This window comes from Perna viridis, chromosome 7, assembly GCF_037379345.1.
Source record: "Perna viridis isolate PV_CMFRI_1.1 ecotype Kerala chromosome 7, ASM3737934v1, whole genome shotgun sequence".
Classification (NCBI taxonomy): domain Eukaryota; kingdom Metazoa; phylum Mollusca; class Bivalvia; order Mytilida; family Mytilidae; genus Perna; species Perna viridis.
Window position 1 is genome coordinate 48,640,555 of NC_142451.1, and position 72,089 is coordinate 48,712,643.

The 72,089-nt window shown below is 32.4% G+C and overlaps 1 protein-coding gene and 1 long non-coding RNA gene across 2 annotated transcripts in view; one reads left to right on the forward strand and one right to left on the reverse strand.

Annotated features, from left to right (window-relative positions):
* Positions 1-693: 693 nt before the first annotated feature.
* LOC148613079 (uncharacterized) lies at positions 694-28,680 on the reverse strand. The gene is made up of 2 exons (XM_088595112.1): positions 28,031-28,680; positions 694-2,789 (listed from the first exon to the last, which is right to left on the reverse strand). The coding sequence occupies exons 1-2, from the start codon at positions 28,488-28,490 to the stop codon at positions 2,494-2,496; spliced, it is 756 nt and encodes a 251-aa protein (XP_088451238.1). The 5' UTR covers positions 28,491-28,680; the 3' UTR covers positions 694-2,493.
* Positions 28,681-71,424: 42,744 nt separating this feature from the next.
* The window catches only part of LOC148613080 (uncharacterized), a 1,635-nt gene continuing 970 nt past the window's right edge, over positions 71,425-72,089 (forward strand). The window contains exons 1-2 of the long non-coding RNA XR_015923960.1: positions 71,425-71,541; positions 72,065-72,089. The exon at positions 72,065-72,089 is cut by the window's right edge and continues 970 nt beyond it. This is a non-coding gene — a long non-coding RNA (uncharacterized LOC148613080). The remainder of the gene's footprint in view (positions 71,542-72,064) is intronic.

Consider the following 72,089-nt stretch of genomic DNA (forward strand, 5'->3'; position numbering starts at 1 on the left):
TGAAGGGTGAATGTAACGTAATACGGACTTAGGACACTTGAAGCATTATTGTTACTATGATCAGTTTTGATTTTTGTTGTTGTTGTTTGTTTTTTTTGTTTTTGTTTTTGGATGTTGAATACACAAAAGGCAGCTTGAAACATGTACACCAACAGGAATGTAATAACACCGTCATAAATTAGACATCTATAAAATTTATTACATATTTTCTACCATTCATTACTCATTAATATTATCCAGAGTTTCATCAACAAAATACAGAGCTTTGGCATAAATTACTGACAAAATAATATAACAACCGTACAGAAATATCATCTTCCAATTTTCCACTAAATTGTCAAGAGATAAAAGGAAAAAAAATAAATGTATTCACAGGCAAAATACCAAAGACAAAATACGCAGCACATAATTCTTTATAAGTTACATCTTGAATTCATGTGGTTTGTATATGCTGGCATTCTCTAAGTCCCTGCATTTAGCCCTAGGGAATAGCCTAGATTTTCCTTTAGCTAAGGCATTAGTAGACTTTACTAAATTCACTGCTTTTTTAACTGATAATTATACAGCTGTCTATATAATAGATTTTACATGTATAATGTTGTCACGTCTCCAGTGTTAATGATAACCTAGAACTTTATATTACATGTTGTTTATTTATTTTATATTATCACAAAAGTTGATTTTCGCACTGACTTTTTTTGGTTATAAGCGGCCATCGATTCTATTGGATACAATGAATTAACTATTGAATATTTATTGAAACTTTGCTTTCAAAATTAAAAAAAAGACCAATAAAATCGCAGTCTATGTTTTTGTAAAACGAGTCACACTGGGAATTAAAAGAAATACCTTCAAAGTTGAAAATAACAGCATTACTAAACTTTGTATCGTTTGTACAAACTAAAATGGCAGAGTTGTCTTTTAAGTTACATTTGATTGATATTTAAACAATTCTTTAATGTGCAGTACATCTGCCACATAGTAGATTAAATTGACAAAATAAATTACTTGTGGCTTTATTTATTATTTCCGGGATAAGACAAAAACTGGAAAAAGATAGCTTATTTAATTAAAAGATCAACTATCAACTATATACTGCGTTTCCTTTAGAAAGTTTTCGTTGTATATCACAAGCTTCCAAGACGTGTTCAACTACCGTGTTATAAAAACAAAAACGGTGTAAATATCGCAGAGAAATCTGACATTTTACACGTCCATATCACGCCATTTAATCGAAATGTCTAGAAATACTGGAACCCATACACCTCAGATGTAAAGTATAAAACAGAGCATATACTAATAAATTGTTTTTCAAGTGAAAAAATCTTAGCATTAAATGAATTTGCGCGTGTGGCGTGATGATTTTAACCGGACGTTTATCGATTGCTATCGACGACAGATTCCGATATATTTTGATCCTGGGTGGTGCTGTATTAATGACAGTGAAGTTTGAAAAAATGAATTATATATGCTGATCTGCAAACATATTACAACTGAAAGCGTTTTCCAGTTAATCAATTTCTGTAAAACTGATAAACCGTTTATTTGTAAAACTAAGTTTTAAAAACAGTTAAAGCACAATGTAGCCAGAGAAATTCGAGATATGCGAAATACCTTGAACGGATAACGCAAAATGTACCAACTTTTGTTTTGATTTCATTTAACTTGAAAGATAGCTCTTCTGGCATGATCTGTTAAAAAGAAATGTATTATCATCAGCCTATTATACAGACACTGCAGTTAAATTAAAAATAAGCTCTAATTAAAAAAATCGTCACATAAAAACATCTCTTGGCAAGAACATGGCACCAAAGCTTTTAAAGTAGTAAGTAGAATGGGGAATAACAATCTTGGGTTTGTAACCGAGTGGTCGTGTCCTTTTATTGTATATTACTTCTGATACTTCTTAGAAAAAAGCTCAGGAGTTTTGATAGATAATAAACCTGCAATGGACGACCTTATGGTTTCCCTTGGTTAAAATGAAATAAAACAGAAAAGTAAGTATACCCGTTGAACTATGAAAATGTGAAAAGAGTTACCAGGGGTTTACATAATGATAAACAAACTTTGTCGACGTACAATGGAATTACACAGAAGGGAAAACAAATTAGTTTCTTTTCTAATTATAACTCGAAGTTTCTTAATTAGAAACGCTGGTCAACTGCAAGTTTGTTTACTCTATGGAATCATTATATACAGACTTTATCCTACCATGTAACATATATCTGGAACATCAAAGCATCCTTCTGGTAATCACATTACCATACAAAATATAAAACATAAAAATATAACATCAAAACATTTATGGGACCATATAAGTGAGACAAATTCTACACGTAACAAACACACCATTAACGGTGTCAATTTTGCCTTCTTCAGCATCCGGTCACGTGGATGAAACGTTCCAAGTGATTGGATAATCCTATGTGTTCTTTATTGATGCAAGACACACTTTCATTGGATAAATAGTACATCGAACTTGTATGAGAATTATCATTGGTTAATAGCCTGAGTCATGCATGGTCCCTGAGATTTCGTCGGCGTATCGTCCCGTTTTACGATCTTTTTTGCTTTAATCCTTCTGTTCTGAAACCATATTTTAATCTGTCGTTCTGACAAGTTTATGAGCTGAGAAAGTTCCCATCTACGGGACTTTGAAATATACGTTGAATTGTTGTATTCCCTTTCGAGTTCTGCAATTTGAAATTTCGAATATGGCCGCCGTCGCTTCCGTAAAGTAACTGTTGTAGGGGCGAGTGTGGTAGAAGGAAGATGAATCTGTTGCATGTCTGAAAAGAGATGACAACTTATTACAAAGTGTCATTTAAACTTTAAATAGAAGTAATTACATAAATCAATTAAGAGAAAGTTTAGGCGTTTTTCCCCAAAGTAAGCCACTATATTGTTTTATGAGGCTACAACCAAAGTACTTAAACAATTATTGGTTTATCAAATGCCGGTCACTGTCAATGTGACTTTAGTTCATGGTCATTTGTTAGGTTAACAAATTATTATATATGATACTGATACTCGATTATATCGTTTAGGTTTCACGTTTGCACTGTTTATGATACAGGGCTTAACAGTATCGGATACAATTAAACATGGTGTCAGATACAAGATCGTGCGGTTTAAGATATGGACTGTTATGGTTTGGCACTGCTTTTTAAATTTGGTCATAATACGATAAAAGTAGCACCCGCTTTCAGAAAAATAACGGCTTTTAATATTTACTCTCTAACTTTGCTCCTTCGTATTGTAACAGTTATATATCATATTCCATATCATTCGATTATTTTGTATTACATGTACATCATGTACTTAACTTGACTGTTATTTAACAAGACAATAATGCAATTCATTCATTGAAATCATTGCCCTACTGAGGTAATTGTTGGGTCACCATTAAAACAACTTAAAAAGCACCTTGTTAATACATCGTTTATACTTCAACACGAAAAGATTTGGGAGCCATTTCACGAAATTTCAATGAACATCTTAAAAGCCTGAGTCACAGACAGAAATTAGGCAATCTATAAGCAGGCCTCATTCCATTACTAAATGCGTGTGGTCTTGTTAATATTTGATGCTTGATATTTTTTATTAAAACTGTCTTGTTTAAAGGTGACGATATTAGAAATGAATTTACTTGTCATCGTAATATCTCATGTTAGATATACACAAAGACAGCTGTTTAATTCATGTCTTATCTATTTTTTTTTATTTGACCATAATACTTGACCAATAATCGTTTACTCATTTAGCTATTTGGCAAACAGCAAACGATAACAGTTCAAAGGCAAAGATGTTGCATTGTAAGGCAACTTTTGATGACATTCTCATATAGCAAGAGCAGGCGTGGATCTAGAGATTTTGGAAAGGCGGCCCAGGCAAAAGAGAGATGCTGGGCTATTTATCGCTCATCTGAGCATGAGATAACCCAAAATCTTCCAACAAATAGGAAGACAATAATCGGAAACCCCCTTGGACATACTATACAATTAAATTAATGGTGCCGAATAACGCAAAGTGTTATTCCTTTACTGCATAATAACGTATCTTGGTTACCTTTTCAGTTAAGAGCAACGTCAAAAACAGTAAACAGGTAATTCAAAGGTGCCCTTGTCGACCGTCGCGGCAATGTACATGTATTGTATATTATGTTATCAACGGATAGAGTCCCACCTAAATTCATGTATTGTGCAAAAACTAAAGTTAAAGAGTTCAACGATTCTGGTCATTTATAATATGGAGATAGCAGTATTATTGATTTGGAGTCGTCAGATGTTGATTTGACCCTATTTTGACGCCTCCAAATACTCAAATCCAATACAGATGTACCTTAGTTATGAAAATCACATTTGAAAATCTAGAAAAAGGCCTGCACATGTGTAAAATTTTAAAGGAATTGATATTCGACGTCAATATATTGCATTAGGAATGAAATATATAAAAAGTTAAGTGGTTTTAATGCATTGTATCTGCTAGATAATGTGGTCCTGAAAAGTATTTTCATCAATATCAATACTACTCATTCACAAGTGTGTCTACAAAGCTGGGGACATTTGTGAAGGTAACAAAACAGGGATGGATTAAAAAACAGGGGTAAATTGAAAAAGGTTGTCCAGAAGAAAAAAAAGCAATGTTACAGGTGTGTCTAAGGATGGTAATCTGAAGGAATCAAATACAATAGGCTCTCCTAAAATTCGACTTCTTTTATGAAATAAAAAAAGATCTATCCCATTAAAAACCGGTCTAAAATCACGTGCTCTGGAAGGGCTAAAATATTCTTTGTTATATAGACACCCGTTGTGCTTCCTGTTGAAGAATATATGATTGTAATAAAGCGGTTACAGGTTATTCCAAAAATCGGACCAATTTACTTATTATTTATCACAAAACAATGAGATTGGAAGTATAGACTGCTATATTAAAACAATTGTTAGCACGGTAAAAATATTTCTAATTGTCGTTATTTTAGAGTTAAACATGTTTTGTGTTCATGCTGCAGGACGGGGAACTCTTTAAAATGATTTATCGTAGTATTAAATTTTAATTTTCTCTTTGAACATTCAGTGGATAAAAGTATAATGGATAAATTATCTTATCCGGTGATCTAACTGTACAGTCGATGTGCATAGGAAAATACAGTCACTTCCAAGCAAGGCTTTTCATTTCAGCAGTATTAATTAAAAAATGAAGCATCATTTAAGTAAAAAGCTTTTAATCTCTAACCTTGAAGAAACCATTTGGAGTTAATGGGTTTTATTCTGTCGAGTAAAGCTAGAGTGAAAGCGGCAAGAGGATCCTTAAGGTTTTATGACCAATTTATAAATGTACCAATGATCGATACTCATTTGGGGATCAAAACAGGAGTCCAAGGGGTTGAATCCCACTTTTTAGGAAAATTCGTTAATTTTGTGAAAATTTTTGGAAAAAAATGAGCAAATCATAACCTGGGACCCCTTTTTGTACATTTCATGATTGGATCTCCTTTTAAAAAAAATTTTGACCTTCTCCACTGTCGATAGACTTACAAATTCCATCAAACTTATGTTGGAAGGAGACAAACTTCCACGCCGATATTAGATATTCGCTAATCAAAACTTTTGCACCTCTGTAATTTGTAATGAGTAGTTATAGTACTCATGTAATCTCATCTTGTATAACAGAGCCAGCTAACCGGAAGCGGTTATAGGTCTGTGGATAAAGACAGGAGAGGAATCGTTACATTTTTATTTGGGGTGCTATGACAAATTTTACATAAAAAGGAGTACCATACTTGCACTAAGCATCTCCATGACGAACCTGTCGATCTTTTACGAAAGGTGTAAGAACTTTTCTGTAGTGACGAATCCAAAGAAAAAGGTTCCGGGATGGATCCCACTTTTGTTGGAGTTTTTTCCATCATGCGCAAATTATTTGCAATTTTGATTGGGCAAATGATAGCCTGAATCCCCATTTTTTTCTGGAACGATTCTAGAAATCCTTTTCAAACCCACCCCTGCTCTGCATGGTTCCTAACATGTAACAAATAGTGTTATCATTATAGCGATATGAAAACCTAAAGTTGAAAAGATGTATGGATGACGTTCGTGAATATATCAATGGAGTCATCTACTCTATCAATGTAGTATGCTTGTTATCTGTAGAAGCAAGCGTTGCTTATTTTGTCAGAAAATTTATTCAGATACTGGTACCGACTATTAGAAAACTAATTTGATTACAAATTCAAATTCAGGATGAATAATTTAAGAAGATAGAGGTAATGCTTTAATCCCTCGTGATTATGGAGCGTCATTACATTTATTTTTACCTTCACACAAGAGAGCAGAGCAGTCATTAAAATTTAGGAAAAAATAAGCTGTTACAAAAAATAACACATTTTCACGCCAGACTAATGAAAGCCGAGTAAATTAGATAGAGCCGTGTCTGTCTCTTAATATCTCACCAAAAAGTTAGACCTGAAATATTTAACAGATCTGAAAACATGCGCGTATTATAAATCAACAGCATTACACGATTTAAATGATAATAAGCTATATTATCTGTTTTTACATCTCAAAACCGAGAGATATTGGAATTACATTTCTTTGACTAGAAGCATAAAACCAGGGACCGTGACATGAGCTTTAGTTAACGTTCAAATGTATAGTGGACTGATAATTGAAATAATGAAGATTTCAAAGATGGCATGGACTTAGTGAACTGAATATGGTGGTTAACTATTCTGTTTTATAAGTTTTTCTTGTAAAGTCTTTCATAACACTGAAATGAGAAAGCACGCAGTCGCATAACCTTACAATGACCTAGACTGCCTTCCCGAATCCTTTAAATACGCAACCAAAGATGGAACCCATGTATTTCAATTTTGATGTTCCCTGTGGTTATTCACAAATGCAGTTGTTTGAGTCGAGAATCATGTAATTTAATTCTAATGAAACCCGTCTTACTTCAAGCAAAGTTTCCTCGTTGATAGGAGAATACTTACATAGAAGCTCTACCTCCTTTGTACATTGATTGCTCATCTTGCTAGCAATGGAGATCAGAAATTAAACATTTTATATCTAATTGTACAATTACCTTTCAACCAGAACCGTATGTTTGTTCTGTAATGTTGCATTTGTATGATAAAAAAAACAATGGACAGGGTGAAATGCATCAAATGCACCCGAGTATAACGTAAATCCAAAGCAGAATACACATTAGTGAAACTTTTCAAGTATCCTATACAGGCGAGAATGGTAAAAAAATAAACGTTACTATGATACCCCATGCAATTGTTTAAAGTTCGTTTTGCAGTTTGCATGCTAACTAATCTCAAGATGCTATTTCATAAAAAAAATATCAAACCAAGAGTGTCGTGTTTAGTTTCAAGTCCAATCTTTAACCAAATATGAGCTCGCAAATAGAGGTAGGCTTAAAAGCAAATGAAAGACAATAAAATATGCTTGAAAACCAGTATCTTCTTGACCTAGAACCTTTCCTTTGAAAGAAGGATTCATGAGATTTCCAGATCACCCAAGTTACTAGAATTCACGAGATTTTTATAACCAGTAATGTTTACAAAATAACACAAGATCAAAGATGGCCGACAGTATAAAAGCAGCAATAAACGTGTTTTATACGGGTATAAAATCTGAAACAAACGTATTAAAATGTTTATGCACAAGATGCATAAGTTTTCAAGCAACTTTATTAAAAGAAAATGCATGATCATTATTTGACAAGTTTCGGAGATTTACCCATTTTTCAGGGCCGTGAGAGTTGGACAGTTTTAGGTCTAAAAATTAACATAGTTTCAGTGGGAATTCCAAACTACTCTTCGTGAGTATCAAAATCTGATTATTAAGTTTAAATAATAAAAATATCCGTAAATTTCTGAAAAACCGCAAAATTTTCCAGTAAAATAAAAATTACCTTTACTATAATATTTATATAAAAATACATCATCGTGTCCAATAAAAATTTCAATATTTACAGTAATTTTTAAAATATGATAACTTCGACCACAAGAATGGTAAGAACATAAAACCTCTTCATAAACTTTAATGCCACTATTATCTGATTGGATATAAATAACACCACGTACAAATGTGCTTACAAATATGGAAATAAAAATAAAGTATAAACCAGAAAGAATTATTGATGAATTAACAGCTAAACTCCAATTAAATATTTAGAGGAACGCGTGTTTCTATCACAGCAATTAACTAAAACCTAAAAGCATTAAAATGTAGCTGTATTCCACGCTAAAATTGTTTCAAAATAAATATTATACCGTGAAGGAAGTGTTTGTTGCTGTTTTTGTTTGTAGGTTCATTTTTCTGATTAAGAGATAGTGACTTGTCAAATACATATTTATACATTTAGAATGAAACGTGAAGGTTTAAATTGTACATTATATGAACTTATTTAATCTTGAGGGATTTGACATTTTCGGCTCATCGCTAAAACCTCTGATGCACTTCGAGAGCTTTGATAGTACCCAACAGACCAATATCCTTCTTCAGACAGTCACAAATTTCAAGCGTTAATTAATGGTTTAATTATCTTCCGTTGAAACCTACAATATGTCTTCATAAACAAAACTAGAAAACGTGTTTCTGGTGTCACACTGAACTACTGGTATAAATATAAAGAAACGAATTGGCGACAAAGAACAAATATTTGGTGACAACAGAAAACTTTTGATAGACATTGAATTCATATAGGTGAATGTTCGCGTTTTGATATAATTCCCCCGATTGTAAGTTGAAAAGGGAAACTCCATTGTTTCTTCACACAGAAACTGTCGGAAAAGACTCGATTTTACTTTTTATTCAAGTTGTATCTACTAATAGTAAACAATATGCAGCAGTCGTTTTCCTAGAAAACGATGTATACTTTTCGTATTAATTTTAAAATAATGTTTAACAATGTTTGTTTTGTTTTTGTTTGTTTTTGTGTATACATACTTATCTTGGTTTGTTTGTGAATACATACTTATCTTGGTTTGAATTAAGTCAGAACCATTGCGGCGGTTTCCATCCTTCCTGAACTGAACATATTTTATTGCATAAAGAGCAAAGGGATTGGACAAAAATTATATTAATTTATAAACGTCCTCTCCCATCTTTCCTGATATTGTCATCTGGTATACGGACTTATGACTACTGCTTAGATTTTATCAGTTTGGTAATTCTGGTATTGCCCTTCATTAAATCAGAAACTGATGACCTCATTTTCAATACATTTGATTTAAAAATATTAGTTAATTTCAATTATTTTCATTTTTAGTACAAATAGTAACTTTGTCTTTATATTTTAGGGGAAAAAAACCAAAACAAGCAAAAAACAAAAACAAACAAGGAATTAAAGTAAAAACAGAATTTTGTTTGGATTATTTGTTTTAAAAGGTAATGAAACCATTTTGATCTACTATTTAGCTTTTGACTTGCGTAAATTTTACTCGTTTCTTACGACCATTTTGCATCAGAAGTTTACACTGTATCATTTGCTATCGTTCTATTTTATCTATTTCAAATTAAAAACAATAGCAAAAATACGAATAATCAACTAATCCGAAAAAACAGAGATGTTTGTTAGTTGGTCAGATATAACTGATACAAATCTTGAGAGATGTGATCAGTCTATTTGTAAATTGAAACTTTCCTCGAGAGCCACACAGATTGAGATTATAAATGTAGTCTTTAAGAATTTGATTTACGATTTTATCTCCTCCAATAAGAAAAACATATGCAAAACTTAACGATAAAATCTGTTACCTATCAAAAGAAATGTGAGCCACATGGTGAGAAAACGTCGTGGTAGGCGAAATTTGATTGGCTATAAATTGGTGATAGGTGTGCAGATACTTTTTCTATCAATTCTAATTGGCTGTTTGATTGCCATTTTATTACCCCCGTCAGACAGCACATAAAGAGAGGCCAATTCTAAATAACACTTGCAATAAAATTATTTTCAAAGAAAATTGAGGCTTATTTATCTGGCGATGAAACTCCAACTCTTTTAATGATAAGTAAATTGTTGGAAAATGCCTCTGAAATAGTTAGATTCAACACGTACAAGGCTGTGTTCCGGACAATATAACAGAAAATAAATAAACAGCCCCAAACATAAAAACCATTTGTCATTAAACAGCAATAAACCGTACTCTACAGTGATATAAGGACGAATGTAATGTCAGTGATCTTTGTAGTAATTATACGGCCTGTTAAATCCAATCAATATATAAAGTCGGAGGTGTCCTGAGGTACGACATTATGTGGGGTCAGGTAAACCTAACAATGTTAAAGATATCAGAGAGACAACCGTCTAATCGGGAGCACCTAAAATAAAGGAATAGATCGAAAACTGATTCAAATCATAATTTTTGTTTAAAAAAAAAATGAAAAAAAAAAAAACAAAACAAAACAATGAATTTGTCTAAGCTGCTATAAAATTTACCAACTTAGGAAACAGCTGTATTTTTCAACGTATAATTTATTTCATCTTTTATTATAATTTAGATCATGAAATAAATGATATTGAACACTGCTGAAAGTTGAATACACATTTTTTAAATTAAATGGGTCTTGTCAAGATTTATTTAAATGAAAGCATAAAATCAGCGTAATATACTGCTGTCTATGTACGGAAAAAACGTCTCAGCCACACAATTGGTGTACATATTTTCCACACCTTCCAATCCAATCTAACGTTAATAAAATGATTTTCCACGGCCCATTCAAGTAATTTAACACCACATTTAACTGTTTGTAAAGTTACACTACAATTACATTAAAAATTCCACCTTGTTGTTTGGATAATTGTCAAGGAGTCAAGTGAGAGGTGGCAGTATGAATGGTGCTTTCATTTATAGTGTAGGTTCATTTGTCACCCGTGCGATGGTGCAGCTACGCTAAATGGCGTGAGTGTGGGTTCATTTGTCACCCGTGCGGTGGTGCAGCTACGCTATGTGGCGTGAGTGTGGGTTCATTTGTGACCCGTGCGGTGGTGCAGCTACGCTAAACGGCATGAGTGTGGATTCATTTGTCACCCGTTCGGTGGTGCGGCTACGCTAGAATGCGTGAGTGTGGGTTCATTTGTCACCCCTCGTTCGGTGGCGCAGCAACACCAGTTGGCATAATATAGAAATATTTGGGTCAATTTTCTCTTAGAAATTCTACCTGAAAGTTACAGATACAGGGGGAAACCCTTCAAAGGACTGAAACTTCTGTTCCGTTTATGCAGGGATTAGGTATAGAAACAAGTTTTAAATCTGTACTTTATGAATATTCCATATTTTGACAAGTTTCCACCCATCATGTAAACCGGTTTTTTTCTGATTACATTACTTATACTTTCACACAATTATAGTACAACATATGTATATTTTTTATACTACAGTCTCGCCTTTCATAACTCACTTATCCCTGTATCGAGTCATTTATTTAAAAAAATACCAATCATATATACACGGGCATTATGTTAATAATCATTAAAAATGCGCTTACATTTATTTCTGTGAGAGCAAAGCATCCCATGAAAAGAGTAGCTGTAAAACCGGACCTACTATAGACTTATTTACACAGGTGATGTTTCAATTTAAAGTTCATATGCGACAAATAAATTTGACCCCTGACCAGACCAACACCTTCTCTGCAATAAAACTTCCAAGACATTTACTTTTCTCGTCAACTAAATAAACCCGAGGTTACCACCCAAATAAACACCTATAATCTACCACTAGGTGAGAAAATTTGAAGATTCAACTACATTTTATTTCATTTTATTTTACGACTTTGAAGTGAAGAACAAACTTTGTAGAATGAGTTCTATTTCTTTCATTGTTGTCAGTTAATGGCGCCGCTGTAGAAGTTGGTATTTGTTTAGGTGATATGTATGAAATAAACATCTAAGATGAGGAGGCAATCAGACGTGAAATTTAACAACGCATTCACAAAATAAAAATCAACAATTCAAATAACCCTAGAATATTGCTATATTATTTTTATTAGTCAGGATTATTGTGAAATATCCATAAAAACAGCAGATCAAAGTCTACACGGGACATATCGACTTAAGCGGACTTTGTTAGACCCGACAGTTTAACAGACTAATTCGCTCTTTTTATACATCTAAGTATATTTTTATGAAGAAAGACAGAATAGGACCCACGAAGCTAATCTTTGATACGGCGGCACTAAATCATCACAAGAGACAAACTTCTCGCGTACGGGATAGTTTACGACATAATGGTAAAACCAAACACCATATATTTTCTTCACTCTATAGACTTGAAACGTACTTCCTTCATACATTGAAAGATATTCATTTCTTAATCACATTTTCAGTAAATTAAACAAGTTTATTTTATAATATGGTGTTGGCTAACACCGTACTTAATCATACTACTTCAGAAACATATGCTACGCTTAGACGCTGTTCTTTTCAGTTTAGACTAAATTTCATGCATATTTGAAATGATACATTTATATAACTTGTGTTTTTATTGTATGAATTATGTGGTTGTACTTAGAACTTAGTTGAAACATGACTTCAATTATAAATATTCACAACCAAAGTAGCTTTGAAAAGGAACGATGATATTTGATGATAAATAGACAACACTGCATTTGTACAGAAGAAGAAAAAGATGAAGGAGAATTTAAATCTTAATTTTTGTATAATACAATGAATTTTCATAATATAGTGTGTCAATAAGGAAGCATAGTCATGTGAAAACTCACCAGCAAACAAAAGTTTATCTAAAACTTGTCTAAACCAATCACAGGGTTCAATAACATTCACTCCTTATTGTATTACCCTGAATGAACAAACTAATTGTTTAGAGCAAACACAGATTATAATATAAAGTAGTAATATCATCTTCTCGCTTTCATAAAAGATGCATTTTATTTTCTATTTTGCCCCCTCCCCCCTTTGACTTTACCAATCTAGATTTGTCTTCCGCCCAACGGAAGTATAATCGTATAACTTCTCAAATTTGTTATAACAGACACATGAAGGTAAGTAAAGAACATAAAGGAAAATATTCACACGACTTCACAATATTTTCCTTAAACCTAAAATAATAATAAAATGTTCTGATTTAAAAGTTTACCTTAACAGAAACGAAAATTCCAGACAAATTATTGCTCAGAAAATAATTACCTATGACATCATTGTCAAGATGACTTTAAACTTTAAAATATACTAGTATTCAATATTGAACACAATGATTTTTTTACAAAACTGTCAAGTTTGTGACTTTACTCTTCGGATTTCCTCTTTATGTTTTCCAAAAACATACAACTATTAGCTAAATGATCAAATTTTATTGCTATTTAGTCAACATATTTTCCGTCATGAACATGATATATGTTGGTGTTTAAGACATGCCACAGAAGATTTACTACAGTAGTATGGAAATTCATATAGAGAAAACCAAAAATCATCACAAATTATAGTTTTATAACGTCAATTCTTAGTTATTTGGTACAATGCATGTTATTATGTATATAGTTTAAGATCCTCAGAGGTGGCTAACTAACTACTTTTTGACGTAATGTCACGAAATTATTACCTCTTATGTTGTTGACATAATTCTGAATCCGCTGCACAAAGAGATAGAGTATGATCGGATGGTGGATATAGAGGTAGGTAGGCAGTGTATAATCGCATGGTTGACATGGAGTTGGGCTGTGAACGATCAGATAAAGGCTATAAACAAGTAGGCAAGTGTACAATCGATTGCTTGACATGGAGTTTGGCAGTGAACGATCAGACAGAGGCTATAAAGAGGTAGGCAATGTACTATCGAGTGGTCGACATGGAGTTGGGCAGTGAACCATCAGATAGAGGCTATAAAGAGGTAGGCAATGTACTATCGAGTGATTGACATGGAATTGGGCAGTGAACTATCAGATAGAGGCTATGAAGAGGTAGGCAATGTACGATCGGGTGGTTGGCATAGAGTTGAGCAGTGAACGATCAGATAGAGGCTATAAAGAGGTAGGCAATGTACGATCAGATAGAGGCTATAAAGAGGTAGGCAGTGTACGATCAGGCGGTGGGTAGATATAGACAGAAAAGTGGCTATGTAGAGATCGGATGGTGCTTATATAGAGGTAGGAGGAATAAGATCAAAGGGATACTAAATAGAGGTTGTGTATGATCGAATAGTGGCTAGAAAGAGGTAGTCGGTGTACGACCAGACAGTGGCTATATAGGTAGATTGTGTACGATCTCATGGTGACTAATTAGATGTAGTTTGTCTACAATCGAATAGTTGCGAGAAAGAGGTAGACATTGTACGATCATAAAGATGGTGGCTAGGCTTGCAGGGTGCGACGAAAGATCCATATCTTGTTCTAATTCCGAAAAAAAACATCGATACCAGTAGAGTAATTTCAGATTGAAAGTTTGCAAAAAAGTAAGAAAAACGTTCTGTTTGTTGCTAGTATCTTTTACGTCTATAATACAGACCATGTTTCCTTGTGACGAAACATGATAATTATCTCGGTTTTTCGAATTATTCACACGAGTAGGCGAGCTTCGTGCCTTTCCACAACTCTTCCCGTTCATATATATCAATATTGAAATCAACATTTCATAATTCAAATGCACATTTACGTTAAAAGCAGATACCCGGAATGAGTTTTATAATTGCTTTTTTGTCGAATTAGTGCGAATGCATTTATCAAACTATATATTACGATGTCACAGTCGAATGCCCATAATAGTAGGACTATCCCAAATATAGTCTGCGATTACTTATTTATTTACCATGTTCATGTACTAGTTTATCTATCACATATTTATATGCCATGCCTTTCCTGTCTTTTAATACTTTTAAAGTGTCCACAGTTCGTCATATCTAGAACGCAATCTAGTGTTTACAGATATTCTCTTTTTATTTTCTGGGATATGACGCTATATGTGTTACTAGAGGATGGAAGACGCACCCCAACTAAATCTTAAGGATGGATTTGAATTCACTTCTGATCTTTCTGCATTTGTGTATTTGTTAAGTTTAGAAAGATTTTAATTTCAATTTTCCCAGTTTATTTTGTATTCTTAAATAGATAGCCACGATCCTCAATATGCAATGAGCTCATGTATTCTGCCTTTAAAACATCCCTTTTTTGTTATTGATTTCCTGAGAGAGCAATGATCTAATTCACCCCAACTATAAATAATGTAAATATTTGGATATTCCCTACAAAACATAGCCTTATCGGAAAAGCATCTGCTGCAATCCGTAATGGGCTCTGGATTTTAAGTCGATAATCTTAAATTATTCAAGTAAATTTGGTCAAAGGTTAGAGAGTACGACTGAAACATGTAATCACATTTGTAATATATTGAAATAAATCATCGTAAATTAATCAAAAGCTCATTAAATACAGAATATGATTTATATCTATATAGGAATGTTATGATTTATTGTTGTATTTATACAAACTATAAGGAATTATTCAAAGTTAATTCTAGAACGTTTTCTGAAGTATTTTCGGTATTTCCGATCGAGAACTGTTTTGATCAAAATGCCAGAGGGATATGTAGAGAGAGAGGGTATGGAAGACAAGTATAGATATACCGATAAACGTAGGAAAGAGCAATCAAGGGAACCAAGATTCTTGCGGAAATCAAAAGAATGTAATCCAAGGACAAAGACCAGAAATGGAAAACAGACACACACAACAAAGAACATAAAATAATCAAACTAATACATACAAAGTAACAAAAGTATATGAGCAATTCGGACTCCAGCATGGACCAGGTACACCAGTAGGGTAAGCGTGTTCCGCTTTTCTAGAAACACCCGCCGAGTTGCTCTTACAAAGTAAAGTCCAGCGAAGACGAATGAGCAAAGGAAAATATGATACGTTGAACAAATCAGTTTCCATGGTGCTGATGGATACACCGTAACCATCCACGAGTTCATGATCACGACCATAAAACTTTTGTAGTAAAGCCGAGGACATCAGAAGATCGACATACGATGCGTAAAATAACACAAAAATAAATGAATAGCACGAATCAGACTTTAAACAGGAAGTGAACTCATGTGCTCCGGAAGGGTGAGCAGTTCCTTCGTGCTACTCGTTCAAGCTCCAGTTCGGTCGGAATATTCATACACAAAACGTTTTCAGGAAATTAATCTGGGAAGTGAAGACATGCATCATAGTGTTAAGCTTATATGAAGTTGTAAACAGAACAAACGAAAGTAGAGGTAAAACAAATAAAACATTACTCAAGTATACACCCACATAATGTTAGGATTAAAGGTCGATATCCAGTTGGGTAAAGCGTCTTTTACATTTCTAGAAAAAAAAGTTGTCTATAACTTATATCCAGCGAATTCATTTTTTAAGTACTTAAAACTTAATTACAGCAAAATTTCCAGAAAGCAGTGTTTTTCAAAAACACCAATGTGTTTCGACAGTGAGCATGCGCACTTGTTCTGGTTAATTGACAACCGATCCAATATGGTATAGATACTGATAAGGACTAGCGTGTTCACCGAACAATTCATACCACAACAAAGGAAAAGGATGAGAATTAAAGAAAGTCACAGTTCATTCTCCATGTCCCCGAGATATCATTAAATACTTGTCTTTTCATAATTAAGCCACAGTTTTCCGTATAACTTCTGGTTCTGGTTGGGATATATTTATACTCCAAAGACTTCAACATTTTTTTTATGAACCTCCTCCTAATCTAACCGCCATTTTTCATAATTTTAAAATTATTTTTGATGTAAATAAATTCTTAGTATGTACATGTATGATGCATTTGAAGAGTCAGAATAAATAAGCCGATTAGAATACGGGTTTAATACTCATTAAAACTAAGGTGTTATCTCATGGGAACACACAAATGTCAACGTTAAGCTAATATTTTTTTTAGACATAATCCATTCCATTGTCATTGTGTTCCAATACTCCATCAGAGTTGACAAGGTCTTAGCAGTCGGACTACAAAGATGATTTGAAGTTAAATTGACTACTATGTTACGCAAGTGATATATTGGACGAGAAAACACACATCAAGTGATAATCAGATGAGTCAGTTTTAGAGTGTCCAACATATCTAAACTTTAAATAGAAATTAAATTGTACTGGAACTTTTAAGTGGATTAAATAGACTTTTGAAATCTAATGCAAGGTAACACTTTACTTGAAACGAGTAACACATGTATTCAGCAATAACCTGTCGAAAAGACTATAATTAAAACAACCCTTTGTAGGGCATTCTCTATAAAATAGACCTGTATTTTAAGACTACCTGCCTTATGTGACCAAGACTTTTCTCTTCATCAGAATGTCACTTATACGAGATGGTTGACTGTTTGTGACGTTTTATCTTGGTAGATTGTTTGAATTTTTTTTTTGTAAGACTGTTTTTTTTTTGTTGTGTTGGGGAAAGCTCGCGTCACAATAAGGACTAGTACCTGATATTATCCAAGTATGTAACATAAATATTTTACAGTCTACATTAGATTAGAAGTATTAAATTTAGAATGTCTGACTTGACCGTGCTGTAAACAGATTTGTTAAAATTATAATCAATGTAATAGTAGTATATGTTTTTTGCCCTTCAATGGCCATTGATTTGGTAATTTGGTCTGGAAGTATAGATTACAGCTGGTTGGTTTTGTTAAAATCAAGATCAGCAAAATAGTAATTATCCAATAGAGTAATAAACAACACTTGTTGAGATTTATGAGTGTGAAAACAATAAAAAAATTTCCACATAAATGGAAGACTTTTAAATTGGACGAAGTAAACTAGCTACGTCTTGTTAAAAATTTTGATTTCAAAATAAAATGAGTTTGTTTCCTTTTAAGTGATTTCAGTAAAATATGTTAACAGTTACTGTTAAAATACAGATTTTCCACCATTAAGAGCTTAATCATATTTTTTTCTTGATAAGAGAGACTAAATTATATACCCTATGATAAATTTTTCACAGCGAGGCCCTTGGGGCTTCATGCAAACAAAAGTTTGTTCTGCTTTGCCGGTGAAGCTGCGAGCAGTCCGACGCCGGTGGTCTTAGTTTAATAAATTTATCATGATATACGATCTAGGAAAATACTTTTTAGTAGCATTTTCCAATCAATATTTACATCGATCAAAAGCAGATCATAGGAAAGATTCCATTTTGTAAAAGGAAATCGTCTTTTAGGACAAAATCTACTCAATCTGATCGAGACTGTAGACAATGTCCTAACGCGAGGAGATTCAGGCTTATAATTGTTCTTCGGTGGTTATGACGACCTGATGGAGTCCTCGCATGCAAGATGGAATATCATAACAACACTTCTAAGGATGAAGAAGATGTAGATAACAGAGAGACAATGAACCGAATAATGGAAAACGTAATTTAATTACACATTTTGTGATGAAAAATTGGTCTCGAGCATATATTTCAAAATGACAAGTTAATACGCGAAACTATTAAATATATTAATGTCAATTTGATGTTCTCTGTGACCGAAGATTATCTCGTGTTTTACTTGAAAGAAATTGTCCAATGACAAAAAACTGCCCTGTATTAGGTCGATCTTCGATCTTTTTGATGTCTAAACCTTGTAAAATAGGAATACAGATCACAGATAAATTTTACAGTTGTTGTAATAGAAATTGATTGGATTGTAGGAATAGTTTGATCGTTGAGACATCCCTTACATATACTGAATAGTTTGATCGTTGAGACATCCCTTACATATACTGAATAGTTTGATCGTTGAGACATCCCTTACATATACTGAATAGTTTGATCGTTGAGACATCCCTTACATATACTTACTGAACAAGATGTAACATGCTGTTATAAATTAATTGGTTTCTTTCTTTTTCTAAATGCTTGGCACCATATGATTATCTGATAATTCCTTATTCTCTTTAAGGGTTTAAACCAATTAGTTTTATCGGATTATTGAAGTCTATGTTGGATTAGAAATGCAGCGCTACCTACTTTATAGATGATGACAACCTGATTATAGGATGTCTTTATCTATTTTAACCCTGTGAAAACCTTTTACAGAAACTTCATAAGGGTAATTCTAGCTACTTTATAGGTTTCATAAAATCTCTTTTATATAATTACTGTTAAAACGTTAACCAGCTATGTGAAAGTCCGTAATCTAATACAAATTTTACATAAAATTAATTAACACTATTAGCAGTTTTTAAATTTGTGATTATGGCAACATTAACACAGAAAAAAACAATACAATATAATAATTGATTTTTACCATTTGTACGATATTTATTCACATCTAAGTACGAATTAAAGTTAGAAAATTAGTTTCAATCAATCATCGCAAAAAAATTTGAAACATCTGTTTAACGCTGGAGCGAGCAAAGTAAACATGCCCGCCTTTTCAATGATGACCATCAAGATAGGCAGGCTTTTTTTTCTAGAAAAATATTGATGCCGAGAAACTATTAAATATCGTGTCCATCTAATCCCAATGGACATAGTGTACCGATTTGGCCTTAGATAACTATTCCTATTGTTTTCTCATAGAAAAAATGGAACGTAGGTGTGTGTTCCTGTCCGTGACCGTCTGTTACACATCACAAGATCAAAGAAAGTTGTCGTCTGCGATGACAGGTGAAGTATTTTTTGTAATTTTTCGATACACCACAATTGTGACGTTGAGAAAAAAAGGTTAGTGTGTTGTTTGTTCTGTGTGATAAGATATTTACAAAATTTCTCAGTAATTCGAAATTACAAAAACGTAGCATACCTACAAGTGAATAAAAAAAAACTATATTAATCTAAGCAGGGCTACACTAGTTAAATATGAACGAAGCCAGAGGCGTAAAAAACTTGAACAATAGACTACCAACTGCGAAAAAGACAGTAATTAATATGAATAAGTGCCAAGTGTTTCTAGGGGTCTTAGTAGAGAAACTGACAAATGAAGACTAAACATGAATATGACACTAATATAATTAAACAAGGAAAAGACAACATGCTTAAATGAAAAGTCTATACTGAGCATAGATTTATGGAATAGCGTAGTCATTAATTCGAAATTAATCTATTTCAAATGAATAAAAAGTCGTGGACTTTTTACTAACTTCAAAATCAAACGGTAACAATAAATGATTTACCAAAGTCAGTCCATAGTTCAATATACTAGTGTGAAATAAAAACATCACCTTCCCTCGGGCAAAAATAGTACAAAGTCACTGTTTGGTTATATCTTCATAGCGTTTAACTACTAGACTATAAAATTAGTCAAACCCCGTGATCTTAGAGATAGCATCGCAAATAAATTGAAAAATAACTTTTTTAGGCGGTAATGATTCAGAATCTGTAATCCTGTTCAATATCATAGGACCGGCTTTATATTTTTACCTTGACACAAGAAAAGTCGAAGAGAAAAGTAAAGAAAATTTGTCCATGAATTTATAAGAATCATAAGGCTCGTGGACAATTTTACAAAACTGAATAATAATTGGGCAGTATATCCGCCTATTGTGCTGTTTTTTTTTCTTCTGATTTTGGCTTTTCTGGGCACTTTACAGACAACTTTGAATAAAACAAAGCTCAGTTTACTTTGTAGAACTTATATAAATCATTACAATACAGTACAAGAAAAACATTTTGTAGCAGGGGTAAATGAATGGTTGAGAAGAAGATTTAACTATTTTGTTTTGACCCTACTTGGTTTTGCAGGTTATGACGTCATTACTTTATACATCCGCTTCTTCTGATTGTATAAGGATACATTTTTTTATCCATAAATGGTTCATGTCGTTACCGAAATTCGTTATTACTGACGATGATGAATGAATACCACCAAGCAAGTTCGTATTTTTCTGTGGACGGTCTGATGTAACTTAATTGTGATTAAAAGTAAAACTTCCATTAAATAGAAGATTTTTATCATAAAATTAGTTTATGGCACATCGTAAAATTGGATTTTCAACAAAGAATAAACAATGTTTGTTAGATATCGATATTATATTCCACCACACGCGGTAAGTGAAAAACCGGAAGACCTTCTCGTCAAGTTATGTAGATCTTGAGTGATAAAATAACAGAATTAATTGTGAAATTAATGTTTTACTTTTATATTATATAAGAAGTTGTTTTCGATCCGAGCTGTTGTTTCAGTCAAACTTTAGCATGAGCTCAATTTGTCTAGTGGACAATTTTCCCTTATCCCTACCTTAAAGAGAAACACAATAAGAGAAATAATTAAACAAACGAGATACGACAACACCAACAATGAAGATATGATCACTTCGAATACTAGATAAGAAAAGAAAATGAACAATATCTTCATATTTTTTTTAACAATAATGCACCACAATTTGTTCGCCATTAAAAAAATACAAAACAAAAAAATTATCATTCCGGCAAAGTTTTTTTCTAGGTCACACTTCAGCATACCTACGACATCGTCGACATAGGAAACAAAACTGCGCTTCATATACCAAATAAATACGAGAAGAGCAAACTGATAAATAGTAAATAGGACCCAACTGCAATATACTTTTGGCCTGAACTCAAACGAGGTAACGCAAGGCGCACTTTAAGCAATTAAAACCCTTTAAACTTGTCCCATCTTTTATCTATTGGCGACAACCGTTTGACACTAACTTATCTCAGGTTCACGACTCTGCCTTCCGTATAAATAATTAGAATTCAATTTTCATGCATCAAACAAAAAATTTTTTCGTGTCATTCTGTTTTATCCGTTCATTTTGTTCTTTGACGAATGTAAATTTCGAGATCTTATCGTGTCCTTTCCGTAAATGATTCTGTCATTTCCTTTGTGACCGTTATCATTTATATAATAACGTTTTTGCCACCAACAAAGTGCTAGAGACGTTGCAATATATCTTAAAAGTTTATGCAAGATATAAATGCAATGTTTAAAAGGTTTGTGAAAACAAGTTAACCTAATGATTGATAAATGGTCAAAATGAAAAATGCATAAAAAGTACAAATTTTGGTAGGTGTGTTTGAGACAAGTTTTTGTAAATCTGATGTTGTTGAGGATAATTTTCTGGAAAGGGCTACTTGTGTATCGAATAATGATATTTTTTATGATATATCTATGCCTGTTTAAAGAACGATTAAATATTTTCATTTATTACATGTAAAACAAGATTCGTTTCTTCCTTATAATGATTGAATAATTAACATTTTTTGAACTTTGCAGCTTCCTCCAATTGGATAGCTATGAACATATATTATGCAAAAAAGGATATATTTTTGCGGTTCTCAAAAAAAAAGAACCATAGAATTATAGAAATCGGATGACCTTTTTGAGACATTTTCCTTCATATGTATACAGGAAATGAACAAAGATATTCAAAAGGACATTTTTACTGCACGTACTAAAAAGAGTATATTTTATTTTGCACTTGCAACATCTTTTCGTCAAATCAACTGATTTTAAGGAATTGACAGTCAAGACAGCTTTTCCATATTACAATAATAGTATATGTTAATAAATATGTAATTTCATATTGGCCCTGTTATAGGTTTGAGGCCAATATGATTGACCGAAACCTATAACAGGGCCAATATGAAATTACATATTTACTGACAATTTTATTAACCAACTTAACTAGATGATTTGTAGAACAGTTGTTTGTTGTGTTCGTGTTTTATCAAGAACATATAGGTTTATTTGCTTTAATCAGTCTTAAATATCATTTTTATATAAAATGGAAGATTTTTTTTTGTGTTTCTGCAGCTTTTAGTCCTGGTGATCAAAGTTCATGAAATCCAATTTTAACTCAAAATGGCGGTATCAAACGAACTGAACTTATGATGCTGTATTGACCCTGGTTTGATCCATGTTGGCCTTCTTTTTTCATATTGGCCCCGTATAGATGCCCGGTTTGAATTCATATCAATTGGTCAGTTTTTGATATATTTTAACGTATTTTGGGTTGTTGGTTAATTGCTTGCTTTATTAATTTAGCCGACAATTGTCCAGCAACTTACTTGAATCATTTTGAAAGCTTGATCTTGATAACTGATTTTTATACAAATCAAAACAAAATCTTTGATTGCGTAAGGGGAAGATTCGTAAAAATCAGAAGATGGATTTGAAGCATTGGGAACAAAAGTCAGGAGTTATACGGTTATAAAAAAGAAATTCCACATACTGAAATTAAATTATTTTGTCAGTTCATGGTAGGTCATTGAACATCATTTATCTTTTGTTTTACTTACACTTGTTTCAAAACCGATTACATTAACAAAGAATTAATTGTTTCTATATATTTACAAATAGTTAACTTTTCACTATTCCTATCAATACGATAACCACATCTGTAATAAACGTCCACATTGGTTTATATCTGCGAGTAAAACTGTCCAGACCTGCTTTATCAAATTTAGAGATCATTGAAAATTTTATTTAGTGATAAATTATCGGGTCAATTGACCATAAAGTAGCCACTAGCAGTTTAAAGATACAACTGGTTATTCTTGATCAGATCTCTGCTAGTTGTTAATGATACGTTGTGATTCCGTTTTTCCTCCATGTCCCTTGAATTTCTTATTTTTATTTTATCAATAGGTATTACCTCCATGAACGGGACCATTCCAGAGCTTGAAATCTATTTTTTTCTTCAAGAAATATGCATTATTATTATACTTGAAAAAAACCTGAGCAAATCAAGGCTTATTGTTTATATAATATTCTTACTTTATACCCTTTTCATATGTATAATTTGCTTCATAGCTTGCCATTAAGGTAACCAAGATGATACAAAACAAAGAAAGCAAACAGAATAGTAAGAAAAAAAAAGACTCAACTTGCAATTACATATATTGATGATGCATAGGACTGATTGTAAGGATTGTAAGGATTGTATTAATAAGAGAAAGTTGAGAAATAGTTTTCTCAGACAAGAAGTAATCTAGTATGGTTACAATCCATTATCAATGATTCCGTTACATTTTTAAAAGAAACACATGTAACATCATTGCTTGAACCAGAGTAACGTACACAAAATAAGTAAGACTATAACTTCCAAACATAGTACTTTCTAAATTGTTTACTGGACTGTTAGTGAAATTAGGGGAACCATGGATGCAGTTATTAGCAAAGAAACCAGAACTATATATATCCATTGAAACCGAAAGATAAAATACAACAGAAAATCAAAAGCAAATGAGAAGCAACACATCCGCATATTTATGGTAAAAGACGATATTTGTTACTTCAGCAACATTGCTCCGAATAGTCCATTCAGATATATAATGGAGAACAAACAACTCTTTATGGTCATTAAATACTCTCTATAATTGACAATGCAGATATGAAAGATGGTCACCACTGTAAAATTCAATAACCTGACTTCTATCATCAATTGTCTGCTTACTTTACAGTAGCTACATTAATGTAAACACAAATGTTTTTTAGATTGTGGATAATTCACTGTAATAGATGATTTATGACTAGATATCAATTTGCTATTAAAATATTTCCATGTTGTAATGTCGGAACTGTTTTAAAAAAAGAAACAGTAGCCATCAGCGACAACAATCATGCCTTATTGTTCTACATAATTAATGTGTCACATTTAAACCTTAATAGTAAAACAGAAGCCTCGCTGCGGACTACACAACCACAAAGCCAAAACAACACACACGTTTCCTAATACATTACAATTATCCATTTACACTGACAAAAAGTTATAATAAATGAAAACACTATGATAATGAAGCATTGAGTACATGGGTGGTCTAGGCGTTTTGACCTTAGAAAGCATTTAGTCTCCATCTAAAGGTAAAATTACGATGACATATCTATAATGGAAAAGGGGACTATAAATTATAGATTTTTAGACTTGTTGCAAATTACCATATGAATTAATTCATTTTATGCTGCATTCGGAATTTTGAAGAATATGATATTTTAAACAAATCTTTGTGCATTTCTGATTGCGTTGGAACTTCAAGATATAATGGGTTAAAAGTCACCACTTAAACTACGGGATAGTAGGAGGTCTTCTACCTTTAACCGTAGTCTAGAAAACTAGTTTATTCAGATGACACTCATTAATATGAACACAGTAGACGTATGAACTTGTTTATGAAACGTAGTTTAGCATTTGTTTCTGTGCCAAAATCCGTTATTTCTTACACAGTCTGGAATTGTTGATTTTATATGAAGAGGAAATTGCAACATTGTTAAAGTTATTTTTCAATAGTCTATAAAATGTAATAGTGAAAACAAAACAAATACTTTTTACATTGTCAATCATTGTAATTATAGACAATGCTTCTGAACACTTTAACTATCAATGAGTAATTGACTTGGTATCGATCGGTCATGAAATGTTCAATGAAATCAAGAGAAATCATGATCTATAGATCAACAAATATCAAGAGCCAATGATCAGACATATAAATTCTATTAATATTATATACAACACATCCTTTGACCCCGTTTTTAGTTAAAGCACCCACAAAAGTACCGGTAGACCGTCAATGGAACAACTTGAGATAGTAGAGCAGAAGATATACTGAACTTTTTAAAGCAACCCTGTTAATTAACATTCATGTTTGCTATTAGATTTAGTAAAAAAAAAAAAGATAGGTAATTTTGTTTTACCTTTAACAAATAATGCAAAGTTGAAATATGAATTTAACTATTATTATCAGTGTAACAAAAAGTAATCAAGGGAAACATGATAAAAAAAAGAAGACCGCAACCGAAGGGAAAAGACCAGACATGGAAAACAGACACACTCAACATAAATAAGCATAATAATACCTACAAAGAAACGAAAGTAAATGAGCTTAGACTTTACTAAAAACTGGGAGCATGTTCCCAGTGCATCGGTACGGTAAGCATACTCTGCTTTTCTAGATACACCCGCCGAGTTACATATTGTTTTCAACCCCAGAATATTGACGGCAAGGTTTATGATACTCCAGTTAGTCATGCTTTATAATAATAAACCCCTCGCTAAATGATTGTTAAAAAATACAGTTTCAAGATATGTTTAAATAATAGTCACATGCATATACAGTTTCTATTTAAATATTGATAAAAATGACTTGCTAAACATGAATCCAATTTTTTTTCTTTCTTGTGTACCAAATAAACTAAAGAAAATATCAAACACATTTTCATTGGCATGCTGTTATAGAAAAAATATGCATCCGTTCTGACAAAAGCATTTTGTGATTCTGTGCTGTCTGACAACTTTATCAAAATAGACGACTATTCCCGTATGTCACGGTACAGCAAGTTCTTGGTCTCACGCTGTATTTGAATACGAACCTTAAGCATTTGTTTTTCTTTCAGAAGGTTTTTTTTTGTGTAAATTATTTTAGTAGTATGTAATATGTTTATATTCACAGTGTCATTTAAAAATATTAATAATTATTATATTATTTTGTTTGTTTATATTTTGTATTTCTGGTTTTTATTCAAATTTATATTTTACATTGATTATTTATGAGGGACATACATCTGCTGTAACCCTGGTCTACAATGTGACAGCTTGGTCCAGTACAGAACTAAAGTAACCAGTATTTTTATTAAAACTAAAGATATATGTATATAAGGTTATTTTCGTCCCAATTTCCAGTTAAAGATTTATCGTAAGTTACAATCAAATCGCTTTGATTGAGTTGAAGTCATCTATTTAAATGGGACTTGAAGATGAGGGGCTTTTAACATGACAATTTACATTCACACATGATCCCATAAATTATTCTGATTGCTTTAATGTGCAAATTATTCAAGTTTTAAGGGATAATTATTAAAATCAACTCCAACATTCCTACTGCAAAAATATAGATCTCAATATTGACGCGACATAATTAGTGAATAAATGTGCAAACTTACTTAAGAGATACCCATTTGCTATAGCCAAAAGCACATAAATAAAACAATTTCTAACGTCGTCTATGTGATCAGTCAAGCATGACGTTATCTTCATCGCCTAAGCACTAACGCTTATCAAATTTTGATGAGAAGTAAAAATAAAATTACATAAAATTAAAATGAGCCCTTTCATATTTTACCGATTATTAAAAAGCTGCCAGGAGATGTACAAGCATGTTACTAACGTACTGCATTAGGTACGTCGCTTTATATTCAATTTTAATGTGTTTTGTTTTGTTTCTCTTGAACAGTTTTCCATATGTGTGGAAAAAGATGAAAAGATCAGTGTTAAGTAAATGAGTTCTTGTCCTGGTTGATCTAGTGTAAAGGCAATACATGTAGTAACTTATTTAACTCATTTATTTTAAGATCTACTCAATGATGTTTTTACATCAATTTCAAATTAAATATTATGAATTCTTACTTTTTACGCCAAGATATATCAGTGGTTAAAAATGCAAATAAAATATTGAGGGATTTATTTTTTACTTAAATTACCCTTGTACAAATTAAATTTCAAACAATCTTTGAAACATTTAAATTCAAATGTTAAATTCTTATGTACCAAAGAAGTAATTATAATAAAATCTAGATACTGAATCAAAATTTACTTGAGGCATATCAATGAAATTTTGTAGGTGTAGTATAAATTAAAAGATAATTTGATGGAGTGATATTTATATTCTGTTTAAGTAAACAGGATAGTCTTTGCCTTTTTGTCAAATTTGTGGTCAGGTTTAATGACGTCTCCTAATGGTAGAAAAATGATTTATGTTTAGAAAATTACCTTTCCGTATCTAAGATAATTTACATTTACAAATGAATAAGTTACTAATTACTCATCATTTGTTTTGATATATATATATATATCTGCAGAAGGTGTTGCCTCATACGACGTTGAATTTTTATTTGTGAAAGGTTTTTACGTTATCTAAAGTAATTTGTTAATTTTATTCATAAAACAATAACAGAACCTGAAAGTAATCGGTTTGAAATTATTAATTTTTGAATCTTTAAATTGAAAATTTAAACTAACTGTTAATTGTAAGAATGACTTAGAACCACATTTTATTTTTCTTGTGCAGAGAAGAGAAGTTAAACAATACATTGACCTCTCCGTTCCTCTTAAATCTGTCTAAAATTGCTTACCTCTTTGGCAAAAAGAAGAATAAGCAGACATTGACGTAGCCTTATTGAGGTCTAAAGCATCAGGCCCCCTCCAAGAATTATCTAAAACATTTAGTCGTTGGTGACTACTACACGAACACGATATGGCACAGCAGCTCCTTTGACTATCGTCCCGAGGGGCCTCACTGTCCCCTCGAATATTTGTACCCTTATACAATAAGTTTTCATATCCTGTTTTCATTAGCGAATTACTATCCCTGGGTGACGTACCTTCGGTGGTTGTCGGGGTACACAGTTTCCAGTCCGCATTTGCATGCTGTTTTGCTGTTTCCGACGGTAGAGAGTACACAGAGCCTGGAGTGAAATATCCTGAATGTGGCCATGTTCCGTACATGTGTGGATAGTTCCGGTCACAGTTAGCACCATCAGCATACGAGGGTATATGCCACCCACGAAATGCGTACGGGTTCATTGCCGCCATTTAGAACTGGTTCCTGAAAGTCTTTTGTTACTATCGCACTTTTAAGTTCAACGTCAGCTCCCTAACTCTCTATTTAGCACAAGTTACGGGAAAACAATTTCATCAACTTAGATAAACAAAACGGTAACATCAGTTAGAATGTTTATTACGATGACAAGTATTCTATCTTGTAACCAATTCTTTTTGTGACAGTAGCTCATTAAAATATCACTACACTTCGTTGGTTCCTATCCAGTGATTGGCTGTTACAAAACGCAGGCGGGCATTTTACCGTCGATCTGACCCCATTGAGGTCAACTCCGCCGTTATAATCGTAATGGAAGAGTGACTACCTTGATTCTCTCGTGCATAAAATTTTTCTACAAATAAAATTAGGATTAATGTTTTAGCCTTAGTTGGTTTCCATTTGTTGTTCCTTTGTTTTTCGACATAAATCAACATTTTTTGACAAGTTAAATATATTATCAGATCATATTGTGGACCACCGGATAAAATGGTAAATACATTGTCATTTTATATGTTAAAGAAATAAAATAAAATCAAGCTAGTTTTAAGTGGAAAATTAATGGGATTTGTATTTTTAGTGTAAGTAAAAACTAGTAATACACAATTTCATAGAAAAAATAATAAAAAACTATTTTCTTTATTCCATATTAAAATAATACTTATATATGTATATGCGAGGAAAGCAAATATTATATGCTTTTGAAATCACACATATGAATTACAGTTTTGTTAGTGTTTTAGTTTCATATCAAATTTAAAAAAAAAACCCATTATCAACAGTTAAAGAAAATATGACTTGCGGAAAATAGTATATTACATCACACATTTTAAAGTCTTAACAAATACCGACTTTTAAAGTAAAAAGTTTATGGGTTTTTAATGATGTATTATTTATCACTGGTCGTATCATTTGAATGAACCTAGTAAAACTAATTAATCAAAGAAAAAACCAACGAAATGGAATGAACATATGGAAAAGTTTTATATGTATTCAAATCTGCATTACTTTTGTTAGTTTACTAATATTTCCAAATAAAAGTTTCCAATGATAATGATATAAGAAAAGATATAAAAAAGGATCTTCGATTAAAGTTATTGTCTTATTTCTACTAATTAAATATAACACTGGGTTCCAATTTCAAACGTCGGATATTATGAATGCAAAAGATAAATTTTATCATTGAAAAATAAAAAAAAGTTATGTTTTTTCAATGTATTTCATTTACTCTAACTAAAAACCAAATACTGATTACCAAACAGAAAGAAGAAAAATTAAAAAAAAAACACAAAAAAAAACAAACCAACAAAAAACAAAAGACGAAAAAAAAAAAAAAAAAAAAAAAAAAAAAATAAGCAACTCAGAAACACAAATGATTAACGTTTAACATGATCAAGGTCTTAAAGAACAGAGTTCTGATGCTTCACAATTCAAAATCACAAACACACAAACACCTGGATAAAAGTGTAGATATATATGTGTAATTATATTTATGTTATGGGAATGCTGTGGTCCTCATAAATACTAATAGTATTTATACATTAGTCAGAATAGTACCTTTAAATGTCAGTATTCAATATAACAAAACCTACGCTGTAGTTTCTGAAGTAGGTTCTTGTTATATAGTACTTTTGTAAATAAACAGGAACGAAATGGCGCTGAATTCTTTTTTCATCATAAAAGACATTATGATCATATTATGTAATTTAACTTAAATTTGGTTTTAACTGAGTTCTATAAAAATAATAAACAACATCTATTATAGTGCGCCATTATTATTTAAATTCTTTATGCATTTGAACGTTTGCACACACCTTAAAATTAGCTCTTAAAAGCTTTATAAAGTTACACCAAGGATTCACAAAATGGAAAAAATTGTCTAAAACTATAACATTTAAAATCATAATTTTAGAAAAAAAAAGAAATAGCAGTTTGCAGAAAATTCAAAAGGTTTTTTGTTTCAAATATAAGAAACGAAGAAAATATACCCAATTAATTTACTAATTTTATTAAAAATATAAATAAATATGTATAATTGTAAAAGAAATGTACATTTTACCCTAACGCAAAATTCATCTTGATAATTAGTGCATAGTTATTATAACGACAAAATAAATGATTTAAATGTTGAAAAAATGCAACTACATAATTATTTTACATATAGGCACTCAACATAGCTGAAAACTTCTGGACGCCTGGAGTTATTGTAAAATTTTAATACTTTAGTAACCTACACCGAGATAAGTGTTTTGAGTTATCAATTTGTGCACGAGGACAGAGATTTCTGTGCCTGTGTGAAGGCAAAATGAAGGTTAACCGAAATTCAAAATAATGATTAATGTAAAATATGAAGGAAATAAAAGAAAAGACCAATAAAACTGATAAATGTACAGAGTTTATAATAAAATACTCAATACAAATTCAAAGGTATAAAGCAAAATTAAAGTTAATATTCATAGTAAAAATAGATGCAAATAAAGAATTAAATAACAAATTAAATACTGAAAGCTTTGCAGAGGTAAAAGGCCATAAATGAGGAGATATTTTTAGTTCAGCAAAGTCAAGTAGAAAGTATAATTTAACAAGTAAAAAAATCAATTCATACCATGAAACACATATTTGCACATTTGTGATAATTTATACGTTTACATTTATCTAATGTACTATTTTACATTACAGATGAGTATTTCCATGCATTTTTGAAAATCACTTTATTTAGAAAAAAAACTTCAAAATCTTTGTGCAGTCGTATTTGATTTCTTGAAAGAATCAACGATGTCGAAACAACTGTGTTCAATTTGTTATAAGATGCTAAGTATATTATATGAACGAAATACAGAAAAAAATTGTTTTACACATAATCAAATCATGCTTTCCTCTTATCATTTTACACTTGTATTTTAAAGAATGCCATAAACATATGAAAAACGAAAACAACAGTAAAATTGTGTAACAACTTGATATGAATTTTATATGATATATGTATGATATTCATATGAAACTGGCTTCATACTATATGAACATGATGCTTTCCACATCTGTAACACATCGTAATACATAATTTCATTATAATTATCACTTACAGTGTGACTTCTTCTTATTATAAATTTATCATTTGCTTTAGCAATATAATAACACAATTATCGTTTAAGTTCTTATACAAGTACTCCGTCTCCATGTAATTATTATTATCAGAATTGTTGGTATTAATATTTACTGCATGTTGTTTTACTGTGAACAATGAAGTTGTAGTTGAGGATACATGTTTCATATATGTGACAAAAATTATAAAATTGCAAGGAAAACCTGTATATATGATTTGTATTTCTTGTTTTTTGGCAAGCTTTGTTATTTAAGCTGTATAAAAGTTTACAAGTTTTTCCCATTCATCATTTTAATGAACTGATTGGGTTTTATGTTATTAATTTTCGAGAGATGAAATTAACGAAGGAAATATGTAGTTTAGAAAAAAAGAGTGTCACAAAAACCTACCTTTTTCACAATAGTTGCCAAAATATTCCGTTTAATACAGAAAACCTGAATCTTTTACTCAATGATACCGACACCTATCTTAATAATGTTAAACGACAAATCAGTCAGTTATCGCTGGCAATAATAGCTGGAACATAAAACAAAACCAACAAAATGAGAAATTAAAACCAGAGACGTTACAGGCAACAATTAATGACATAAAACGACTCTGTGTGTTGGAACAAAAGTGAATAAAATATGAAAATAAATACGCAAACAGAACGAAAGCTGTAAATGCCATATACATGCTCGTCATTAAACAGAAAAAGCTCAGTAAATACGAAATTAAACACAAAAGGACAATAAAGGGATATTTATGTCACATTATAATTAGTATTATAACTCAAGTTAGTTTTAATATCGTACATACAACCCAGTACAATCATTTGCAAAGCAAAATATGTAAAAAAAAGTACATCTGTCAAGAAATATTTTTTTCTAAAAGAAAATTATAATTCATAACTTAAATCTTTTTGTAGTAAAAATGTTATAAGAGACAGGAGATCAAAGTATGGATGATTTATCTTTTGAAACCAACACCAGAGCCACATTTGATATTATAAAGATACGAACTGAAGACGAACATTAGTTGAAGAAACAAAAAACCAACAGTTTTGTATTCCAAGAGACACAAAGCATCAATAAACATGCAAAACCCAACAACAAACTCACAACGAATCAGATTAAAACAAGATATTGAATTATTACCAATAGAAGTGCTGTTCACGTTCAATCTTGAGGCACAATGCAAGAGATTAATTGACGGTACGTATAACGGCCAGGAGTTGTACTCTTTTTCTTCCTCCCTCCCTCCCCCTCCTCTCTCTCTCTCTCTCTCTCTCTCTCTCTCTCTCTCTCTCTCTCTCTCTCTCTCTCTCTTAAATGACTTATACATGGTAATTACTGTTAATGTTTTGAATAAATTTTGTTGGAGTCGTCTGCAGTTTCTGTCTCCTGATCCTGTTTTTTTCTTGATTCCATTCTTGTTTTTTCTTCTTGACTTTTATTCAAAACCATTCAACTTTACATTACATACTAAAATAAAGATGTAATACAGTTCGATAAAGTGTGAGTGGAGGTCAAGACACAGAAATGCACATCGAACAAGTCATTAAAGTAAAAAAAGTATAAACAGCTTCTTACTTATTGGGTGAAATTAATTTGTAAATCTGTGAGTCGGATTTGATTTTTCGGGGATTTGATGCATCGCATCTACCCCGAAAAACTTGAGATATTGGATACTACAGACACTGTGAAGTCAGCCTCATATCTTGACCTGCACTTAGAAATCGATGGTAAAGGAAAATTATTGACCAAACGTTACGACAAACGTGATGATTTTTCATTCAGAATTGTCAACTTTCTTTTCATCTGTGGCAACATCCCTTCAGCACCTGAGTATGGAGTGTTCATATCACAACTCATACGTTATGCCAGATTATTGCAGAAACTACGCAGAATTTTTGTATCGCGCTAGAACTCTAACAAATAGGTTTCTGGAACAGTGTTATTTTGCTACAAGATTGAAGTCATCAATACAGAAGTTTTATGGTCGTCATTATGAAATCGTGGATCGTCATGGTGTATCCATCTACACCATGAAATCTGATTTAACCTTGGTTCCCTTGATTACTCTTTCTAATCAAGAAACATGCGATTTATATTTTACCTACTGAAAATGATAGTGGATAACTAGCTACGATCACTGACTAGATGCACCGATTGGGTAAGCATTTTCATTTGTTTGAACAGAAAATAAAACTGCACATAATGCATATAGTGTTTTTAAGTGTAAGAAAGTTCCAATTTATTTATCTTGTAAACAGATAATACAAAGTCTGAATGCCGAATTATTTGTTTATTGACATGTTTTAAAGAATACTTTTGATTTAAAAATCGACCAAGTATAATTTGTTTCCTTACACATTTTACATGGTAAATGATTTTCGTTTTTTTAGTTTTATTTAAATCTAGGATAAATTGTTGCATACAAAAAAAAAATTTAAAAAATTGTAGGGACACAATACTTGGTGTGTCTACTCATCAGTATCCGGGTCTCCTTATTTTGTTATTTTATAGTGAGAAATTGTTTCCATAACAAATAAAATTACAAGGTCAACATTGATCAGAGTAATCAAGGGAACCAAGGTTATAGCGGAAATCAAAAGAATGTAATCCAGGGACACAGACCAGACATGGAAAACAGACATACACAACAAAGAACATAAAGTGACTAAAATCATACATACAAAGTAACAAAAGTAAATGAGCAACTCGGACTCCACTAAAAACTGGGAGCATGGCCCAGGTGCACCGGTAGGGTAAGCGTCCTCTGCTTTTCTAGAAACACCCGCCGAATTGCTCATAAAAGGTCAAGTCCGGGGTAGACAAACGAGGAAAGGAAAACTATGACTCGTTGAATAAATCAGTTTTCATGGTGCTGATGGTACACATTAAACAACTGGAAGAACGATATACAAGTTTAAAAATATTAAGCATGTCAGTGGTTTTAACCATTACAATTTTATCATATATTAGATATTAACGATTGCTTACGATTAAGTTAAGAGAGTATAAACAATATAGATAATATAAATAACGAACAATCAAACAAAAAACAACAAAAACAAAAACAATAAACAAAAAACAATTGAAAATCCAAAAAAAATAAATAAACAAAATAAAATAAAATAAAAAACAACAACAAAAACAACAACAAAAGAACAAACAAAAAAACCAAAAAGAAAAACATCCATGACATCCAACTTCTAAAAAAATCGAAAAGAAACAAGAAAAAAAAACATATTAACAAACAGCAAACAAAAAGTTATCTTTGATGTTGTTTTTTTTTTGTTTCTTTACACCATATTATTAACAGTTGATAAGAAATCTTGGCTATTGTTCTTTTGGTGTTTTGTCTCCAGATTAAACCGTTGGTGTTGCTACTAAGCAGATCTCTTTAATTATGGTCGTTATCATGAACTCGTGGATCGTTATGGTGTATCCATCAGCACCATGAAAACTGATTTATTCAACGGGTCATAATTATCCTTCCCTCGCTTGTCTACCCCGGACTTGACTTTGTATGAGCAACTCGGTGGGTGTTTCTAAAAAAGCAGAGGACGCTTACCCTACCGGTGCACCTGGTCCATGCTCCCAGTTTTTAGTGGAGTCCGAGTTGCTCATTTACTTTTGTTACTTTGTATGTATGATTTCAGTTACTTTATGTTCTTTGTCGTGTATGTCTGTTTTCCATGTCTGGTCTTTGTCCCTGGATTGCGTTCTTTTGATTACCGCTATAACCTTGGTTCCCTTGATTACTCTTTAAAGTCTTACAATAATACAATATAATATAAAGAATACAAAACACCTTTTGTTTTGACATCGCAACTGTAACATATAGAAGTTAACAATAGAAAAGTTCAGGAAAGTGTGAAAAGGCAAAAAGGATAGTTCACTTATGTTGATTTGACTGCTCAATCGTAAATAGTGTGGTAAACCAATATTGTTTAACAATTTACATATATCTATTACGTCCAAAAAGTGATTAAGGACCAATTAAAGTAACAAAGCAGGATAAGAGGGTGACAAAAGAGTTATATGGTTTTATAGTGTTATGTGCTGATAAAAAGGCTGGAAATTTGGGTTCCAAAAAAAAACCCAATGAAAAAACATTGTTCTTTACTTTAAGATTGTTTTAGGACATTGGTAAAATTTTTCGACTTGCTCACTTACTTACTGGAGTTGGTAAGTCTCATATTGCGTGCTTTAAAAACAAAACTTGTCTCAGTTACTACGTCTCTCCAAACCTTTTTTGCTCAAAATGCATCTGTTCTATGTCATTTTTCCATAGCTTTAGAAATATATATACAAAAAAGTATACAAAAAAGAAATATGTAGATACAGTTAGATTATTTATTCACTTTGATTAATTCTGTTTCAACACTCGATTGAAGAAATTTTGTAGTGGATTACAAATTGTTGTTGTTTAAGAGGATATTGGTCAAACAAAGATTTAAAATTGTCGTGTATCTCTGTTTCCATGTCTGGTCTTTGTCCCTGGATTACATTCTTTTGATCACCGCTATAATCTTGGTTCCCTTGATTACTCTTTCACGTGCCACAAAAATTGAAACCGACGATCTCGAGACACTGTTATAAACATAAGTCCAGAATATGAGCATCGCTGTAATGTAATCTGGGGAGAAAGCTCTGAAAAATGCTGAATTTATCATATCTTAAGTCAGACATTTAGAACCTCGGAATATGAAAATATTTTAAAAGGTATATTTCAAACATGCTTAATCATAAGGAAAGCTGATGAAGACCGATCATCGATTTACAATTCCGTATACTTTTAAATGAGTGTTAGTCTATATAATACTTTGGAAGCATACCTTATGGATATTTGTATTTATATCTTCACAACTGAGATAGAAACGAGTTAAACATCCTTTAACATCATTAACTTTATTTATTTTTTGTATTATATTCATTTCCTCCATTTTGTGTCCGCCAATCGCGATCCATTTCTTACGCTTTTCTCTATAACTGCATATAAGAGCTTTCCTTTCCTCTTTCGTCTACCCCGGACTTGACTTTTTATGAGCAACTCGGTGGGTGTTTTTAGACAAGCAGAGGACGCTTACCCTACCGGTGCACCTGGTCCATGCTCCAAGTTTTGAGTGAAGTCCGAGTTGCTCATTTGCTTTTGTTACTTTGTACGTATGATTTTAGTTACTTTATGTTCTTTGTTGTGAATGTCTGTATTCCATGTCTGTGATGTCTGTATTCCATGACTTGACTTTTTATGAGCAACTCGGTGGGTGTTTTTAGAAAAGCAGAGGACCCTTACCCTACCGGTGCACCTGGTCCATGCTCCAAGTTTTCAGTGTAGTCCGAGTTGCTCATTTGCTTTTGTTACTTTGTATGTATGATTTTAGTTACTTTATATTCTTTGTTGTGAATGTCTGTATTCCATGTCTGGTCTTTGTCCCTGGATTAAATTCTTTTGATTACCGCTATAACCTTGGTTCCCTTGATTACTCTTTATATAGTTATTTCATATCGAGGGTATCAATTAAAGACATTAATTTGAAGTTAAACACCAAGTGAATGTTTTGGGGATCGGGGTATCCTTTAATGGGCGTTGCCCAAGGATTTTCGTGTTATCCAATATATTTTTCCGATTTAAATCTGATAGTTTGGCATTTATGGCAGACTATTGTCGATTTTTAAGTAGAGAAAAAAATAAGCAATACTCTTCAATATAATACACAGTAAACAATGACACTTTTTAAATAAATAAAACAATAAATATAATAAATTATCATGCGTTCAATATTTAAATCGTTTGCGAACTTTTTTTTTATCGTCGCGCTTCTATTTCGTTTAGTCATGAATAATATAGTTTTATAATATTATCACTTTAATTCTTTATCTACATCGATTTTAAGCAAATGCACGTGCATGTGGACAATGCATCTCATAGTGGCACGAAGCCGATCTCCATTACTGTAAATTAAATAAAATGTATACAATAATGACATTGGACACGCGTGTCTCTTTTCTATATTATCAATAAAGCGACCATTCACTAGAAGTACTAAATTTCATTGTATTTTCAAGTATGGACGCTTTTTTCTAACGGGTACCGAGACCATGTTTTATCACCAACTACTTCTTATTTCAATGTGCTTGCTGCAAATTCCTTCCGCATACCAAATGACCACTTCATGTATAACTACTTATCACTCCGCTAGTTAAATTGGCCTGCTATCGAGGATGCAAAAAAAAAAATCAGAAGACATAGGCATTGCACAATATAAAATCGTGAAGCAGTTTATGATAGTCATTACTATATTATAATAAAGAGAAATCCTGAATGTAGCAGAGTTTTTCAAATCGTTGGTAAGCAAATATAGTTATGCACAGAAGATTGACTCTTTTATAATAACATTGATTTCGGTAACCTTTACTGTCAAAAGTATATAGAATATTATATTTACAATAGTTGTTGAACATTGTAATTATGAATATGACCTCTTGTTTTGATTATTTTTAATGAATGTTTTTAAGGATTCAAAATATTAAGGTTGCCAAAAACCAATTTAAAGGTCTAAAGTAATTGAACATATAAAAAAAGAATACTAGACGTTCAATTCTTACACATGCTTAATAGCAGAAAGATGTTAGCGTATATGCAAATAGTGTTGAAGTAGGTAAATGCGTAAACCTTCAGAAGCGGTTATATGACAAAACCGTAATTCATGTAGAATGAAGGAACATGTGAATATCATTCAAGACGTACAGTCACAATAAAGTAACTCGTACTTCCAGTCATAATAAAGTAACTCTTTTGACACTAGTTAAAGTGGCTAAGTGATAGAATTCACTGCGGATCTCTATTACAAATTTTTAATCACGTCGCTATCCCGAAAGTTAGATGCCCATTTCTGGAAGGGTAAGATCTATTTCATCCTTTACCGGAAGTGGATGTGATTAATAAAGATTTGTTCTAATCATAGAACACTTCAATATTTATTGACTTTGCTCTTGTATCTATCCGTGGCTTGAATTTTGAAAATCACATGTTTTGTAGGGTTTTAGTCCATACTTAATTAAATAAAATGCTCTTAAAACGTTCTATATTCGAGGTACACGAATATCCCGATGAAGGTCTGGCTATAACAAATGTAAATATTTGCGATGCAAATCATTTTTTCTACATTTTATTTCTTTTTAATCTTCTAGCAGATGTTTTTGTCCTACGTTTGTTTATTACCGCATGATTTATTGTTCTATCAAGTTCAAGGTATAGATAAATGTTTACAAAACATAGTTTATGAATGAAGCATATTTTTGGTGATTTTTCGTTGCCTTCATCCACGCCTTTCAGAGCGTAGCTTATGAAAAGAAGGTACGTTTACACTTATTGAAGACCTTTTGGTTATCTCTGTAAGTATTTACTATTTCTATAGGGGTTATATGATGGTACATTTCTTGCGCTTCATCATTTATGTTCCCTTTTCTAGCCATTCAATACACAATTTGATCAAAGAGAAGTCATATTGCAGAAAAAAATGTAAAAGTGTCAAAGTATCAAATTCTTTATCACGATATTGTTTTGTTTCCAGTCTTTCGTTTGTATTACATTCTTTTGATTACCGCTATAACCTTGCTTCCCTTGATTACTCTTTCAAACATGTAAAGGAAACAGGAATAAGCAGAAAAAAACCTTGAGATAGGAAGGGAGTTAATTTCTATCAAATTTAGTTTGCCAAAGATAAAGTCCCTTGACAATTACGCTATTGGTCGATATGAACACCCTTTAATAGATCCAGGGATTTCCTTCTTTAGATATTAATTTTTTCATCCTCTGTTTTGTCTGTTATTTTCATATTTTTTATTTGGAGTTCATTTTGACCTCTGTTATTTTGTATAAGTTTTTCCCCGTTTGTGGTCAACTTTGATAACGCGTCTGAATGAAATGCAAAATATACGGAAGACAATATGTGACAAGATAAGTTTGCTAAATTTCAATATTACTTTGATAAAAACATGTATCATAAATTTCAAAATCATCAAAACACTTGAATGATATGCTGTTTATCTTAATACCAACAATCTGTTGACTATGACACATCTTAACATTTTGCGGTGCCATTCCCCAAACATATATTTCTTATCATGTATTGAAATTTTTGCTGTTGACATTAATTAAAATTCATGATAAAGAACATCTCAAAAATTATACGACTTTTGCTTCGGTCGATGTATTTCAGCTGTCCTTGGGTGTTTTAAGTTATAGCTATCTCCAGCTTATAACATGGGAATTAGTCAGAGTTGAGTACGGGTCAAATAAGCATTCAACGCAGTATGATGGAAGAAAGTAGAAATTTCAACATTCGAATTACATAAGAAATAATGGTTAGCTTTAGTCTTAATAGAAATCTATGTACTATTTTAAAAAGACTAATCAAAGGAATCAAGATTCGAGCAGAAATCGAAAGAATGTATTCTAATGATAAAGACTAGACAGGGAAAATAGACATATATCAAAGAACACGTACACCCCCCCCCCCAAAAAAAAAATAAATAATCAAAACAAATGTCATTAGTAACTCGGACTCTTGGAGAAGTTGCACCGGTAGGGTCACATAATAACTTTCTACTACAAATCTGTGGTACAGAGTTTCTTTGTATATATACCTGCTCATGTTTATGTATAAATGTAAGTTATTTCATCAACTTCTGTACTCCTAATTCGAAGACTGCTATTTACAGATTTAATGTTAACCTTTGATTGGTAATTTTTAGGAAGGTGTCCATGCAAAAACCAGGCAGTGGATGTCACATGACAAATTTTGTTTCCTCAAAAAAATAAATTACATAGAAATCACTACAATTCGTTAAAAAGTGAGTTAAATCTTTATTTTGAGTAAAATGTGGTTGCTTTATTAAGGAACAATAGAATCCTTTCCCGAGCCATCAAATGTCGTTTGAATACAATTATGGATTTGCCCTATTTTTTTATGGACAGCTTCTTAATAATTCTTAGTGACTGGTAGCGTTTGTTTGTTTGTTGGGGTTTAACGTCCGAGCAGCAATATTTCAGCTATATTCAGACAATGAACATGGAATGGATGATAAAATGAACATGAAATGAAAAAAAAGGATGGGTCACAAGGATAATAGGGTCGACAAATTTTGATTGCCACTGGAAAAAGGAGGATGGGTAAGGTCAGGCAATTTAGCCTCCTGTGGCGGAGCGCAAAGGTTCCTACTCCTATCGAATACCACAGCAGGGTTCTTTAACGTGCGAGCAACGTGGCATCTTTCCCAACACGGTGCACCACTATGGTTTGCGGTCAGGTTTTCCGTATTATAGCCTGACAACCCCAGCTTGTAACACGCCAGGGGTACCCCATTCCACCACCTGGGGCACACATCCCAGTTGCTCTGTGGGCAGAGCGCCTAGCCCACGGCTAGGTTTCTGAGCACTATTTAGTCGCCTTTTACGACAAGCTTTGCGCTGCTGCAGGCCTATTCTTTTAACACCCGGACCTGCACGGGGCGTGACTGGTAGCGAGTCTTCTTTTGTAGTGACAAAAGATTGTACAAAGTTTCCCAATATTTCAAACAACTTCATTTCATGGCAAATTTGGAAGATATGACAACAGTCGGACAGAAAAATCTGTGCGTTTAAATTTTGAAAATTATCACTGATAAAAAAACTTAACTACGGAAAAGGGAGATAATCAAATTAACATAGTAGTGTACTGAGCGTTATCGTTTACTGCATCATTAACATGGTAGTGTACTGAGTGTTTTCGTTTACTGCATCATTGTTTTTACAGAGATATGAAAATGTATAATACCGGTATCAAATTTCTGGTCTCCTTTTTTATTCAAAACAAAACAGCACCAACTTGGCTTTTGGTGTGAACAGACATGCAATTTAAATGGTACAATGAATTGAACAACTGCAGTACCGCAATTGTTTTAACACATTGACTAAAATTACGGTTAAGCATTAAAATTATTCAAATCGTCTCATCAAATGATATGAAATTGCGAAAAAACATTCGTAAGATAATCCAGTCAAAATAGGAATAAAAAACAAAAAGCCATTATTAACCTAGTAATAAAATCTCATAACGAGACTATATCATCTTTTATTTCAGATTAAAGACAAAATAATCAGAAATCCTAAGTCGACTGACAGCTGATGGTTCTTCTCTATAACCTTAAAAGTAGGAATTAGTGGCCGCCATTAATTTAATGTTCTTCCACGTATTAATCTCCGATCCTGGAGCACCACCTGTGTTACTCGTTAATAAAACAGTTTATAGGAAATTTTGTTTATCTTTAAGTAGAAAAAAAATCAACTATACGATTTTTATATGGTCGATCCCTTGGTGTGTGTTTTTAAGCTATAGACAAATGAAATATAGGGTTTACTATTAATTTGTATTTAGGAGCAATGTTTTCGTAATTTAATATCGAAAGACATTTTAATGAAATAATATTTATGAGCAAACTTAGGGTGGTATTATAAATTTTTAAATTAAGGATAAAAAGTCAGAATGTACATTGTATGTATGAAGCTTCTGTTATAAATTTAAGTTTCAAAAGTTATTAGATGTAGCAATTTGAAATATTTAATCACAGTGAAAGAAACGTTAAATCAAAATTCAAAGCAATGAAAAATTAAATACCGTCTCCAAATATACCAACCTTGTTTGGTGAAAAAGACTTGTTTTGTATCTCTTTTTGTGCTCGCTTGTTGTCTGGTTTGAATTTCTAGATGACTAAGGAATTTTGCTTACTCATATAAACTAGTGAACAGTTTATTTTAATCACCATTAACAATTCATGAAGTAAAAAGATATATAACATATTGAAACAGAAATGAAATGATTACTTTCTTGTTTTATTAAATTGTCTATGCTTAAACTATCAAAAATATTAACTTAAAGAAAAAACGTTGACGCAATCGTAACACGTCTGATTTTAATGAATCGCTAAATTATTGTTCTAATTTTGAACTTTGTTAAATAATTGACGCATTTTCATATACAAATTGTCTATAACTACACGTTAATGTCGGTAAACAAACCTATTGTTGAAATTTCGTGATGGTATCTTAAAAGGAATTTATTTCATCATGTTATGTGCATTAGAGACGATTGAAATTAATTAAAATCAATATGAATGACTTAAATTCCCTTTGAAAAAATATATTAACAATTCGTTATTTTCAAAAATATCAAACAATTTAAAAAAACATAAAACTCTAAAATTATTTCCAAACCAGCGATACTTGAAGTATTAAAATGATTCCGAACCTAATTTCATTATTTGTAAATTAAAAGAAAAGCATTGAAAGTTTTTTTGTTGTTTTATCGCTTTTTAAGTAGGTATTAATTCAATGTGCGGATTAGTATGGATGAGACAATTTACAAAGTTATTTGTTCATTGCTTTCCACACAAGGACATCAAATGGTTCGTAAGTCGAAGACTCATACAAATAGAATGTTTACAATGATATTCATCAATCGAGGACCCTTCAAGTCTCCTGGTATGATTATTATGTGTCTAATAAAACTATGACGGCCGTCTTTAATATCGTTTTATGTGGCGAATTCAATTTCTAAAAGAGTATAACTTAACTCGTAAAACAGAAGACTTCAAAGGTACCTCGTTTTAGAAGATATAAAATACATGGATAAAATAATGCAAATTCCAAGTAATAGCCCTCACATGAAAATCTCTTGTTATTAAATCCATTTTATTTGCGGTCATAATATTTGGATACCTTTGACCAAGAAAAAGGTCAATAAATTATTCAATTACATTGTAAATGTTATCAATATAAGAAACTTATATAATATGGCATTAAGTTTATCGACTGACAGCATAATTTATTCTTAAAATTGCTGAAGTTTTATTTCATAATTTAAAAGATATGATGGCGTGCAGAAGGGTTAAGCTTTACAAATTATGTTCGGTTCAATAGTGTATCCAAAGTAAATTGCCTTTATTTGACTATGTGGCATATTTGTATACATTTAATATATGACAAATTAATCAAGGGAACCACGATTCTAGCGGAAATCAAAAGAATGTAATCCAGGGATAAAGACCACACACGGAAAACAGACACACACAACAAAAACAACATAAAATAACCAAAATCATACGTATTAAGCAAGAAAACTAAATGAGTTATTCGGACTGAACTAAAAACTGGGCGCTAAATGAGGTATTCGGACTGAACTAAAAACTGCGCGCATGGACTAGATGCACCGATAGGGTAAGCGTCCTCTGCTTTTCTAGAAACACCCGCTGAGTTTAAAATAAAAAGTTAATTTCTAAAGTAGACGACAGAGGAAAGGAAAACTATGATACATTGAACAAATCGGTTCTCATGGTGCAGATGGATACACCGTAACGATCCAAGAGTTCGTGATGACCATAAAACTTGTATCAAATATGTTCAAAAGTCTCTTTAACGGTTTCAATGAATTTCAACTTTCAAAACATACTCAAACGATTCATATCATTACTTCAAATCTACCCATCATCACCAAACATACAAAAAAAATAAAAACGGGGAAAAGATTGACATTCATTAATGAAGAACAGAGGGGAACTCTCTGGACAAAAAAAGCCAGGAATATACAAAAAAAAAATAAATAAAAAAAAAAAAAAAAAAAAAAAAAAAAAAAAAAGACCATCAGACGAGGAAAAAGCTTTAAATATCGTAAATGAACTAAATTCCAACGAAATATCAGAGACAGGGGCAAAATTCAAATATAAAACGACGAATTACTTATTCGGTATATTGGCATTTGCTATTAATACACCCATACAGTATGTTACATACAACGATCTCAGATAATGAAAGTATTGTTCGAGTAGGTTAAAATGTTCAAAAATTGAAACTGAGGTTAATCAGAACATTTTAAAGCAGGTTCCAGAAAATAAAAGGTTTACTTAGAAACTTGTTAAATATGCTTTTTTTGTGTTTATTTTTGTTTGTTTACGTTAAAGCGGATGACCTTTTGTTTTATATATTTTAGCTGATAAATTTTAGAAAAAAAAAAACTTGCACAAGGGTAGAATTTGATATCAAAATGAATTCAATATCCCTTTTTTCAAAATAATGATCATATGTGTACGTCAAAATATTTGGTGACTTTAGAAGTTAGGGACATCGTTCTCAATAGCTTCATTACCGTTAGAAAATGTCTTTGTTGTTTCGTATTGGTCTCATTTGTTGTAAATCAAGGAATACCCATAAAGGCAAGGGCAACATATGGTAAATTATATTGTACGCGTGTAGGTTTAGTTCGTCTCCATACTGTGATTACTTTCATTATTTCTTACTTGATATAACAAAAGAGTATTCAAGGAAACCAATATTCCAATAGAAATCAAAAGAACATATACAAGAATAAATACAAGGCAGAAAAACAGACATACACAACAAAAAACGTGAAACATTCCAAATAACATGTAAAAAAAACAAAGAAAATGAGCAACCCGAACTAAAAATAAAAAAAATAAAATAATGGAAGCAAAGACCAGGTGCAATGGTTGGGTAAGCATCCGAGTTGCTCACTTCAGGGGTAGAGATAAGCAATACTAGGACATACCATAACAATCCACGAGTTCATAATGACGAACATTAAACTTCTGTAATGATGATTATAAATGGGTCGTATATTATGTTATTCGCGTTTTTTGAATGAAATCTAGCAAAAGGTAAAAATACAGAAGGAAAACAATATAAACTGCTAGATGATTTAACTTTTTGTCACCTCAGACCATGAAAAATAAATTGACTATAATGTAATATAAAGGTCCATCAATTTGAGCAACAGTACCTTTTTCAAAAATTGAACCAGAAGTTCTTTGCTGAATTTCAACATTAACATTGTTGACATGATTACATATATATGTTACAGGGCAAATTGGAATCCAGGACGATCTGGAATCCTCCTAGGGCAAATCGGAATTCAACATTGTCCTAGTAGAAATTTGAATTCTGATTTGCACTGGTTTAAATCCAGTACAAATCAGAATTCAAATTTCTACTATAGTCGGCGTCACATAAATAACATACTGTTAAAATTTGAATAAAAATATTTTCTACGACTTTATTGACACCTACCGTCGTTTAAATTGTCTTAAATGACTTGCTCATTCGTTAAGCCAAACGGCTTCTCCCTAAACATTGAATCGTTAAATTCCGGTCAGATTTTAATTCTAGGTGGCAATATTTACATTGTAAAAAGTCGGCCATGTTTACAGTGATCGGGTTGCTAGGAGATGTTGTTTACGTTTAAATGGTTTGTCCAAAAACCGAAGAACCCAGAATGCAATTCGGCGTTATTTCGGATATCTCGGATTTATTTTACGCGAACAACGTATAATACCGAGAAGTTGATCAAGCAGACGATTGTCACCGGAGTTCGACGGGAACTTACGCACTTCGTTTGTAAACAAATCGTCCCGTAAAAACCAACATGGCGGATATTAGTATGGGATTTTCCCGTAAGGATTTGTTACGCATGATTTAAGCTAATAAGCGACTTGTTTTTGAGAAGCTGTTTGGCTAAACGAATGAGCAAGTCATTTAAGACAATTTAAACGACGGTTGGTGTCAATAAAGTCGTAGAAAATATTTTTATTCAAATTTTAACAGTATGTTATTTATGTGACGCCGAGTATAGGACAAATTGAGATATCCCGATTTGCCCTACGAGGATTCCGAATCGTTCTGACTTAAATGAGTGTACATTAAAAAGTTATAATACATGTAAATAAAGAAAAATCTCCCAAAAGTGTCTTTGTGTTATATAATGATAAAATAATGTAAAAAAAAAGTAGTAAAATTGGTTAATCCCCGTGACCTAATTTTTAATCCTTTATATCTTTGGTGACCCAAAAAGCTATTACAGAAATGAAACATTGTCAATACTTTTGAAGTTGCGTAAGTGACAAATTGTCAAAGGGCCATGTTGTGTAAATACAATTCACATTGTATTATTTGACAATGTAGTTTCAGTGTGGGTATTCTCTGTACAGTTTCGTCATTATGACTACATACATATTGCAAGTGGAGGGAAGATCAAGGGGAATATAACAATAATAGAGAAAAGTGCAATCGAATAAAATGCGGACTCACTTACAGCAAACAATGCAGATTATATCGAAGTATGACAAACGCAAAAGTGTTGCTAACTAAGTTATTCGACACAAACTAAACTATAAAGAACTTTTTAAATTAATCTAACAACTAAGTCACATTCAGTGCAACATATATAGACCCAGTATATCAACATGTATAGACCCTGTATATCAACATATATAGACCCAGTATATCAACATGTATAGACCCAGTATACCAACATGCATAGACCCAGTATATCAACATATGTAGACCCAATATATCAACATGTACAGACCCAGTATATCAACATATATAGACCCAGTATATCAATATGTATAGACCCAGTATATCAACATATATAGCCCCAGTATATCAACATATATAGACCATGTATATCAACATATATAGACCCAATATATCAACATGTACAGACCCAGTATATCAACATGTATAGACTCTGTATATCAACATGTATAGATCCTGTATAACAACATGTATAGACCCAATATATCAACATATATAGACCAAATATAAGGACCCAATATATAGACCCATTATATCAACATGTACAGACCAAATATATCAACATGTACAGACCCAGTATATCAACATGTACAGACCCAGTATATCAACATATATAGACCCAGTATATCAACATGTACAGACCCAATATATCAACATGTATAGACCCTGTATATCAACATATATAAACCCAGTATATCAACATGTACAGACCCAGTATATCAACATATATAGACGCAGTATATCAACATGTATAGACCCAGTACATCAACAAATATAGACTCAGTATATCACAATGTATAGACCCAGTATATCAACATGTATAGACCCTGTATACCAATATGTATAGACCCAATATATCAACATGTACAGACCCAGTATATCAACATGTACAGACCCAGTATATCAAAATGTATAGACCCAATATATCAACATGTACAGACCCAATATATCAACATGTATAGACCCTGTATATCAACATGTATAGACCCAGTATATCAACATGTATAGACCCAATATATCAACATGTATAGACCCAGTATTTCAACATGTATAGACCCAGTATATCAACATATATAGACCCAATATATCAACATATATTTACCCAGTATATCAACATGTATAGACCCAATATATCAACATGTATAGACCCAATATATCAACATGTGTAGACCCAATATATTATGGACAAGTGGTTTTTTTTGGTTAAGCTTGGTCCAAAATGCATTGAAATTGACTCTAATGGACATTGAAAGATGGTTTCGAAAAATATCCGGTTCCTCTAGGGTTTTATTTAGACAAGTTTAACTGCACGGTATTTGACAATGCATTTTAATGAGTTTTATGTTATCCGAAGGGCGACAACTATTAAAGTCAAGACTATATCTTACAAAATATTAATGTTCAGTTTATATCCTGTGTGTTATTTATACACTATGAAAGTCGAGGAATTTCCGAAATGATTTACACCAAAACATTACACGTTTCGTATTTAATTTGATTTGTTTACTTCTTCAATTAAACTCTCGCCCCGTGCAGATCCGGGTGTCAAAAGAATAGGCCTGCAGCAGCGCCAATCTTGTCGTAAAAGGGGACTAAATAGTGCTCAGAACCCTAGCCGGGGGGGGGGGCTAAGGCGCTTTGCCCACAGAGCAACTGGGATGTGTGCCCCAGGTGGTGGAATGGGGTACCCCTGGCATGTTACATGCTGGGGTTGTCAGGCTATAATACGGAAAACCTTACCTCAAATCATAGTGGTGCACCGTGATGGGAAAGATGCCACGTTCCTCGTATGTTAAAGAACCTTTGCGCTAAAATTGCCGTAAATTTTATGGCACTGTGTTAATTTTAATCGCACGATTCATTGCTTTGTGATATCAAGTTCAAGATCAAATACCGGCCATGTAGAAAACAAAATATATATGGTAATTTTTTGTTACCTTAATCTAATTTTGTTTTTTTTTCGGATATGTTTTACGCTACTCAGGTAATTTATTACGAAAACAATACCATGATACCTAGTTGAAATGAATGATTTAGCCCTAGTACGAACACGAATAGTGTTTGGCGCGTGTTGGGGAGCTTCATTACGTTGTTGTTGTTGACTGGGGGTTCCTGATGCAAGCCTTAGACTTTATCTTTGGTCGACTAATCGAGGGAGTGGGGGGTTTTTAGTCTGCAACTCCTCTCAGACCGCTAAATGGAGTTCAACGAACCTTTAATCACACCTTTATCACACGTTACTATAGTGTGTCTCCTGTTTTCCCCATGTAAATGACTTAAGATTTCCTTATAGAGCGGAGCGGGAGAGGGTCACCAAGTGTTACTCACAGTGATTTTTTTCAGTTTTTAAAGAATAGGATAATACACTCAGGCTATAACTACGGCAGTTTGAATACTTAATGTTTGTTTGAAAATATATCAATTTCTTACTTTAAGCACTGTTGACTTGAAAATAAATTTAGCAGAAAATATGCATTAACTTCGGTTCATTCCAGGAGGGTTTATCCTGTTTTAATGCGAACAGACTATATTTGTTTCCTACTGCACACTCTGATATAAACACGTGGCTATTCCTTTTTAACTATTGGAAGGAGCAGCTGTAAATTCTAATACTCAGTAGCTGATCGGTAGCCTAAGCAACATTGGCTTTATTTGTATTTATATCTGGGTTTATTATATAGAACTTTTCAATGTAAGGACCAATAGAAGCGTAAATTTTGAATTCCTTTTTTGAACACTACTACCGCGATGTCACAAAGGTATGCGTTACTTTCTACAGACTATCACAAAAAAAAAGATAATAACAAGTAAAGTAAATTATTGAGGCACCCGGGATAGATTTATAATTGGGTCAACTAGGAGCGCTGATAGCGTCCACTTAAAGACAAAGTTTGGGTCAAGGACTAGGAGCGCTGATAGAGTCCAAAGTTAACCATTGAGGCACCAAGACGATGTTTATAATTGGAGTAAGAACCAGTAGAGCCCTTATGTCACTGCTTTTCTTGAAGTAAAAGACATGCTAGTGTAATGTTCGTAATGAATTGATATTAAATTATTACGAATGTAATAAATAAATTGTTATGATGATTTAGACACACCACATTGACCGTCAAGTTCATTGTGCCTTTATCATTTCCTTAATTTCAATTATTATTTCTATCTCACGTTACGATTCAAGATTTTATATAATTTTCGTATTTGATCGTAAATCTTCGGCACATCCGTTTTTTCTTCTCGACAAAAGTCGTAAATTTCCGTAATTTCATTACCTCAGTTGTCGCTATAAGATGTCGTAAATTGTCTCTTTGTCATAAAATTCACCAACATCAGAAGATCTACCAGGAATATAACATACCTTCCTGGCAGAACAATTGGGAGTTAATTATCACTAATATGAACACAGCGGAGACGGGATTCTTATTAGATTTAATATTTACTATCCTTGCCAGGCGGCCACGACATAGCCTTGGCTAGAAAGAAATACACTCACATTTTTTAGTTGGGTTTGGCAACTGTTTCTGCGGTTGGTATGTCTCTTTATGCTGAACATTCCAACTGGCAGCATGACCTACTCAGGTAAAACATTTATGTGAATCGGACCCCTTGGAATTTCACGTGATATTCATTTAATATCGAAAGACCCTTTTGAAAGTTTGCGATTTTTTTTTATGAAATTTACGTGAACATTTACATTAGAAATCTAGTTTTTAAAGGAATGTACCTAACGATATTCATTTGATTGTTTTAAATGATATTAATGCAATACACTCAAAATCCCTTGATTGTGTACTGCATATGTATTTTTTTGGGTATCATCCCCGTCAACCTCGGAGAGTTTACAACATAAAAAGGTCATCAATTTCGTGGACGTACAGACGGGCGGACACGCAACTTTTCGGAAAGTACCACATCTTCGTGAGGCGGGTACAAAGTGACCAACTGGAACTACTCGACATTCTTAAGAAAAACAGTTCGTAAATGGCAGAGTAGTTACGATCGAAAAGGGACAAGTTGGATCACAAACATAATCTACTCCGCCCTTACCAGATACTATTGTTTCTTAGGTAGCAATTCAGGTTTACCTATCTCATATTGCATAGCTATTGTCCTAAAATTATTCTTCTTTCGTGCTCAGCCATATATGGCGCAATCAGCTAAGACGAAGGTTATAGAAAACATGCACAAAAACGATGATTATAACTCTATAGTGCACCACATTGGTGCATGCGTGTGTGTGTTTCTTGTTGACTCGGTCGATCTTTCCGCAAGTTAGAGTTGCATTGATACGGTAATTACCTGTGTCACCAAAGGCGGAAGCAGGTCTAGGAGTCGGATCACTCTGTCCGTCTGTCCGCCCGTCTGTAACACTTCAGCTTGTCAGCTTGCAACTCCTCTGAAACTACTCAACAGAATTTCATGAAACTTGACATTTAGCAAGAACACCATATGCAGCTGTGCATATTATTAGAAATTTAAATTCTCTAACCTTTATGGGCATTATGGCCCTTTGAAATTAAAACTTTACCATCAATCATTATGTATCAGCTTGACTGTCATCACAACTCCTCAGAAACTAACCTACAGAATTTCATGAAACTTGGTATTTAGCAAGAACACCACTTATAGTTGTGCATGTTATCAGGAACTTTTGATTCTCTAATTTTCATGGGAGTTATGCCCCTTTGACCTTTGATATTTACTGAAAATCATCATGTCATTGCAACTACTCTAAATCTTTCAAACAGAATTTATAAAATTTGATACGTAGCAAAATTCAACATATCATCAGGAAATTTTGATTATCGAATTTTCATAGGAATTATGTTCCGTAGTTCTGTATATCTGACCAAAACACTTTTTTTTCATCGCATTTTCCTCGACAACTATAAATTACAGTTGCAGTGCGACGCAGGTCCAGACATCGATTGGTCTACCTTGTTTTTCCTCATTGTCGCTCTCCTTGTCGATACTACAATCCCACTATACGCTATACCTTAAAATACACTTCGCAAGAGCAACCAAAATGAGTTTCCCTGGAATACATGATACCTACGGAATAGTACAAATAAACAGCGTTCTCAACATTCTCTCTATATTTCTCTTAAATCATTATTCGTATTGTACGTAAATGTTTTCAGTACTTTGATCACACACAATCGAATACCCTCGTAACTAACATAAAACTCTAGAAAGGTGCCGAATAGTTCAGACAAACGTCCCAGGGTACTCATTAAGATCTAAAGGAACTACCGTGTTGAATGGAATTTTCACGTCAAAACAATTAGACATTTAATTACCCGGCCAAGTCATAACGAAGAGACAGTGTTCTGATTAGCTTTCACACTCTGTTTTATTATCGCTTTGCTGTTGAAAAGCGGTTCCGGCTCGTTAAAATCGAAACAGCTTTTTCTGTCAAAATTTCTACGATGTATTAGAAAGCACTCGCAGTAACTTTGTTGCAGGCGTCGATATGTTCCAATGGTAAATATTGGTAGAGAATCTAAGGGTGCATAATGGTACTTAATTGTGAGAAAAGTAATTATTCCACGAGAATTTAATTTTTCCGTGCTTATCTCGGTATCAAGAAGGTCGCCTTTGAGAAATCTACCTCGTTTCATGCATGATACAAAATGTTTAGATGATGAGATGTTACTACGACATTCCAATATTCATAAATATTCCACGTCAAAAATCTTACAACTTTTTTGCACGTTTAATAACAGTACAGTGTAACAAGTATGAACCGAACCCCTATTGGGGTCATATTATTTTTGATTTCGACCGTATTTTGGTTTACACAAGTTCAAAATCAATTTAGATTAATAAAGGGTCTTCAAAAAAGAGCCTACTGAAACAAAGTTAATCATTCAAACCGAGGTAACAACTTCCGCGCATCGCTTGGAGATTAAACATCAAATTTCTTTCTTTTTCGCATGACGTAGACTTATCAAACTATAACATTACGTCGATGGAACACTGACGTCTCTGCTACCGTTAAAATTCATGTCTTTGGAATACTGACGTCTCTGCTACCGTTAAAATTCATGTCTATGGAACACTGACGTCTCTGCTACCGTTAAAATTCAAACGTAGATATTTGATACATAGTGTGCCAGGCGAAAGTACACGGTAATTCATTTTGAAATTGCATACTAAAGTTTAGTTTATTCTCTAGAAATGGAGTTCGTATTCCAAGCTGTCGAAAAATAGGCAAAACTTGTATGTGTATTCTGGCAGACTTCCAATTAAAAGGAAATAGATGCATACTTATGAGGAAATTTTTAAATTCGATACATACAACCCATAAGGTTGGATATAAAATTAAAAACAAACTTCTCGTGGAGAGTGTATTATTTAAAATTAAAATAGACTCACTGTGGTACAACATTTCAGTTGATGCTGCATACCAAATTTCAGATAATAGTCCGCATGTTTTAGCAGCAGCCGAAAATTTATTGGAAAGACTTACACATGTACAAACGAATGTAAAACTGAATGCCTGCATAACTGAGACAAAGTGACCATGTTAATTAACATATGCTGGTAATGAAAGGAAGAAATACAAAATTTAGTTGTTGATCTGATTTGAAAACCGTTCATTATTTAGGTGGAGTAGATTCATTTGGCTAATATTTTCTTAAGAAAAAAATGAAAAAAAAACTGTCACATAATAGAATGTGTTTATCTGTCAGACTGAACTCCATAGTTTATCTTCATCACATTTCTGTGTTACGTAAAATACTACTTATGCTTTGTGCTCAATAGTTCAAGACATATTCAGAGAGAACAAAACGCAATATCCAAAGAGATTAGAAACTCTTCATACAAGACCATATTCGATATAAACTAAACATGCGTTTTGTTACCACGTAAACATATACAATTTAATAGTAAAAGGAACGGAAATTATTGGTATTTTATTAGCTATATAAGCAAACAAGGGAAAGAGATGTAGACCAAAAAAAGGAAGAGATAAATGCTACATTGACTGTGCATTGAATACATAATATATTGTATACAATGGGACGTCTAAGATTCAAGGACGAACGTCGTATGTAAATTTTGTATCATAGCTTTAGTATATAAAGGTCTCTCAAGAGAAGTGATATAACAAGTCCTTTTAGTTCACAGAGTTACACAATTAATGTAACAATGTCATTAATGTCTGACATTAGAACATGTATATAATATTATATATAAGATACAAGATTACTGGGGCGGTGTGTACTGAGCAGAAAATATTTTTTAGAAGTGTAGTGATGCTGGGCTATACTTTTATAAAATCAAATTATTAAAAAAAAGAAGAAAAAAATCAGCAACAATAAAAAATATGAAATTATGAAAGTGTAGTAGGAATAGAGCGTGCACTGAAGTTTTAAATATATTTTATGGAGGTATATGTCTTGGTGCAAGACAGTTTCAACAATAAAGATTAAAATTGATGGTAAATCGATTGAATGACATGTAAAATATCTTGCTTGGCACTAATTAAACGATTCCTAGTAAGTATGATCGTGTCGGCTGTACTCGTACGCCTCGAACATAAGTCCCCCTTAAGTTTTGGGTAACAGAGAAAAAAACATCTTGAAGAATTGACTTATTCTGCAGCTTTTTTTCTTTGAAAGTACAGATCCATGTAAGAATTAGACAGTTACTGTAGTAACAGACGTGCATTCAATGTACTAGTGTATAGAAACATTTTCTATAGACTACAGACCAGGGGACTGAAGAAGTATTTCATTTTTAAAAAATGGTTGAAATTCGTTGCTTGCAAATCGTTTCCCGTTTATTTTCATCCATATTTAACTATTAAAACATATCTCTTCGCCACTCTATAGCAGAACTTCTAGCTTTGTGGAGTTTTCTAGATGTGTTTAATGCATTTCAGCAATAAAACGTCTTGCTGTGAAAAAGTGTCATCATTTGACCGATTCTTACTTGGACGGTATTTTACTTTACATTAATCATCTATGTACATATTTCGAGGAGAAGTAACTTAAATGTCATTTCCCAGTTAAAATTTGTTCAGTTTTCGTACATTTGCTGTATAAAAGTTCATTAGGATTAAACTGTCTAGTTATATTTTAGGGCGCACTATTTCGCACACCAAGTTACCCCGGTCAAATTTTGTAAAACAAAATTAAAAGTTGAAATTTGGTGGATATATTATTTGAATGTAGATAAGCATTTATACATAGACTGATGTAATATATGTTATGGTAAACAGGTGTAATTTAAATGATAAATGGTATCCGGAACGTTTCAGTCCCCTGCCGTATTAGGTTCTCTCCTCAGCATCAGATGGCTGATTTTCAAAATACCTTATTTCGCACGAACGTTTGGGACTAAAATTGTGAGAGAATGAATCGAAAAGGGTCTTATTATTTTTATCTTTTTTCCACCTATTCCATGCGTGCTTTCATCATTTCGTAGTGTCTAAGTGCTTGATATTTTATAAAACATAGTATTTGGCTGTTAGTTTTGGAAAGACACCCCTGATTGTACTAAAACTCAGTAATATTTTTTTCAGTATGTTACCATGGCTACTGGATTTTATAAGAATAGTCACTGAATTACTTATAAATGACTGGAACTTCCACACACCAAGGATTTAAAAAATATGCACTTTTTTATGACAAAACACTAGAAATTTCTGTGTGGACTGCCTTAAAACAGCTTTATTTCAACTAAATGAGACCTAATTTTCAGAAATGACCTAACTGTATTGTACTACCTTAGTTATCGGTTGCAATTCGGGCATCTGTTCTTCTGAAGCCTAGTTGCGTGTTTTTTCTTCTTTATCCCTAAATGATTGGATGAGATAGTATTTCATACAAAGGTGCGTTCACATGAACGTACGGTTCAGCTCGAATCTTGCTCGACGTAAAAAGTTGGATGCTGCCTTCTTGCTGTGTTATCAGTCAGGCTAGTAGGAAAGATCGTTCTTTCATTTGTAAGTTCCCCCCACAATCATATTCTCACAAACAGCGCTGTATTGTTTTCTTGTCGTCCAAACAGTAAAATATTTATTGTAACAACATGTGTTGGTTGCGTCTTCCCAGAATTGCCTTTTACTATTAAGATCAGAGAAATGTTTATTGAAAAGCACTTTGAACGAATGAATTACAAACAAAATAGATACGTTGTACGAACAGTTATAGCTGTTTTATTATAAATTGCCCAGTAAAGTTTTCAATCAGGAATGTCAAAGGGAATCTGATTGCCAAATGTTAACCAGAAAAAATGTACTTTGTTTTTTTTTAAATTATTTTTCCGGTCTATTAAATAACAATATTATGTTAAATGTCATAATCAATGCATGTGGCGACTGTTTGTCCACAATAGATAGAAGTAGTTATTTGGATTTTACAAGTATGAAGTGTATTTGTACAATCATCGACTGCGATATTTAGGTGTCATTATAGAACGTTCTGTTATATTGTTTCAGCCATCTACCAAACATGAAATGGTCAGAGTCTGAAAAGTACCCTTATCTAATACATATTATAGACATTTGTAACGATAGTGGTCAAATACATGACAAATCACAAAATAGTGACACAACAAACGAGAGTGGGCAATCAGATTAAAAGTTGGAAGTTCCTTGAAGGCCCATAAATGCCTTTAGCTGTTTTTTTTTCGAACTGTTGTTAGGGTTTGGATTTCTTTGACACATTCTTCGTTTCGGCTTTCTTCTCTTTTTCTTTTTAACTTTGAAATACGAACTTTAAAAATTGCGGTGCCCTATCTTTCCATCTGTATTTAAGGCATTGCATGTTTAAAGAGTTTGCACGTTCTCGATGCTCTTAAACTGCACGTGTCATTTTATTTCCTTTAATATGTCGAAACATACTGTCCACTCTAGAACTCTTATAATTCCCCGAAACTTTAATATTTTCACAAACTTTTAAGCAGGGTTACGATTAATGAAGACTTGCCATCCTGGGATCAACGCTATTGACGTGCCCATTAAAGTGGTGAACTGTGAATGAAAAAAATCTGTTTTATAGATGTATCATCTTCTACAAATCATATTGTCCAAGAATTTCTGATCCACTCAAATATACCAGAAATGTGAACGGCTTCGTAGTTTTTAATGTGACCTCTGTGACCTCGCCTTGACAGGGCGTTTCGGTTAGTTATTGTAGCTAGACTCTTACCGAATTGAACTCACTTGTAATGTAACAGATGACGCTGGCAGAAGAGAACGTACCTACCCTTCCTGAGCACCTGCTGTCACTGCCCTTTTTTGTGCAAGTGTTTTTAGCTTTTTGGTTGATGAGTATATATATCGATCGTCCATGTGTATTGTTTTCATCAGTCTTTGTACTTGAATTTGGATGTAAGAATTGTCGTCCTACTTTTGTTTTGTTGCCAATTTTTATTTTCGCTGATAGTTTTGAAAATGACATTAAATATTTCCAAAATGTTACATATGTTCGATTGGTCAGATATTTTCGCTTTGAAATCCTTCACATGTCTGGCGAAGGAAGTTAAAATACACACATACATACAATCAACCAATCAAAGAAGCAATTAATTAAGAAAAGCTGATCGTACCATTCCACTTAGTCTATTTTTGCTAGTGTAGGAAGACTTTAGATCGATATTAATTTAAGTTACACTGACCACTGCTCCTGGTTGGGAAGACTTACAATTCCATTGACCACCGCTCCTGGTCTATTTTGTCAGGATTTTGAGTCGTTTTTAGCCGTAGTTACAGTGTAGCATTTTGAAAAAAATTAATTTCAAGCTTTTTCTCATCGTTTTACTGTACTTAGTTTGTTTTCTCTTCCTTCCTCGTGCTTATTATTCACTGGTTCATTAGTCGCTAGCTTGAGCTTATTTTTTTTAATTCCTGACAATGAAGACTGGATACTATAATTCCATTAGTTTTTCTCATGTTTTTAAGGTTAGTTACATAGTCTTTTGATAAAATTTATAAGAGATTTCTGAAAAGTTTTTTTTTACTATTTTTGTCTATTTTAATTTATAATCAAGTCTTTCTTATTTTTACTGAAATATAAGGAGTTGTTATCATTCAGCATTTGTTCTTCTATTGCAATTGTCACTGGATATAAGTAACCACACACATTGCCTGTACTTATGATTCTTTTGTTTGATAATTAACATTGATAAGAATTCTTTTGATCCTGAAGGAAGTCTTACCCATATAAATGAAACAGCTACCAAAGTTTCTAGCTTTCATTTGAACCTCTGATAAATTTAAGCATAAAATCGCCATAAACCGGCCTTAAAATGTCACTGCTTCGCGGCGATATGTGAGATTGTATAATGTATTTACTCAGATTTCATGATTACGTATAAGCAACCGTCGTGCATCTCATAACTTGAGATTACATTACGGATTTTATCTAAATTCCTTTGCATCAACGAAGGAGATGTATTAATATGCATCTATCAAAGATATTAAAGTGCTTGAATCAGCACAATCTGCCATTATAGGGGATAACCATTTAATTTTGTGTAAGGCAAGGTGTGGCCGCGGGTGGGGCTCGGAGCGAGTATTAAAATCGTTTTTTTTTTTTAGTTTTTTTTTAAGTCAGTTTTCTTTGTTTTGAAGCTGAAACCTCAATTAAACCAAATAGAAGGATTGAAAAATGTCCAGTCAATCAAAACAGAAAGGAATAACATAAGGCGCCAACCACAACCATTTTCTTATCGAGGGGTTGGGTTTTTTGTTGTTGTCTTTTTTAAATAGAATCATTTGATATTATTGATTTTCAAATAGAAATTTTAACTCCGGCTGCTTCTGAAAAAAAATCATGCTTGCAAGATGCAAATGCGAGATAAAAAGGCATAAAACTTTTGATTGTTGTGAGTTTTTTTGGCCTGATTCAGTACATTACCGTACTATCAGACAAAGCCAAAAACAACGTTGTTTTTGTCTGTAAAACATATTACATCCAATGTTTATTATCAGAAGTAGACGTAGGAAATAATAGCAGTAATATGACTTATACTGCTACCACACTCTCCAAAGAAGAGATAGTGGAAAACCATAAATCTGTGCTATCCTATTTTGGTCTCTCTACCAAAGACGATGATTGTGATCTACCGTCTATGTACTGGATTTCTAAACTCCACAATAATCCATACAAACAACGCTACATAGCTGGATCTGCAAAATATTTACCACCAAACCTCTTTCAAAACTTTTAACTTCTAAACTCACAACTGTCAAAGACGGTCGCCGGTCCTACCACGACACATGTTACTCCCGTAGTGGTATTAATTTAATGTGGATCCTGAAAAAAACGAAAGATTTTCTGGAAACATTCAGTTCAAGATTGTTATCAGAAAACAATAACATTAAAACTTATGATATTTCAACTCTTTATACTTTTATTCCCCACACACAGTTCAAAAACAGGCTCAAAAACATCGTTGTTTCTCCTAAAAAAATAAACAAAAAACAAAAACCAAAAAAAAAAAAACCAAAAAAAAAAAAAAAAAACGGTTCACTTAGATACAAATATGTAGTTCGTGGTTGTTCCTCATACTTTGTAAAAAAAACAAATTCAAATCATATTCCAAATACACCGAAAAAAATGTTCTCAAAATGCTCGACTTTATCAACAATGTATTTGTACAGTGTGGTGGACGCGTTTTTATAACAAACGGTCAGCAATCCAATGGGAATGAATTGTGCTTCTCTACTTGCTGACCTATTTCTTCAACCTTTATGGGGTTGAGTTTATTGCTGATCTAATCTAAAGGAAGGAACACCGTTTAGCTAGATCATTTTAGGTTACAGACCACCAATTCAACCAATGAGCATTTGGAACGTACGCAAAAATAGTCCTACGCAGAAATTACCCCTGTTCCTCATAGTGCTGTGAAAAAAGTTCTCATCTTATTTAAAAAATTTAAACAGTTTCTGAAAGGAAAAACATTTCTGTACATTTTATAGGTGATTTTGCTTCTTGTGATGTGAAGCCTAATCTCCATAATGATTTTTAAATATACCCCTATCTTGTGAAAACACTGGGATTTCCCTTGCTATTTATAGACCCTTCATTTCCGGTGGGCAGTACTGCACTGCAAGTCTGCTAACCCCACATGCCATTCTGAGGATTGTGAGCTGACATATGTAGAATCATGCTGATATATAGTCCTCTGCAGGTTAAAGTTAAGGTAAAGTCCAGAGAAGCCATTGAATATTGTGAAATTAGCATAGAAGCCTATGGGAAGTGGAATTAGTGGTTTTTAGCCTTTATCTCAGTTTCTGCTATATATATATCGATGGCAAAGGAAATCTATTGACCAAATTATGCGACCAACGCGATGACTTTTCATTTCGTATTGTCAACTTCAGCACCTGCATATGGAATTTTCATATCACGACTCGTACGTTATGCCACTGCTTCCCGTAACTGTGCACACTTTTTGTATCGCGATGGACTACTTACAATTTGGCTTCTGAAACATGATTACGTTGCTACAAGATTGTAGTCATCACTACAGAAGTTTTATGGTCGTCATCATGAACTCGTGGATCATAACGGTGCATCCGTCTGCACCATTAAAGCGGGCTTGTTTTAAGGTCATAATTTTCCTTTCCTCTTTCGTCTACCTTGGACTAAACTTTTTATGAGCAACTTAGCGAGGGTTCCTAGAAAAGCAGGGGACGCTAACCCTACCGGTGCACATGGCCCATTCTCCCAGTTCTAGTGGAGTCCGAGTTGTCTATTTACTTTGTTACTTTGTATGCATTTTTTGTTTTTTTATATTCATTGTTGTGTGTGTCTGTTTTTTCATGTCTCGACTTTGTCCCAGGATTATATTATTTTTATTTCCGATAAAATCTTGGTTTCCTTGATTATTCTAATATGTTACTTATATTTTCGTTTTAAATAATTTGATAAAACTATGATACTTTTTAAAGTGATTCAACGGTTGATATGTTATATATTTGGACAAACTGTTATTGTGGATAATAGTCAAAAACAATTGTGTTCACCAAAACAAAAAGAAAGAAAAGTACAATAAATCGCCCTTTTAACAACTATCAGTTTTAAAAAGTCAGACACTGCCAATGGTAGAATTGATTACCCACCAAACAAACGATACGTTTTCGATCTACGTTTATCATTTTTATTCTCCCACTTAACGAATGGGTGGTATTTTGGAATTAACCTGTTCATCCGAAATATTTATCGCAATTATCTCCGCTCCAAATGAATGGATAGATTTAAGATTTTGTGTGTGGGCTCATATAGATGGGGCATATGTTGTAAGCAATTTTGGTTTGTTCCTTTGCCATTTTTCATTTTATGGAATGATCGAGAAAATTTTGTCAGAAAAATTGGGCTCCCGATTGATTTCTCATTTGGTGAATGGCTTTATGTAAATGTGGCATATGCTTTAAGCAACTTCCTGTATGAGTTGGTGTATGCATAGCACAACACGCGTGTAACTGCATATTCTACTTAAGCATAGTCATTTCTGCATACAGGTCTTTATGCTTTAGAAAGTTATAGGTGCATTTCTTACTTTAATCAACCAAAAACTACAATGATAACACTTGCAAATGCCAATTTGATGTGCAATCAGTGTAATTTTATTTTAACAGTACAAAAAACGAATGCACAACTAAAACTGGTTTGTATGGGTTTTTGACATGCATGAATTACCTCCAGTCTGAATTTTAAGACTGTGTATTAAGGACAATATGAAGAAAAATAATGCCATTCTTCTGTTTTTTTTCTTATTTTTTATTTTTGTTTTTGTCAGAAGTTTAAGAAGTATTATTTTTTTGTTCTGTTTTTTTTTTCAGACTCAATTTCCTATGCAGTTTTTGTCACTCGGTTCTATTTCCCATATCTTTAACTTCTCTTCTCTTTCAAAACAATTTCCATTTCTTTTTAAGTAAAATGGAGAAAGTATTTCAACGTCAATTTTGTTATTTTTATCATCGCAGTGAGGGATTACCACGTAATCTTTTTAATGTGTTTCTTCACCGATCATACACTCATGGAATGGGTATTGGCACCAAGGGAAACTTTAATGTTACTCATAGTATGAAATGGTGCTAAATAAAAACACGTTTAAAACTCATCATTTGCAGATTATAATTAAGCTCAGTAGTTCAATAAGTTGAAAACAAATTACAAATTGACCTTGTAAGGCAGTTATATAGTATTAACTAATTCTTTCTGTTATTAAGATAAGACTTTGTTGAAAAGTGGTACAATGTATTTGCGTACAAGCACATGATCCATATTTGATTAAACTTAAGTTTTCAGAAACGATACAACTAAGGAATAACCGTTTGCCGAATCTGTTGCAGTTGAAACAAACCCGTAACCGAATACATATATTTTCCTAATTTTTGCAGTAGATGCCAATGTTTCCTGCAAGTTAGTTTGATCCTTGATATTTGTTTATATTTTAGACATAGTCCATAATTTCCCCTTAAGTTAGTTTAAGTTTTCCAATACTTGTCTTCGAATATTGACTGGTAGCTCTGACATTTGACGAGTTGTTATTGTTTTTAGTTTTTCTTTCTTTATATGGACGAAGCGTCAGCGACGTCCTGTATATATAGAATGTAAGACCAGAACTATGAACGGCTTACAATGTTCTAATGAAACTCGAAATTTGTCGACCCGGAAGTAGACGATTGCGCTATTGCGGAGGCGATGTTTTGCTTTTATGATGGATACGGTTTTATATGTATTTATTGATTTAATAATAATTTGGAAATAACTGGCTGTGTAAAAATGTATTACGTTTTCTCAGAAGAGAGTCTCACCCATTCTCCTCACCGAATGAGGGGAAAAATGCTAGTTTTAATGCCTTTTGGTCTTTATTTCTACCCACCCTATTAGCATACCGGTGCACCGTAAATCAAGAATGAGCTTGAGCTTAATCACCATAGACACAGCCTTAAATCGTATTTTAGTATGATTTTCTTTCTTTTGTTGAATGATTAACATTTTAATAGATATATGTTATAAACAGGATCTTGAATTTTAAAATAATTCGTCGTTTTATTCTCTTATAAAAAATATTTTATCGTTTTCTTAGCCAGATCAGTAGCCTTTGTTACCATCAAGTAACTTTCATGAAAATTATCTTGATTGTAAATAAAAACCTACTGAAGATAAGCTTATCCATTCACATTTTTTAAATGTTTTTATTCTAACTTGTATAAAGTGACTATAGAATTTTTTCATTGGAGTTTTATGAGATGTTAATAGGAGATAAACGCCTACCGATTTATTACACCGGCCTATTACAACGGTTCAGATCCATTTTTTTTTATTTAAAATAACATAGAAAATATTTATATAACTACAATAATATTCATGTAGGTAGTGAGCGTTAAAGTCAGGTCATAATTTATTACAATGTTACCACCCACTTTGAAGACATAAATCATTGACATTGTAGAAATGTGTCAAGAATAGTACGAAAGCCCATTGAGCCCATTTTCGTAGACTAAAAAATATTTTTTTGCGCATTTTCCTTTTTTCATAGATTAGAGATAGTTGTAACTAATATGATTAATATGAATGATTAAGTCAGCTTCGTACTTAAGAAATTCTGATTTGTCAGTAGACATCCGTAATACAACTGTTCGAAACCATTTTTATTAATCTATATATATACACTAGTAAGCATTGTTACGATCTTGTTTGTCGAGATACCTGACCTAGTCTCCAGTGAATTTTTAAGGTTCTGTGTTGAAACATTACGGCACCATTGAGATATCGACATTTGTGGGTATGACAGCCATTATAATGGTTGTCAGACCACATGACTTTGTGCTGTACTAGACAATGCATGTTTCCCTGGCTCTAGTACGATGAGTCCTAAGCCAATTCGTTTTTGCACAGTTGTATTCTACATGTAAGAGGTATAATAACTATTCAAACAGAAATCGTATTTTAGGATGAGAAATAAAATTTGACAGCACTATATTCATTAAGTAGCATGAACAGACATCGTGCAAAATCCCGGTCCATAACGAAGGATTCATAAAACACCAAACACCAAAGAAATATTGTGAGACAGATATAATCGTTACCTGATTTATTTTAGACCAATAATTGGATCTTGCTTTCTCTACATGATTCCGCCAACTATAGCAGGTTAATTATGTCAATGGGTGAAAAATCAAACTCGCAACCGAAAACAAAATTAAAGATTGAATCATAACTTGAGCTGTTCGATGCGTAGATTTGAAAGCTGTACAATCACGAACTGACGTCGTATGTTCATTTGGCTGCCTGATACATTTCGTTGACAAGAATTTAGAAATTTTTATGGGAATGATTTGATATTTTGTAAATGTCACTTTCAACAAACTCGAAACATGCCTGTTAGTCAATAAAACATTTGTTTCACCTTTTATTTATTAATCTGAAAGATTTTTTATTATTATTTTGTTGTTGTTGTTGCTTTGTTGATTGTCTCACTTAAAGAAACGAACGATATGATGCGGGATCTTCATCTTCACACAAGCGTAACGCGCCCGGTTGAAAATGAAATTCTTTCCTAGAAAGGAAACAAAATTAATTATACAGAAAGAATTACGGGTTGCACAAAAAATTAGCTTTTCGTCAATGTCACGATTCCCATATTTGTTCACAAATTTACTTGTTTACACTGTATGGGGTGGCGGGGGCTCCCGTGTTTGAAGGACAATTATATTAAAAGTACTTTATCATAAAAGGTGAGGTTAAAAAGCATGTCCATTTGTTGTTTATCAAAAGTATTTTATTGTCATAATTCAGATGGTTAATATCATAGGTGTCAGTAAAAGAGTCAAAATATTCCGTTTTCTTGACAGAATAAATGATCATCATATTTGGTGTACCAGCAAATTTGTTATAAGTTACACCTTCAATATTACTTTATCCGCTTGTGTCATTGTTGTGGTTAGTTTGAGGGCCACGCCAACTGAATGGGTCCAATTTTTAATAAAAACATATGGCTTGCATCAGACATTTTCAAATTTGAAAGAATTTAAATTTTGATCAAAGAAGTTATCCATCTACTTTTTGAAATATATTACAAACCAAATAATAAAAAAAGTCTTGGAAAATTAAGGTTATTGTCACCAGTTGTACTATCATACGATGACCGTTTGAAGATTGGTACAAATCATTGACATGCAGGCATTTTCTTGTTTGTTCAAATAATCCAAATTCTTCTTGAGAAAAATATTTGGACAAATAGATCGTACATTATGTTTTCAAAGATCTGATTGACTGTAATATAGCATTTGAATTAAGAACAGCTATTCTTAAAAATCATGCATGTCTCAGAAAACAATAATTCTATGATGAAAAAATATTTAAGATAGTTTGCGCTTCAAATTCAGTCCTTATATAGTTCAGTAAAAGTGTGAGATTATGTTTTTTTTTAAATGTTTTATTAGTTATAAATGACCAGGGATAAGACATGTTTATAGTGCTTAACTACTTTCTTTACTAATTTGGAGATTGTTCTACTGTTTATATTCTATTTATTTTAAATAGTCTTTATAGCCTACGTCTAGTTCAATTTACAATACAGAAACATAACTTTATTATTTTTTTTCTACTGTGAATCTTTATTTGTCTGGTTCTTATAAATCGCTTTATGTAAAAGAAAACTGTGGATGACGAATGGAACCATCAAGGTGTATCAAGATAAATTAAACGGTACTCAATGTAGACACACACATAACAACAACAACAACAACAACTATAGAGAGTTTCATATAACAATGTAAAATTGATTCGAAACACTAGTAAAGAACAATTTTTTTTCCGATTTTTTGGTGCTTTAATCTAGTTTTGTCAATTTCCTATGTTTATTCCACCATTTTAAGGTTGTCTCATGCGCTATCAGAATGACACTTAATTAGAAATAAATGATTTCGCCTTAATATCAAATGTTGGTCATTAATGTGACCTCGTGTCGTTCTTTGACTTTTTAGTTTATGTTTAGGAAGTGTCATCGTTCTGTTACCATGGATTTTATTACTTTCGTTGTGGGGACCTTTCAGAGCTTACTTGAAGGTGTGTTTACATTTATTGAAGACCTTTTCGTGATCTCTGTAAATATTTACTATTTTATAAAAGTTATACGATGGTGTATATCCATCTGCCCCTTGAGAATCGATTTGTTCAATGTGTCAAGTTTTCCTTTCCTCATCCATCTAACCCGGACATACAGCTCGGCAGGTGTTTCTAGAAAAGCAGAGGACGCTTACCCTGCCGGTGCACCTGGTTCATGCTCCCAGTTTTTATTAGAGTCCAAGTTGTCATTTACTTTTGTTGCTTTGTATGCATTATTTCGTTATTTTATGTTCTTTGTTGTGTGTGTCTGTTTGCATTGTCTGGTCTTTGTCTCTGGATTACATTCGTTTGATTTCCGCTAGAATCTTGGTTCCCTTGATTACTCTTACACACCAAACAGTATGTCTATACAATGTACCCTACATAATTTAAACATTTTGTCGGTTCTGTAGTAGCAAATGGCATAAAATGTCATAACGTATGGAATGACGTCAAAACAAAAAAAATGCATTTGACGTCTTAATTCAAATAAGTTATTATGACTTTTTTCAACCTTGCTTTCCTACATCCTGTCTGATCTGACATGATATTTCTGTTTATTTCTTATAAGATCTTATCCTTTAAGTAGAAGTTGTCATGTGACCTACCCAATTCTACAATAACTGTTTCTCTACAATCAATATAACCAGTCGTTTTTCTTTTTTTATATTGACCATTCCATCATGATATAGACAGACCTTATGTCATATTATTAAGTACCAGTCCCTATCAAATTCAGACACTGTCCATTTTAAAGTGATGGTGAAGAATAACCCACCGAACAAACAATGCTTTTTCACTCCAAATGTGCTATATATTTACATAACAATATTTATTTCTGTTTTCAGGTCTGCACTTTTGAGAAAATCATACATTTAAAAAATGAACAAAAATACTAAAATCATACCTGGGGAGTCATTAATCTACGTTTCTGCCAATTGTATAAGTTATTATGTTGTTGTTCTAGTTATTTATGATAAAACAGTACTACTGTATGTAAGCATTAGAACAAAATTGTGAAAAAAGATCAAAGACGAAGTGAAGAATATTTGTAATAGTACCTTAAACACATAGGAACGACAGTGAATCTGGACTCACATATACCAGACATAAATGAACATTTAGGAACACAGTTCATTCCTACATACGAACCAATGGAGAATACTTTTAGTGCTAATTTAAATCTAGTGCAAAATGAAGGGAAGCGAATATTAAGACAATATTAAAACTCATATCAAAGTAAACGTGACAACAACAAACAACACAGACATAAAAGATCATGATAAAAACCAGAAACGTCCAGCAGTCAGGAATTAACCAGTAAATCATACAATAAATAAAGAAGATATGTCTAAACTGTCAACTAAAGGAAGGACCAGGCATTTTTATAACTAGTCCTTCATTACTCACTGTTATGCCAACAATAAAACTAAAAGCTTCAAAAGTGCATGGCATCTTATAGATGCATAATTAAAAATGATTGTCAAATTATAAATATTAAAATTGAGTGACAAAAATAGCTCAACATCCTTATCTGTTTCATTGACAGCACCACCATGAATGCAGATGTATCGCTAATATTAACGAGAGTTTAACCAATCAGAGACACGGAAACAAAATTACTATGTTGTGTAATTGACCAACACTTTGAACAACCATAAAAATACTTCATTTACATATATATTTGTAATTTTGCTGCAGATAAAAAAAACCCAAAATTTGACATATGCAAACTTCCTTGATTAAGGATAAAAACAAAATTGTTATGTTTGTCCAATTAAGTCTGCACAAGATATATTTGTGATGTGATGTCAGATATGTTGAATATACTATCATTACAAAAGAACTGAATATCATTCGTTCATTTGTGTGAGAATGGGGAATCAAATTAATTATCTTCCTTCGTAACTATATCAAAATCTAAAATTTAAACTGTGTATTGTGTTAATCTTGTTCTTACAGACATATATCTCTATACGTGTATAATTAATTGTTTCCTTCAATGGATGGCGTCAATACTGAAACTGTTTATCCCCCCCCCCAAAAAAAAAAGGACACACACAAAACTCATTTTAGCTGCATTCACCATGTTTGATGCCCAATTTCTCTAAACATGTATAACCTAAGTATTGAGATGATTTCTGATATTCTTTGCATCACAAGAACGTTTTAATATTGGAACTGTTTATTCCAAAATCACAGAATAAATGTTTTTGTTGCAGCATCTTTTTATGCTAGACTGTATCATTCCTTCTTTGTATTTCGTGAAACTCGGGAGTTATCTATCCTTCATACTAAAATTAACTTCTTATATGAAAACCACGAACAATCTTTATTTGTTTTTTTTTTTTTTATATTTGTTTTTTTTTCTAATTTTATATTTATATTTAATCATTCCACTTTTGGTGCCAACATATTATGTTTATGACTAAATTGTTCTAAGAGTACATTTAAAGCCGTTGGCTTTGACGGTAATTACTATAAATGTTCCAGAAAAACAAGTAAAAACGTGCCAACAATTTTATTATTATTTTTATGAGTATTTAAAGTCAGTGTGAATGTCTGTTTTTTTAACCAATGTTTAATTAAAAATAAATAACGTGGATAGCTCATTCTTGTGATGTCACAAAAATGTCTGTATTGTTTACAAAAGAAACGGAAGTCGATTAATAAGTTGTAGCATTACAAAGAGACAATAAGGCACCCTTACCTTTCAACCTTTCAAGGTCTTTCCTATAACGTCATTTAAAAAATAGCGCATGTGAACGGCCATTTTAGAGCACTCATATTTGATACAATTTTTCAGATGAAAACAATCGCTTTTTACATAAGTGGAATAATTTTAATGGTGGCATGATAACTATGTTTTTAATACAGTATAATCGTTATTCATTACAGGAATATTTTGATTAACCCCATCTTAACAAGCACTTTTATTTATTTTGTTTATTATCGCGTAATACTTCCGATTGTGTACAGCTTCATAATTTGTTTGCCTTCAGTCAAATCCATTACACGAAAACAGGGAAGCTACATGTGACGTGAAACAAGATTGCATTTTTGAAACAACTGTTACCTATTAAAATTAGCCTTTTGCAATTAAAAGTAGATATTTAAATGATTTTTTAAGCAACATTTTCATTATTTATAACTGTTAATCACGCCAATATACTCTATTTATATCTATATGGTGAAACACAAGAAAATCGCCAGTGTATAACATAAATACATAAACAAAAATAAAAAAAATATATTTGCATAGATTATCGAAATGTCCGAAACAGTATGCTTGTCCGTGTCGATCCATCGATAAATAATGAATGTAGCATGTCAGAATCTATACAACAAGTTATTCCGGGACCACTTTACTATTCTCAGAGACACCGGTTCAAGGGTTGACACTCATTCCGTCATAGGATATACTATACAGTATTAATAGCATAGAGTTTAAACATTCACTAAACATACAAAACAAAACTATTTTTTTAACTTAATATATGATAATGATCTGAACGAAAATTTTTTTTTTTTTTTTTTTTTTTTTTTTTTTTTTTTTTTTTTTTACAGATATAATACATTCTTATAGTTCATTGCAAGTTAATTGTTAGTGTACCGGCAAAAATAATAGCCAAAGTTCATACTGCAAAAACAAAAAAAATCTAGTATATATAATACTGAAATAGATATAACATAATAAACTTTAAAAGCTAAAAGCGATGTCACTCGCCGAGGGAATCTTTGTAATCATTGCATATCTGAGTAATAAAGTAGTTACATTTTGACTCCATTACCGAAGCGATAAGACTACTTGTATTACTGCTTTACGACAATTTTATTTTCCCAAAAGTCTCACGGATGAAGGGTTTCCTCCCTCAGAACAATGAGGATATGGTATAAAAATTTGATTCTAAGATGTAGACCCGACCTCACAAGACGACAGTGTCTATGTGTAATACATCAAACATATATAAAGTGTTTGACATTTGATCGACAATACAAATGAAATTTTAGTTTCTTATATTTACTATGAACTAAATTTATATACATTGTTTGTAATAAGTAGATTTTATAGGTAGCATATTTATCCAATATTTCTTCAATATTGCTATTTGCGTTTTGTGATTTCTGTTTTTGTCTCCATTTTGTTTGAGTTTTCCTATCAATATTGTGATTTCAAAATTGTTAAAACGGTATATATATTTTATTCATTTTTCTCGACATCACGACTTAACTTATTCCAAGAAAAACATTGTAAATTTTCTTCCATTGATTTCGTTTACTCTGATATATATTTATTATATTTACCACGATTAATGTATTGTTTAATTTATGATAATCCCTATTCTATGCCGTTCGGAAGTCTTTACAAGTATATGGTAAAACATAATGAATTTTGTTTCGAGCATTAAAGGTAAATATTAAAATGTTCTCAACGGAAATATAGCAATAATTTAAGTACGAATTTAAACCAATTCGTGGTAAAGAAATAAAAATGCCGAGAACACAAAATAAACACTAGACAAAGAGTGCGCAACACAAAATATGTATTACGTACATACATCAAAATAGCAGTATGAACTCTACTAAAACCAGCAGTGTATTGAAGTACTCCGGAATGGTGAGCAATTACATTCTTCTTTACAATAGTCCGGTGAAAGAAAACATCAATGGCAGATGGAGATCTGTTGCTATATTTGAAACAGACACTTCATATATCGGTGAATCAGACTATGTCTACAGGCAACATATAGCTTTGCCTATGTAGCTTCTGAGAGTGCGAAGTACCTCATTGGAAAGATTCTATCAGTTAATTTATTAATTCTAAAAAATAATTATAAAGGAGGGATTTATATATTATTGGGCAAATTATAGATTTTTGTTGTTTGTTTGTTTGTTTTGTTTTGTTTTTGTTAGTTTTTTATTTTTATTATTTTTTTTTTGTGGGGGGGTGTACCATTAGTTCATTTGTTAACACCAGAAATATATTTTTTTAGACTTTATTTCACAAAATACATCTTCAAGCATCAATAACAGACTTGTCTACTGTTTTGCCACTAAAGTTCTATATGCTTGATAAGAGTGCGTAATCTAAACTACCGCCGTCTAGTAACATGGAAAATCGCTAAATATCTATACATGGAATGTGTTCTTAATATTTACAATGAAATGACAAAAATAAATAATACATACTCCTAACAACTGGGGGGGGGGATAGAAATAACTTTTTTTTCAATAATTGTTCAATATGCTTCTAAAGACACCTTTCGAAAGGAACTTACGCAGTTAATGTACTTTTACAGATGCTGTTCAAACTGTTGACCATGTGGTGATGTGTTTTTTTCTAACTATACATTTGTATTTTGAAGAAAAAAATCTTTGAATTTCCTATGAAAAATTCACTGATGATTTTTACACAAAAGATATTAGTTTAAACTACCAGTAGTTCCGACATATTTTCTTATTTGTAGTACAATTGCAGTTACGATTATTTTCTTGACAATAATTCTCCGAAAATATAGTCAATAAAACTAAGGATGAAACACACTAACGTCTCCAATTAAACAGGTCCACTCGACATTCATACCATGTTATAAGTTTCTTTTATGAGGTATCAATGTTACCTTGCATTTTCCTTGCAAAAACCCATGTTTGTTTGTTCACCGAAACAACAAAACGGGGCGTATACTATACAGAGAGTAAGAAGAATGAGGATTTTCGTTATCAATTCACATTGTAAGTTCAAATTTTTCTCTATATTTAAATTTTTGCTTCAAAATTTGAGATATCTGATTTTTCAGTTGTTTCGGGAAGAATTAGACGTTAATGTAGATTCTACATCCTGAATATTCTTTATCTTAGTATTTAATACCAGAATTTATCTTTCATTGTCCATTTTTGTTGAAAGTAATGTCTTCTCTGTACTCTCAGAATTCAATGAATTACAAGTCTTACAGGAAGCACAATCGACTCAAAAAATATTGGTAGCGTTCATTTGAAAGGATTTTTTAATTTTTTAAAAAATAATTTTCTGTACGATATATCTATGTCCAATAATCAATAATAGAATCCCGGAATGCGCGTTTTCACATCGAGTTCTTTTATTCGTGAATTCAAATTACAAAATGGTAAGCATGGGGAATTTGCAGTCAGGGCAAAAAGACTAGCCATAACATAATTTTAGCTGCTTTAAATTTAAAATTGTGTAATCAACATGAAAAAGAAATATTTTGAAATTTCATGAAACATTGCATTTTAGGAGATCATCGGACATTTTTAGATAG

What these genes read in the sequence shown, in the direction of transcription:
- LOC148613079 (XM_088595112.1), bottom strand. Translation starts at nt 28,490, where the DNA reads ATGGCGGCAATGAACCCGTACGCATTTCGTGGGTGGCATATACCCTCG. An exon ending in TTCTTCTTTTTGCCAAAGAG is followed by an intron (nt 2,790 to 28,030) that starts GTAAGCAATTTT and finishes ATCTCTTTTCAG; the next exon opens with ACATGCAACAGATTCATCTT.